This window comes from Heptranchias perlo, chromosome 8, assembly GCF_035084215.1.
Source record: "Heptranchias perlo isolate sHepPer1 chromosome 8, sHepPer1.hap1, whole genome shotgun sequence".
Taxonomy (NCBI): Eukaryota; Metazoa; Chordata; class Chondrichthyes; order Hexanchiformes; family Hexanchidae; genus Heptranchias; species Heptranchias perlo.
Genome location: NC_090332.1, coordinates 13,658,482 through 13,730,570, shown reverse-complemented (window position 1 = coordinate 13,730,570; position 72,089 = coordinate 13,658,482). Strand labels below are relative to the sequence as shown.

General features: G+C 41.4%; 2 protein-coding genes across 2 annotated transcripts; one reads left to right on the top strand and one right to left on the bottom strand.

The window, feature by feature from the left end:
- Positions 1-22,649: 22,649 nt before the first annotated feature.
- exo1 (exonuclease 1) lies at positions 22,650-54,124 on the bottom strand. The gene is made up of 14 exons (XM_067988286.1): positions 54,047-54,124; positions 45,484-45,659; positions 44,599-44,718; positions 44,029-44,152; positions 41,664-41,801; positions 40,847-41,059; positions 38,553-38,740; positions 35,915-36,011; positions 34,744-34,975; positions 31,170-31,419; positions 27,299-27,881; positions 27,088-27,183; positions 26,492-26,697; positions 22,650-25,173 (listed from the first exon to the last, which is right to left on the bottom strand). Exons 2-14 carry the CDS (start codon positions 45,642-45,644, stop codon positions 25,029-25,031), a joined length of 2,553 nt encoding a protein of 850 aa, XP_067844387.1. The 5' UTR covers positions 45,645-45,659; positions 54,047-54,124; the 3' UTR covers positions 22,650-25,028.
- Positions 54,125-54,251: 127 nt separating this feature from the next.
- Positions 54,252-69,957, top strand: yipf4 (Yip1 domain family, member 4). The gene is made up of 6 exons (XM_067988689.1): positions 54,252-54,555; positions 61,078-61,231; positions 63,279-63,450; positions 64,867-64,944; positions 65,064-65,177; positions 66,633-69,957. The coding sequence occupies exons 1-6, from the start codon at positions 54,468-54,470 to the stop codon at positions 66,768-66,770; spliced, it is 744 nt and encodes a 247-aa protein (XP_067844790.1). The 5' UTR covers positions 54,252-54,467; the 3' UTR covers positions 66,771-69,957.
- Positions 69,958-72,089: the final 2,132 nt, after the last annotated feature.

Sequence of the window (72,089 nt, the reverse complement as noted above, 5' to 3'; positions counted from 1 at the left end):
CCTTATAAGAATGGCCCCTAGTTTTGGTCTCCCCCACAAGTGGGGTTTGCTTAAAATATTCTGATATAGTGCACCGAGGTTGGCTAGTTGGCCGATGAGATAATAAGGTTATTTAATATTTGGAAAATCTAATCAGAAATTTGATACAACCTTTACACAGTTTCTCATTCCATAAAGAGTTTCTGGGAGTGGCACACTACAGGATGCCAGAAATGTTTGTTCCCTTAAGTTAAAATGGTGACGCCCTAAACATTCTGCTACCTGAGATTGCAACCACAGCAATGTTATAGTCAGAGCAGTTAATAATAACAAAGCAAGGAAGGAATTTTGGCACAAGTGACATTTTTATGTGGGTATAATCAGTAATATCGTCACAGAGGAATGCATCAAAATAACGCAAGAAGGTAGGAAGCTCTAAAACACAGTACATTAATCCAAGAGCAGCATTTATATATGTTTATTTCACAAATATCCATCGCTGTGAACATGATAACTTACAGGACTGGGAAACCAAAAACAGTAATCCACCACTGGCAAACACTCCCCCAACACTCGGTGGGTCCACCTAGACCAGGAATTCCATGGGTTCAATCCTCCTCTGAAGTGAGTTAGTTTATCAGTGTAGTGTTGGAAGCTTTGTATTTGGGATCCATGCCTCTAGAGTAGAAGAATGGAAAATCAGCCAGGTTTTCTGATCACTATCCAATGACCTCTGCTGTAATGTGTGTGTGTGTGTGTGTGTGCGTGTGTGAGCACGCATATGAGTGTGCATGTGGACAACAGACAAAGACTATGGACCAGACTTAAGTGTGGTGCCTCCTATAGTTGAATATCCTGTCAACATTCACATCTAGGCTCAGCCATGAAGAATGGCTACTCAAGATGGGATCGCAGAGGGCTGCTGACACACATGGAACTGTACTCCAGCCATAAAGAGAGAAAAGGAAGATTTATGTCTAAATGAAGGGACTGTCTCCATGAAAAGCATTTGGCAAATCTTCTGACTATTTGAAAACTAATGGCACGATAACATAAATTGTACTGAAATGCATCATTGAGTCAATTCTGAATGACTTTCTGGGCTCTCCCACCCTAAATAAAAATGGTCTTGTTTTCATGTAGATGGAGTCCCTTTAATAGTCACCGTCGATACAAATCTTCCCTGAACAACTTTAAGCACTGCCCAGATTATATGTGATACTTTGCATTGATGAAGCCCACTGGACTAATTGAACATGTCGCTGATGATTGTGTCTGAGTTCCAGGAACTTAGTCTACATCTGTTCTGATTTTGGTGTCTGTTACAAATTTCAGGTCTGCCTTAGATATTTTCCTTGGTTTAGGGCATTTCCATAAGTGGATGACACATGCCCCATGGACTAACCATTCATAAAACCAGCCTGGGTACATTTTTTTAAAAAGGAGCTCACACACGCACTGCCCAATATCTAGCTACATGACAGCTTAACAGGGAGTGGGTTAACAAGGGAACTCCCTTGTTATTTGAACGGAATATTGTGATTTTCTCGTGCGCACTTCTCCAATCATCCAGAGGGCGAACTGATTCACCTTTTAACAAGCCAAAGCTGTATGCTATCCATGAACTGGCATAGTTTTAAATAGTTAAGTGAACATATAGCTAAGTAATTCCCATTATAATACGACTTGACCTTGCATTCCCTTTTTGTAACAAATTAATTATGACACAATGGGTTAAAAACACTCACTTTTCTTGGACAATCTTTTTTCAAATGGAACCTGACCATGTGCTGTACATTCTATGTAATTGAACATAAAATTAACTTCATGAACATGCACCAAAGTGCAAAAATGTTATTTTCTATTTCATTGTATTATGAAATAATTTAAATAATATTTGACATGTAGCACTTGCAATACTGCACTGAGCTATTGTATGAATCACAAGACAAGAAATAAGAGAATGTGGCCAAAGTCATTGCTCCTGAATGCATTCTGATCACTCCCTAATCTCTTTCATCAACGGAGGCAGGAGGCAAATGATCAATTGTTCTTCTTTGGCTTAATTTTTAAAAAAAAACTCAGTGTATACAGTCACATAGTTCCCAACAGCTCTGATGCCTTACATAATTTCTTTTTGCCTCAAGCACGAGAGAGATTCAAAGTGGTATTTGATCCCTAAAAGGCCCAGGACTGTAATATCTTACCTTGTATGCTGGGTGTAATGCTACATGTGTTTGGTTTGAATTTCAAAAGCCTGTAAATTGTAGGAGGCAGGCAAGACTGAAGGGGAAGTAACCTTATCCAGAGCCCATCCTTCTCAGTAAGTACTAGCGTCCTACCACTGGTACAGATCTGAGTAAGCAAATTAATTGCAAGGCCTTTAGCCTTATGGAATCTGCTTTTTTTGCACCTGGCCTGTCTCCAACAAAACCTCAGGCCATGTCCTTCAGTATTTGAAGAGTTAAATAAATTCAGTGGCTAAGATGGCTATTAGCACAAGGACAGCTTCTCTTGTGTCAACTCACTAACAATAACGTGTTGTTGGAACAAGTCCTTACAAAACCAGTCTAGTTATGTTGACATTTCTGGTTTCCCATGTATTTTAGCCAGCAGTTGGTAGTCTCCTGACACCAGCCTGATTCCGCACGCCACTATTTTTACATGAATTTTACATGAGCGCATTAGCCAGTTTGCTGAAAACAACCCTCAGCAGCATTTCAACCTTGTGATACAATTTGCTAACAGTCCGTCTAAATCAGCTAATGGCTGACTCCACTTGGAAACCATTATTAAAAAATTATTACTGCTAAGAACTATATACTGAAAAAGTGTTCTGTGCGTTGCCATGGCACAAAATACACCTTAACAAAATCAGCTGCTCCCAGACCACCAAAGAGAGGGCTATTATGCAGCTGTCTCTAATACTGAAAGTAGAGTTTCTGTGCTGGCGGAATGTCAAACTAGTATCTACAGGACTCTGCCACTTTTGGGGAAAATCCACAAACAATGGAACTATATGGCTGGAAGACTGTAGCAGGTCCAGGATGTATTTTTATTCATGTTTCTCAATGTTGTGAATGATCAGTTGTCAATATCTTTATCGTAGTGACAGCCTGAGGTGTAGTCAGATGTGAAGAATACAGTTTCAGCTCCAGGTTTCAACATTTCTAAAATCAACAACGGAAGCTGATAAACCAACTGTTCTATGAGTTAAACAAAAAAAATTTTTGGTACAAGACAACCTTAATGCTCAGGAATGTTGAGCTGTAGTTGGAGTTGCTTTGTATTATATTTTAAAGCACTAAGACAGATATCAGTTGATCAAAGCGAGCCAGCATGGATTTGTGAAGGGTAGGGCATGTCTGACTAATGTGGTAGAATTTTTTGAGGAGGCCACTAACATGGTGAATAGGGGAGTGACTATGGATGCTGTCTATATGAACTTCCAGAAGGCATTTGATAAGGTTCTCCACAAGAGAGTATTAGCAAAAAATGGGAGCGCATGGAATCGGAGGTAACCTTGTGACATGGGTTGGTAATTGGTTGGGAGATAGGAGACAGAGAGTCGGGATAAAGGGGTTGTTTTCTGATTGATGAAATGTGACTGGTGGTGTTCCCCAGGGATCTATACAGGGACTTCAGCTTTTCACATATATATTAATGACTTGGATGAAGGAATAGAGAATTGTGTATCCACGTTTACAGATGACATAAACTGTGAAAAACAGTAAGTAGTGCAGATAGGAGCAGAAAGTTACAAAGGGATATAGATAGATTAAGTGAATGGAGAAACTGTGGAATGGAGTTCAATGTGGGGTCATCCACTTTAGATCTGAGAAAGATAAATGGCAGTATTTTTTTAAATGATGAGAAACTAGAAACTGTGGAGAAGCAAAGTGATTTGGGTGTCCATGTATACAAATCTCTAAAAAGCTAATAGACAGGTACAAAAACAATCAAAAAGGCAAATGGAATTTAGGCCTTTATCTCAAAGGGGCTGGAATATAAAGGAGGGAAGTTATGCTTCAGTCGTGTAGAGCCTTGGTCAGACCCCTTCTGGAGTATTGCGTTCAGTTCTGGGCGCCACACCTCAGGAAAGATATATTGGCCTTGGAGAGGATACAGCCCAGATTCACCAGAATGATACCGGGGCTTAAAAGGTTAAATAGAGTACAAGTTGCATAAACTTGAATGTATTCCCTTGAGTGTAGACGTTTGAGGGGTGATCTAATTGAGGTGTTTAAAATAATAAAGGGGTTTGATAGGGTTGATAGGGGGAAGCTATTTCTTCTGGTGGGGGAATCCAGAACAAGGGGCATAATCTTAAAACTAGAGCCAGGCCATTCAGGAGTGAAATCAAGAAGCACTTTTTCACACAAAGGGGAGTGAAAATCTGGAACTCACTTCCCCCAAAAAGGCTGTGGATGTCGGGTTAATTGAAATTTTCAAGACTGATTGATCATTTTTGTTAGGTAAGGGTATCAAGGGATATGGAACAAAGGCAGGTAAATGGAGTTGAGATACAGATCAGCCGTGATCTAATTGAATGACGGAACAGGCTTGAGGGGTTGAATGGCCTACCCCTGTTCCTGGTGTCTTCTTTAGGTTTTGACAGGAGCAGTCATTAACCGCTCAACTACTGAATGCCCTTTGCACCTCTACAGGTATGCAAGTGCTATCAGTCAGTCATCTGCAAAAAAATAATTTTGTGAATGATGTGGAATTTTACCCGTGCTGTTGTTTTCCTTCAACAAACAGGAGATTCCCATTGTATTTGTATTGGAACTATATGCTAGCACCTGGTGTTCTGAGTCCTTATGGTGTCAAGTACAACCAATTGCCCAAACCTTAATTGGGATCTTGTTAATCCCCAATGTATTTCATGACTTGCACACTTCACCTGCAAGTGAAGTGTGCAAGGTGTGAAATGTATGGGGATTACTCAACCACGTTCCATGGAGTTTATATAGCTCCATTAAAACTCTTTAAAATACATTGTTGTAAACGGTGGCACTTTGAACAAAAAAGCCATCATTTTTGCTACATTTCATTTACCACCTACCAACCACTTAACAACTAGCTGTCTCCCTACCCCAGAGCTCAGTGGTAGCTATTATAGTAAACAGCTGAGCAAGGAATAGTAGACTGAGGCACAGAGTACACTAACCTGCTTTTAAACAGCTTAAAATACTTGATTGTACTAAACAAAAATAACTGTTTTTCAAGCGACTACTCCTTTTATTTGTAGATGTACATATTAAAATGAAGAAATGTATTTTTCTCAGTCCTGTCTTTCTGATCTTTACAAGAAATTCCTCATTTTTGCACCATTGGGGAATTTGCAATGGATACGAGAAAATGGTTTTCAGTAGATTTCTGTCGCAACCCAGGAAGCCGATTACAAAATAGTTGAAACCGCACAGAGCAGGAGGAGGTTTTTGCATTCCATCCCTTCTATTACTTGGTGTGAACCTGATGTTATTGAATGTGAGATGTGAGTGAATGGGCAGTTTCTGCTTGATGTGGATTGTACTCTCTCAAACCACTAGCTCTTAGATTCTCCGGTCAGTGGGATACCTGCAGTTCATTTTCTAAACAAGTTTCAATTTTCTGCATGACTCAGTTTCAGCTCAGAAGCCAGGTAGTTGTATCAAATGATTATAATTCCAGACATATTTGTGTTCTTGTCCAAAACAAGTCGAACAGGATAGACATCTCGTAGGAAATCGGAATCAAATGAAGATCATGACTGTCATGCTTATGCTGGGTATTTTCTTGGGACCAACATCACCAGCCAATCCTGTAATTGGACCTTATATCCCCGATGATTTGCATTTCTCTATCCAATATCTAGGCGCATGATAGTGAGACTGGGAAATTGTAACAGAAAACCCTTACTCTGCACACCAGCTACTTGATGTATTGCATGCTGCCGCGTGATCCTGCTCTCATTGAAGAGTGGACTGCATATACATTCTTACCAGACCAAGACTCAGGCTCTGAACTTATAAATGGTTTTATTTAAATGTTAACCTTTATAAAATACCGGCTAGGCCTCAGTTGGAGTAGTGTGTTCAATTCTGGGCACCACACTTTAGGAAGGATGTCAAGGCCTTAGAGAGGGTGAAGAAGAGATTTACTAGAATGGTACCAGGGATGAGGGATCTTCAGTTACGTGGATAGACTGGAGAAACTGGTTCTCCTTAGAGCAGAGAAGGTTAAGAGGAGATTTGATAGAGATGTTCAAAATCATGAACTGCTTTCAACTCCAACGACATAGTAAAGCTCACTCATTACCACAATATGCCATGTATGTTGCACCTAGTTCTCCCTGTACTATGATTGTAACATATTACATTGTGTTTTAACCAAAGAACAATTGCCAAAAACACAGGTTTGGTCTTAAAAAACATAAAATGCTGGTGATTTGTAAGTGTTTGTAAATTATTAAGTGCCACCAACTGCAGACGCATGGGCCTCTCTCCGTTGACTGCATTCCATGGTGCAAACAAGTCCATGCTACTGTGTGGACCTATGATTCTGCCTTTGGGATAAGAAGCTGATTATAGTTATGCAAACACAGGGAGCCCAGTTCCGCAAGTTTGTTTTTTATGTTTCCCTGTATAAAAGCACAGCCCTGCGTGCCTAAGGAAACCAACTCCCCAGTTTGAATGTAAAAGTCTAGAGGAAGGCACACAGAGCCTGCTCCAGGAGAACGCAGAACTCCTGAATCACCAGGTCGGACGACCAGCAGATTTTCGAACTCTTGATCCCCACCACCTCCCCACAGTCAGAGCTTCTCAGGAGCAAATATGGCATTCTCTATGGGCAACTACTCTGGTGCCACCTGAACACCAGGATCGCAGGAAATGGTTGGCTGCTCAAATTCTACAAATGGGACGGCGGTGGCCCCCACCTTGTAGCAGCTTGCTCCTTGCCAGCTTGGTGTTGCCTCCCACTCTCCATTGGCTTAGTGTGATGAGAGGATGGGCTGGAGGCTTGGCATGTGCTGCTGTCCTGAGAGACAATAATATCCTGGAGCTACGACTTCTGGGCCCTCATCATCCTCTCCACCACCATCATCATCTTCCTCTTCCTTTGCCGACCATTGCTGTAGTGGATTTGCAGCAAAGGAGGTTGGGAGCCAAGAATGAGTGATCATTACTCCCTTGAGATTAAGCAGACAGAAGGGGTTGGAAGTTTGTGTCTGTGTGGTGCTTCACTGGGACGCCAGGGCGCCAGTGTAAGTGTCAATAACCTCATGGCGCAAGATGCCACTGACATCACTATCTTGCATGGCAAGAGTTGATTACCTCCCGACAAATTACAGGACTTGTCCTTGAGGAGGCTGAGAAGTTCAAAGGTGGGGATATCCACTCTGGTGGCCTGCCTCTGGCAGGCGTTGTGCACCAATTTGTCCAGCAGGAAGTTGAGCAAATGAAGGCAAGCAGTTGAGGAGTTCACGCCAAGTAGCATGACAGAGGTTCTTTAAGAGATATGGAGGAATAAGGCTGTTAAAGTTTAAGAGGAGGTTTAAAGGTTGTGCATAAGTATTTGATGTGAGAGTAGGCATAGTGCAAGATACCATATTGGAGCTCCCTGCTCCCCGCCCTCCCACTCTCCCCACTGACCATAACCAGAGAGCACTGTGAAGAGTTTGTTCAGCAAGTGTTGCTTTAAGAGTATGTGTGCTGGTACACAGGGTGGGCAAGGAAGAAGAGGAAGATGTGCAGTGTGTTACATTTCCATATACTCAGCAGGGCAGGCACTTTTTGTAGCACTGTTCTGCAGTGCTAGGAGTGAAGAAGTTGGCACTCAGTCCCCCCTCCATGGGGGGGGGGGGGTGGAGGGGAGGGGAGGAAGGGCGAGTGATAATTCTGAGAGTCGTGTTTCTCCTGCCTTCCTTTCTAGGAGGGCTTGGAGGTCTGAATGAGTGACGTTCTTCTCCTCTGGCTTGCTGCCTTGCCCTGCTGCCCTCTGGGCACAGTTCGTGCTTCATTAGTTGTAATACTGTGCAAGTATAATAAAAACCTTGCTAAGACATGCAATAAAGTTATTATAGAGTGAAGTGAAAGAACCAACCACTGTTGCTCTCTTAGCTATTTTTTTTATTCATTAGTGGGATGTGGGCGTCGCTGGCAAGGCCAGCATTTATTGCCCATCCCTAATTGCCCTCGAGAAGGTGGTGGTGAGCCGCCTTCTTGAACCGCTGCAGTCCGTGTGGTGACGGTTCTCTCACAGTAGTTAGGTAGGGAGTTCCAGGATTTTGACCCAGCGACGATGAAGGAACAGCGATATATTTCCAAATCAGGATGGTGTGTGACTTGGAGGGAACGTGCAGGTGGTGGTGTTCCTATGCGCCTGCTGCCCTTGTCCTTCTGGTGGTAGAGGTCGTGGGTTTGGGAGGTGCTGTCGAAGAAGCCTTGACAAGTTGGCTGCAGTGCATCCTGTAGATGGTACACACTGCAGCCACTGTGCGCGGTGGTGAAGGGAGTGAATGTTTAGGGTGGTGGATGGAGTGCCAATCAAGTGGGCTGCTTTGTCCTGGATGGTGTTGAGCTTCTTGAGTGTTGTTGGAGCTGCACTCATCCAAGCAAGCGGAGAGTATTCCATCACACTTCTGTCGGGAAACCCGGAAGTACGGGTTTCCTGGATGTACTTATGATTTTGACATAAGGACATCTTTTACTTTTTTGAGGGTTTTCCGCCCGACAGGCTGGCCTAATTGACAGGCTGGTCTCAGTTGGTGGGGAGAAGAGGGTAAGTGTTAGATGGTCGGGGGGGGGGGGATCATCGGGGGAGTCACGGTCATCATGGGGGTGGGTTCAGTCATTCGGGATCACCGGAAGGGGGGGTTGGGGGTTATCGCAGGGGTCGGAGATCGTTGGGGGGGGGTTCGGAAATCGTGGGGGGGATGGGCCGGAGATTGTGGGGGGCGGGGGCCGGACTGTGGGGTGGTGGCAGACATTGTGGGGGGGTGGGTCAAACATCGTTGGTTGGGGGGGGGGGGGGAGGTTGGACATCGGTGGGGGGGAGGTCTGACATCATGGGGGGGGTGGGGTCACTGCAGGTAGGCTTGTTGGGCCTGGGGGAAGCACTCCTGATGCTCTGGGCCCACAAGCTGAGCTATAAAGGCACTTACCTGCAGTTTTGGGCCTTCTTGCCTCCTCTTAGGTGGCAGGAAGAAGAAGGCTTGGGAATCCTGGCTCCCAGGGATAAAAACAAAAAATCTGTCAAAATGGAGGCTCGCAGCCTCATTGAAAGCTTTTAATTTCCAACCCGCCTCCTGAGAGCCCCCGTGAAAACAGGAACTGGGTGGGTTGGAGGCGGTTGGGGACGGGTTTTAGATTTTAAAAAATTTTACTGCTCCCCCTGCCCCCAACCCACCTGTTTTTCCCATTTAAAATCATGCCCATAGTAGTTATTGGCATATTTAACAATGGAACCAGAAAGCGACTTTTACAAGAACCAAAACTAACATTGAAAGTTTGCATCAACACAGGTAAAGCCAGTGAATTAACAACAAATCAGCTGAAAGAAAGACACGCCCAGGTAGAAGTGCAGTATTTAGTGAGGAAAGAGGAGAAAGTGACTCCATATGTGAGACCCACAAAATTTTGGACAGTTCCTGAAATAGACTGCAGAAAACATCATGTTAGACAGAAAGAAGCCTGTTCTGCTTGAGGTTGGAAATGTAATGCATGTAAAGAACAGAACCATTTCTCAGCCAAGTGTTCAAACTCAACAAACTTGCTCAACAAACCCTTCTCAGTGCTCTCTGGTTAAAGACGGTCCAACAAAGGCAGACAGGTGCTACATGCTGTAAATGACTCAGATAAAGGTTTCATTCTCTTACTTGACATTGTTGGATTTGTAGAAGGCCAAGATACCAACAAATTATCTGACAACACTAAACACCATGCAATCAGATTTCGGCTATATTGTGTCGCTATTGTCAATGTTCCGCCTGAAAATGAAACCTAAGACTACATGATGATCTATACTTGATACCAATTTATTGTTGTTGATAAAACATTCTTATTTATAAGTTAATTTACTTTGAGGAATGAGATATGTCAATACTGATGTAACTTTATATGCATAGTTAAGTACAGGAAGTTCCCTTATTGTTCCCCCTGACCTGGATATATTTCTATGATTGACAGGTGCATGTAGTTGAGTTGGTCAATAAAGAGGAAATTTTGAAGCTCTGAAGTTTAAGACAGAATTTAATAAAAGGTAATTCAGCCCTATTACAAATGTTGGGTCTGCCCCAGATTTTTTCTTGGGTTCAGCATCACTTGTCTCTCCCATATGAATACCTTAATCCCTTACATTCAAGAGGTTAACCTGCATTGTTCAATATCTAGTTATATGATAGCATGACCCAGAAGTGTTACAATAGAACCCTCTTGTTATATGAACTGGTTACCAAAAACATGCACAAGCCCTCATGTGCACTTTTCCAATCTACCAAGAGGCGGACTGATTAATACTTATGTGAGATGAGGCCAAATGCAAATCATTAAGTTGCTTTATTTCATAGTCAGTAAGTGAATGTACACTAACAGTTATAGAAAATCTCACTTTACCTTAACTTAATTTCATCCCGCCTTGTAGTAAAGAAAATAATAAACCACACCACACTGTCCCTGTTAGTAGGCTAAGCAACACTTTCTTTTGACCAGCCCTATCTCTGACTTAGACCAAGGCTTGCTCTAGGCCTGGTTGGCTCTCTTCCTAAGTTAAACTGGTCTCGTTCCTTACCTGTATCTCTTGGCAGAACTTAACAACTCTCTAGGAACATGTGTTTCCCTGTTCTATTGTTCCTTCTCTCCATAGGAAGTTGAGGGTTTGACTTCCAACCCTTTCCCTTTCAAGTAAGAGAAAGCCAATGAGGAGGTTTACCAAATGACCAAAAAAAAAATCAGAGGGTGATTTAATCATACATTCATCTCAGCTGCTCCCTTAGGCCTGCCTACCAGCACCGGTGGAACCTTAAAGAGGGTGCATCATTTTAAAATCTCAATGCAGTTTAAAAAACACACACAATTTTTTTAAATATGAGGGAAAATGTTCTCTGCGTGCTCTGGGGAACAAAATCTAAATGTATTTATAAAGAAGCTATACACAGTTCACAGAGGACATGTTTCCCTCACATCTCTCCATTTCAGTGATAGTAGGTTAGATATTTTAATTATCAGTTATCATTGCTAGCTGTTAACATTTGCTTTGTTAATCTCTATAATGTGTAGACTTTGTACAGGACAGCTCCTTTCATCAAAAGCAAGAGTGCCAAGTCTTGCCAAAGTTCTGTCAATTCGTATTTTTATTGAAAATATTTGCTTTGGGTTGTGCCTCTTTTTTGATGAACAAGGATTAAATGAAAGATATTCAATGATATAAGAAGGCTAAGGGCATTGATTCTCCATGGTCACCTTCCCAATGCCACTGCATCACAATCTCAAGATGTGATTTTTAAAATAAAAAATGTTTTCATTTTGTTTTATTTTTGACTGAGATGCAACCAATTTGGATTTTGAAACTATTCTTCCCCATCATGACAAAATGATAAAGAGAATAAAAAACACTAGCAAACACAGGTTTGATGACATAAAAACTCCACGGCTAGAGCACTGTTGAAAGATTTCTGTGAAAATCAGGTCAAGTACAGCTATGCCCCTGGAGGAGGCTAATAAAAGACTGTTCAGAGTTAACGGGCTGAATTCTCCTTTCCAGGGTCGAGTTCTGATGGGACTGTCGCTGTAGAACCACAAGAAGCAGCCAGGCAGTTAAAAAGACAGAAGTGGTCCAAAGATTGGGAAATCGACATCCTAGTAGACTGAGGCCTACAAAGGAAGGTTAGGTGTTAGCTGTGGCTCAGTAGTAGCACTCTCACATGAGTCAGAAAGTTGTGAGTTCAAGTCCCACTCCAGAGACTCGAGCACAAAATCTAGGCTGACACTCCAGTGCAGCGCTGAGGGAGCCCTGCATGGTTGGAGGTGCCGTCTTTCAGATGAGACCAAGGTTAAACCAAGGCCCCATCTGCCCTCTCAGGTGGCATTATTTTGAAGAAGAGCAGGGGAGTTCTCCCCGGTATCCTAGCCAATATTCATCCCTCAACCAACATCACTAAAACAGATTATCTGGTCATTATCGCATTGCTGTTCGTGGGACCTTGCTGTGTGCAGAATTGGACAGGCAGAAGAAATACAACTTAGGGGTTACCGAGGGAAAGCATGGCAGTAGGCAATAGAAGCACTTTGTGAAGTAACACTGAATACGTTTTGAGCACTTTATTTCTTCTCACTACAGACAGTTTATTGTTGGAACAGCTATGTTCAGATAACAACTGATGGTATAAGATGGCAGGTAAAGTGCAGTATGCGGCTTCTGCAATTACTATGTGGTGTTTCATTCATCTGCAAAAGTCGTGCTGGGGCTGAATCTGGAATTACTAGAAACAGTATCAATGAATGCCTGCTACAGCCATCTTCCACTGCTCCTTCTGTTTCCTCCTCCTCTTCCTACATTACAACAGACTACTCTTCAAAAGTACTTCATTGGCTGTAAAATTGCATGTCCTGAGGTTGTGAAAGGCGCTATACAAATACAAGTTCTTTCTATCTTCTGCTACTGTTGCACTGTGGACCTCCTCTTCATCCTGCTTCATGCTTGCTCTGTACTATGAAGTTATGCAGCATACAACAGCCAGGCAGTTATTCAAAACACCTTTTATGGGCTACAGCAGAGCACCCAACCTGAGCAATGCAGACAGTGAAATCTTTGCTTTGGTATCTCAGTACTGTGATCCACAGTAATTCTGACTGAAGCATGTATGTATGTTCTGCTGCTGTTTCAGGGTTTCTCAGCAGAGTCACCAACCATGGCTGCAGTGGACAGCCCTGGTCCTCCAGCAGCCAACTGTCCAGTCTATGTGAGCCTTCAAATAATGCAGGCACAGTGGACTGTTGCATAACGAAGGCATCCTGAGTCTTCCTGAATAGCGGTCATGGACTTGCCTTATGATGGTTCTGTGTTTAGGCACCACCTGAAGATTAATTGAATGGAAACCCTTTCTGTTTGTGTAGGTTGTGCGGTGGATGTGAGGTGCCCTGATGCCTACATAGGTGCCATCTATTACACCCTGGACTCTTGGCAACCCTGTCAGTTCTGTGCCCTGTTCAGGTGATGCCTCCTTTTGGTGGGGAAAATGAAGATGTTATTGCCTATGCAAATATAACGCTTGTCACTTGCTTGATGCTTGCTCGGCAGCCTGTTTTACACTGTTACTGGAAAAGAAAATCGGATGGAGTGTAAAACAGGGGGCCAATGTGGTATCACCCATTTGGCGCTGCCACCCAAGATGGATTTCACCCACTAGGTATCAAGACAGATTGCTTGCTTACATAAGGAGCTTCTATACATTGGCTAACGTGGCATTGTATGATAATGATAGATTGAGCAATTAGCAGCACCATAATGTTATTCTTACTATTTCCATCCTGGCACTCCCAGCGGGGAGTGCGGATCGCAGAATAACTCACTATTAAGCATGTGTTAATTAAAAAGACAAATTTTAAGATTGCAGGGCCAAGTGGAAAGAGCATATCAGTGGGAATAATTAGATAACTGCTTCAAAGAGCCAGCACAGGCAAGAAAGGGCTGAATGGCCTCCTTCTCGGCTGTATGATTCCAAGATCTATGTTGTTAAAAATCATATCCATCACCAATATTTTGCTCCTCTCAGGATCGGCAAAAACCTATAAATGCTATAATATTTTATTTTTTTTTCTTTCTAGTTATGGTACTTCTGAAGTTACATAGTTTTATAGTACAGGACCAAAAACAACCATTATGGTCCATGAGGCCAGTGTGTGCCTAGGAAATATCCTTTCGCACAGTACCTCTCAATTTTTCACTTGGTCCTTATCCAACACCCTCCTGAATTTGCTGATAGTCAGGCCACCCCCCCCTCCCTTGGCAGTGCATTCGGATACATTCAGCATCCTCTGCATAAAGCAGTTAATCTAAACTATCCTTTCACCCTGCGTCTTTTAAATTTGTGGCTATGTCAATTTCAGTTGAAGGAATAACCCTGCCTGACTGATGTACATCTTAGCAGAAACAGTGAAATGGCCTCTGCAGATTGCTACCATGGAACAAAAGGTGATTTAAGATGCTCATATTTGTTAAGTGCAGCACCATCAGTGTCCAGCATCATCCTTGATAGCTGTCTGGATAGGCATGATTAACCTGCAGTTACAGGTAAGAGTTTTAAGGAGAGTACTCTGACCAGCAAACTCCCTTTGTGTTTGACATCCATTGGATCTTTTTAAAATGTTCTTTGATTGGCATCTTTCTCAGAGGTACAGGTTTTAATATCCTTTGTTCCAGGATATCTTTGGAGGCATATCTTAAGCTGGCTTGCACCAAATCAGCAGTCACTCTGAAGCCATAAATGATAGAAGCAAATTAGAGACTCCGTGATGGCAAACGTCACTGACTTTAATAGGCTGTATTTCAAAAGTTAACGTTAGTGCAGAAGTGCCTTTGTTGTTTTTGTTATTTCAAGTAGAATAATGAGGTCTGTAATTGCTGTAAATTTATTTTTGTATTTAATATTCACTTACCTGTTTAACATTTAATAATTCTGTGTGCCAGGTTTTATCCTGAGCCACGATCTGGTAGAATTTTCATTCTTCCACCTCCGTTGATGTAACCATTTATTCAAAATACAGTGATAAGGGTTGTCTGATCAACCCTCAGGCTCGCTACATTTACATACATACTGGGCATGTAAAGGCTCACTTCTTTACATGGCAAAAATCCAAGAACAAGTACTTGCTTACAGGAGTGGTGTCCACACTGAACCCGAGAACAATATCTGGTGTTAGAACCCAAAAATACATTGGGCAAATGAGGGCTTTTGACATCTGTTTTGCTGCTGCCCCTTAGTTCCAGGCCAAAAGAACATGCGGGAACCGTGTCGGAAGCCAATGCTTCCAGCATCCTTGGTCTCTGTCAAGTATTGTGTGACATGGTGGCTGCGCCCAGTACAGCACCTTCAAAAGCGAAAGGTCCAATGGTTGGTTCTGCATATCATACTGCAACTTTCTGCTCCTTTGCAGCACATAACTAAAGAAATCTGCTGCAGCAAACGCTGTGACAGAATAGGTCCGAATATTTGTTTCAACAATGCAAATTCATCTTTGTACGACTTATTCTAACTAAAGCTTAGGTGTATTCAGGATGGTATATCCGTAGACAGACTAAATAAAACTTCATGTTAAACGAGTGTGACCAAATCAGCAGTCAGTCTGAAGCCATAAAGAAGAAAAAGCTGGAAAAAGAGCAGGTCAGTCGCCTCTCTAGAGAAAAGATAAATAGTTGATGGGAAAAAATTTGCAGGGCTACGGGGAAAGAGCAGGGGAATGGGACTAACTGGATTGCTCTTACAAAGAGCTGGCATGGGCCCAATGGGCTGAATGGCCTCCTTCTGTGCTGTAATCATTCTATTCTATTCTATGATTCTATGAAATGATAGAAGCAAACTAGAGACTCTGTGACAGCAAACGTCACTGACTTTAATGGGCTGTGTTTCAAAAGTTAGTGTTAGTGCAGAAGTGCTTTTGTTGTTTTCATTATTCCAAGTAGAATAATGAGGTCTGTAATTACAGTAAATCAGCATCAAAAGGTGAAAAAGCTGGAAAGACACAGCAGGTCAGTCACATCTCTAGAGAAAAGATGTCATGACCTGACATGTCATTACTTGTCTTTTCTTTTTGCAGATGCTGACTGACCTGTTATGTATTTCCAGTATTTTCTGCTTTTATTTCAGATTTCCAGCATTTGTGGTTTTCACTTTTTATTTTACATCAGTAAATTGCCCATGATGTTGCTCATAGAAGGGTGGGGGCCTGGAATATTTGGGATGGAGGCATGAAGGCTGGGACTGGGACTGAAATTATTTTTTTTTAAAAAGACTCAGGCCACGGATGGCAGCTAGCAGAATGGGGCAAAGCACGGGAGTGGGGCGAGACAATTTAGGAAGTGGACAGGAAACATTGGGGCTGGGGGAAAAGGAAATTTTAAAATTAAATTTGAATTTGAAAAAGTTTAAAATTAAAATACACAATGCCAGCAGCAGATGGTGCTGTAGACCAGGAGCCTCAGAATCAGCAGGGTTGGTGGTGGTATTCCAAAGGTACATTTATAGGATGCCTTAAAATTAAATTGGGAACTACTAGTTCAGCACCACCTGCTGGCGTGTTACAGGGAAACATATCGGGTAACTAGAGCTAAATGTGGGCATTTAAGCAGAGGACTATCATAGGAATAGGCCATTTAGCCCCTCGAGCCTGTTCCACCATTCAATGAGATCATGGCTGATCTGTGACCTAATACCATATACCCTCCTTAGCCCCATATCCCTTAATATCTTTGGTTAACAAAAATCTATCAGTCTCAGATTTAAAATTAACAATTGAGCTAGCGTCAACTGCCGTTTGTGGAAGAGAGTTCCAAACTTCTACCACCCTTTGCGTGTATAGCTGAAGCATAACTTCTACCCCCTTGATTTCTAATCTTCTAAATATAAAGGCCAGCATTCCAATGCCTTTTTGATTATTTTCTGTACCTGTCCATGACATTTTAATGATCTACGGACATGGACTCCTAAGTCTCTTTGGACCTCCACTGTTTCAAGCTTTTCACCATTTAGAAAGTACTCTGATCTATTCCTTTTAGGTCCAAAGTGGATGACTTCACACTTGCCTACACTGAAATCCATTTGTTGCAGTTTTGCACATTCACTTAAATCTATTACTATCGGTCTGTAATTTTATGTTTCCATCTACACTGCTTATAATGCTGCCTATCTTTGTGTCACCGGCAGACTTGGATATATGGCTCTCTATCCCATCACCTAAGTTGTTAATAAATAGTGAATAGTTGAGGCCCCAACACAGATCCCTGTAGGACACCACTAGTTACATCCTGCCAATTTGAGTACCTGTCCATTATCCCCACTCTCTGTCTCCTGCCACTCAGCCAATTTCCTAACCAGGTCAATAATTTTCCCTCAATTCCATGAGCTTCAACTTTAGCTAACAGTCTCTTATAAAGGGACTTTATCGAATACCTTCTGGAAGTTCATATAAACAACATCCATAGACATCCAACATTCCTGTCTGCTACTTTAGTCAAAATTCAATCAGGTTTGTCAGTCATGACCTACCCTTTACAAATCCATACTGGCTCCCTCTGATCAGCTAAAAATTTTCCAAAGTGTTCAGTCACTCTATCCTTAATTATAGACTCTAGTAATTTCCCGACAACAGATGTTAGGCTAACTGGTCTATAATTCCCTGGTTTCCCTCTCTCACCTTTCTTAAATAGCAGAGTGACATGTGCAATTTTCCAATCTAAAGGGATGGTTCCTGAATCGAGAGAACTTCAGAAGATCATAGTTAAGGCTTCTACAATGTTCTCACCTACTTCCTTTAAAACCCTGGGATGGAAACCATCTGGTCCTGGGAATTTGTCACTCTAAAGTGCCATCATTTTCTTCATAACTGTTAATTTGCTTATATTAATTATGGTGAGTCCCCTGATTCAAAATTAGTTTCCTTGGGGTGTCCGGCATGCTGTCCTCTTCCTCTGCTGTAAATGCTGACACAAAGTAATTATTTAACATGTCCACCATTTCCTTATTTTCATTTATATCACCATTAAGGGGCCCACATTGCTCCTGACCACCTTCTTTTTCCTAATATCATTGTAAAAAATGTTTGTGTTGATTTTGATATCTCTTGCAAGTTTCTTGTCATACTTGCTTTTTGTAGCTCTTACTACAATTTTGTCACCCTTTGCTGTTCTTTATATCTCTCCCAGTCACTAGGATCTGAGCTTTTTTTTTGCATTTTTGTGTGCTTTCTTTTAGTTTCATATTGTCCCTTACCTCGTTTGTCCTCCATGGCTGTTTTTTTGTGGCAAGTAGAGCTCTTGCCCTCTAGGGGTATAAACTGGTTCCATATCACGTTAAATTATTTTTTGAACATCTCCCACTAATCTTCTGTCCTTTTACCCATTAACAGATTTGCCCAGTTTACTGTGGGCAGTCTCTGTCTCATCCTGTTGAAGTCGGCCTTACTTAAATTTAGAATCTTAGTAGCTGATGTGAGTTTCTCCCCATCAAACACAACGTTGAACTCGAACATATGATGATCGCTATTAGATAAATGTTCAAGCACCGTTGGGCTGTTAACTAAATCTGGCCACTGATTAAATCTAGTATGGCCTGCCCCCCTGTCGATTCTAGGACATATTGTTGCAGAAAGCTGTCCTGAACACACAAGAAATTCACTACCTTTCTGACATGAGCTTATCAGCTCATTCCCTCTGCATTTATACATTCTGCCACTTCACAGCTGCTACCAAGGGACCTATACACAACTCCTCATACAGTCTTAAATTCTTTTCTATTTCTTATTTCTACCCATAAAGTCTCCACTGCCTGCTTACCTCTCCTTATATCCTCTCATATCATTGAAGTAATTTCATCCTTAATTACTAAGGCTGCTCCTCCCTCTCTTCCAGTTTCCCTATCCTTCCTGTTGACCTTATAACCTGGTATAAGTTCCCAGTCTGACCGTCTTGCAGCCATGTCTTAGTAATAGCTACCATGTTGTACCCTCAAAGTTGAATTTGCGCCCGCAATTCATTCAATTTGTTCCTTATACGCCACACGTTTGTATAAAGAACATTTATTTGGGCCACACACCCTAACCTGTCCTGCTCTAATGTTTTTTTCACACATTTATTTCTCTATCCTAATTTAATTACTTTACACCTTTTAGTTTTCCCTTTACCTGTAGTGCCTAAAGCATATTTACTACTCTCTTCCTTTTTGTTTGTTTTAGAATTATTATTTATACCACCCTTTCCGCCTGAACTCCCTCCCCCCAAAACCACTTACAAGTTTAAAGTCCTTGTGACCGCCCTATTTATCCTTTCCGCTAGGACCTTGGGCCCAGCCTGGTTCAGATGGAGCCCGTCCCAAGGTTTATTTCCTTCCTATCCCAGTACTGGTGCCAGTGTCCCATGAAATGGAACCCCTTTTTCTCACACCACTCCTTCAGCCACGTTCCCCCTGCCCAACCAAATCTGCTTATCCCTACGCCAATTTGCACGTGACTCAGGTAATAATCCAGAGATTATAACTCTTGAGGTCCTGTTTTTTTTAAAAAATTTAGCTCCTGGTACTCTCTGAACAGGACCTCTTGCCTACTCTTTCCTATATTGTTGGGCGCATCATGGACCACAACGACTGGTTCCTCCCCCTCCTTCTCCAATCTCTTTTCAAGCCGGTTTGAGATGTCCCTCACCCTGGCACCAGGTGGGCAACATACCATGTGGGACTCTTGATCCTGCTTACAAAGGATGCTATCTGTTCCCCTAATTATTGAATCTCCTACAACTACCACATCACGCTTCTCCTCCTCCTCCTCCTCCCCCCCACTTTGGACAGCCTCCTGCTCCAGGGTGCCATGATCAGCATTCTGGCTGTCCTTATCTTCACAGGTAGCAAGTACATTGTACCTGTTGGATAGGATCAGTTTCTATGGATCCTCGTTTCTCTATCTCACCTAGGTTCCACTTACTCAGTACACCATCAGTCACACCAACCCCGTTCTGATCCTGTACCTCTGTATGAGGTGTGACTGAGGTCTGGAGCAAACTGTCCAGATACTCCTCCCCCTCCCTTATGTTTTGGAGTGTCTCTAACTTGCACTCCAGCTAAATGACTGAGCTGGAGAGATTCGAGGCAGAGACATCTACTGCAGATGTGTTTGCTCGGGACATTCTCGATGTCCACAAATTCCCACATATTGCAGCCTGCTCTGTCATGGCAGTTGTCTCATCTTTTTTTTTGCTGGAAAGTGAATGGGGAGAAAATTGAAACTGGGGAGAAAGATTTTCCATAACGTGAATGGTGGACAATGAAAGTAAACCAACCAAATGAGAGAGAAAACAGAGACTTAAACATTCAACCAATGAGGAGGAAGAAAATTGACCAAAGACTTAGCAATTACAATACAGATAAGAGACTCAATGCACATGACAGAAACAAGAAATTTTAGTATAAAGTTTTTCACATAAGCTATGAGACGTCCCTGAAGTAATTTGAACTCAGGGCCACTGCAGGGTTATAAAAAGGAAAGAGTAAAGTTGCTTGCAAGGTGCTTTGGGAATAAAAACAGCAACTGCTGAAATAATAGAAAATTCTAGAAATTCAAACCAGATCCATCAGCAGCTATAAAGAGAAAAGGGGAATTAACCCAAAAAGCAAAATACTGCGGATGCTGGAAATCTGAAATAAAAACAGAAAATGTTGGAAATACTCAGCAGGTCAGGCAGCACCAGTGGAGAAAGAAAAAGAGTTAAAGAGGAATTAACATTGTGGGTTTAAACCTTTGTCAAAACTGAAAATCTGAAACAAAACAGAAATTGATGAGATAAACAACAGGTTCATCAGCACCTGGAAAGAAAAAAGAGGTAGAGAAAAAAAACATTTTGAGATAGAGATGCTTTGCCATTGGTGACGAAGGGTTTCGATCCAAAATGTAAATGATCCTTTTTGAGATGTCAATAGCTCTACTGTATATTTCCAGCATTTTCTATAAAACATTTGGCCGTGTTTATTAACAGGTGAGGGGGAGCAACTATACAGTTAATGGTGATTGCATTTGCTGCAACTTTTAAAATGTTTTTTCAGTTTTGATAAAATCTTACAAACAATTTAAAACACGCATCAAAAAAGTTTACATTAGAAACTGATTGTAGAAGGAAGTAAACTTGCCCAAAAACATCCCAGTAAGTAGTAATGGTGCCAATAATGCAGTTTTGGTGTAATGCAATCAGACCTGCAGCTGCCAGCACCCCACACAGTTGATCCAATTTTAATGTGTCATTCTTGGCATATATAGATAACACAACATGGGCACACAAGGGTCAGGGGAGCAGGATATCCTGAGCAGCAACTCTTAAAGGGCTGTTGCTCCTTCTTAAAACTACCTTGCTACTGAGCAAGTGGAGAAATGGCTGCAAGAATACATGCAAGCCAAATGGTTACTTTTAATAAAGCAGCTTTGGAGGTGCTCCTACAGGAGGTCCTTTAAGGAAAGGTGGCTCTTTTTGGAGCAGATGGTTACCAGTTAAACCCAGTACCATGTGGATGGAAGAGGCTGAACGGATGAACCCACTGCCAGATCGAAGGAGGTTGGAAATTTCCTGGTCTCAGGCAGCTACCAAGGTAAGAGCTGCTCACATTTTTCTTCCTTCAAATCAATAAAAGGTCCCAAAGTTGCAATACTTCATATCATTTTACACTTTTAAAAAGAGCTTTTACACGAGAAGGACAATGCATGGAGCTCAGTTTACTGTTGCTATATATAATGATGCAGTAAGGAACTAGTGAGCAAGAGCTCTAGTCCCAATTATCTCTCTTGCTGCCCGTTGATGCAAGCTGGGTCAAAAAAATCTATGCTGCCAGACTCCTCAAAACTGTCCTTGCAAATACTGCATCATCTCCAACCTCCATTTCCTCTCAAGTCTTTGAACATGTTGTCACCATCAAAATTTGTGTCCATCTTTCCTGCAACTCCGTTTAAATCTCTCTAACCAAGTTTCCATCACATCACCGAAACAATTTTAACCAGTTACAAATGACCCACTGTGATTGTGACCATGGTGCATTTTCCTCAACATCCCTGAAGCCTGTGACAAGATTAATCACATCATCCTCCGCTATCCAAATCAGTGAGACTACCCGCGCTCGGTTCCACTCTTACCTTTCCAATTGTAGCCAGAGTATCTCCAGCAATGGCTTCTCTTCCCACCCCTAGAGTCCTGCAAGGGTCTATCCTTGGCCACTTCCTCATCTACATGCTGCCTCTTGGTGACATCATCCAAAGATGTGGGATAAGCTTCCACATGTATGCTGACAGCACCCAGCTACCTGTACACCAGCCCTTTCAACCTCTCCACTGCCTGTGTTCTCAAGACTGCTTGTCCATCATCTAGTCTTGGATGGGGTGCAATTTCCTTGCTAGACATTGGAAAGACCGAAGCCATCGTCTTCAGCCCCCACCCCAAACTCTCTACCCTTTCTACCAACTCCATTCCCCTCCCAGCCATTGTCCCAGGCTGAACCACTGTTCACAGCCTCACTATCCTATTTGACCTCGAACTGAGGTACCAACCCCATATACTCTCCAAAACAGACTGCCGACTTCAACCTTCATGACATCACCGGCCTCTACCCTTACCTCAGTCCATCTGAAATCCTCAGCCATACCATTGTCATCTCCAGACTATGCTCTTCTGGCTGGCCTCCTGAACGCTCTGTTCTTCTGACTCTGGTCTTTTGTAAACACCCCCCCACCCCGTTCGCCACACCATTAGCCGCCTAGGCCCTATTGGGGGTCACTGATTTATGGTGACTGAAATGTCAAATTCTATTTTTATTACCCTGTATTCTGTCATTTTTGTCAGTGGAGATTGAATTCTGCAACTTTCAGTCTTCTGTGAAAATTGTAAATCAGAGGTGAACTGTGTGTGAGTGAGTGAGTAAGTGAGATAAAACAAACAAAATGTGTTTCAGGGTTTTATTTTCAGAATATTTTACGAGAGCTATAGTAGATACAATCAACAGAATTCCTTACATGGAAGTACAAGAAAAGCCCACTTGCGATAACAAATGTACTGTGTGCAAAACCATTTCTGTGCACTGTGCTGTAAAATATCTTGATTAAGATTCATTTTACACTGTCACCTCCACCTAAGATTGATTAAAATAATAGCTCTGTCACTTTATAGCACATTTCCTAATGAAGCAATGTGCTCAGGCTGCCAGTGCTCAGAAATTTAACCTATTTACCTTGAGGGCAGATTTCAGAGCACTGGCAGCAATGGGAAATATGGGCATCCAAAATCCACAAACGTGGGTAAGCTCAGCCCGTTCTTGCCCTGAGAATTGGCGGTTTGCAGCATCCAGCACTATTAATTATGATAATTAATGTTTATTACTGGCAGTTTTATCCCTCTAGTGACACCTGGAAAACCAGCTCCTGCATTGAATTTCTGTGCTGCTTCATTTCTAGTAAGAAAAACAAACTTGAATTTATATAGCGGATTTCACAACTTCAGGATGTCTCAAAGTGCTTTACAGTCAATGAAGTACTTTTGAAGCGTAGTCACTATTGCAATGTAGGAAATGCGGGAGCCAATTTGCACACTGCAAGGTCCCACAAACAGCAATGATAATTTAATTTTAGTGATGTTGGTTGAGGGATAAATATTGGCTAGGACACCAGGGATTCCCCTGCTCTTCCTCGAATAGTGCCATGTGATCTTTTACATCCACCTGAGAGGGCAGATGGGGCCTCGGTTTAACGTTTCATCCGAAAGATGGCACCTCCGACAGTGCAGAGCTCCCACATGTACTGCATTGAAGTGTCAGCCTAGATTATGTGTTCAAGTCTCTGGAGTGGGACTTGAACCCACAATCTTTTGACTCAGAGGCGAGAGCACTACCACTGAGCCAAGGCTGACACCTTCACAGCACTGCTGCTGAAGTCAGGGTGCCTCTGGTTGCAATACAAACAAATGCAGTGCAAGATAAAATTCCTTCATTTCCATACCACAATCACTTGTTAACCAAATCACTCCTGCAAATAAAGTCTCAATATCTCCACTTGGCAAATAGTAATAATAAAACAAAAAGAAATTTGGCTATTACTTTGCAATTGGATAACTGGAGGGGATGATTAAAGACCCGGGGGGGGGGGGGGATTATTTTATTTCATTTGTAAATTTTATGTTTGTTTCACATTTGATACTGTGAATATAATTTTGTGGCGCGTATATAATAAATTACATTTCCTTTCTGTAACCAGCACACCTCACAATTGTTGCGTGCTGCTAAGCAGGAGGCTAATGCCACCAAACGTTAATCTGTTTGATTCTGGGGGTTCATCAGATTCATTGGTGCCCACACTCCACCAATTTGGAGTGACAAAAAAGGAGCCCTTTTCTGCTAGTTAACATTTGTAAACTGTAATGACTGACCCTAGTGTGTCAGGAATTCCCAGCATCCTAGAAGTGATTTTCTAGGCTGGCACTCTTTAATAGAGAGAATTCTGCATTGTCAGAACTGCTGTCCTTCAGATGAGACATTAAACCAAGGTCTTACCTGTATATTCAAGTCAACATTAAAGATCCTATGGCACTATTCAAAGAGCAGGGAGGCTCCTTAGTGGCATGATCAAAATTCCTCCCTCAACCAATACCACCAAAAAAACAGATCAACTGGTTATTCAACTCATTGCTATTTGTTGGTAATTAGCTGGTACAGAATGACTGATAGGAGTGCCTACATAATAGTCTCTGGACTTCAAAAATGGTTCATTTTGTGAAACACTTAATATACTGACACAGTAAGGCCCTATATAAATTCAATGTATTTTTAAAAATCTTTTAAACGCTGAGGGTAATTTTCAACTTCGCTGCCTCTGTGGTAATCTAGCAGTGTGGATCTCCCTCCCGTTGTAGAACCTGCCCAATTTAGGGAGGACATAACTCCTTTATACTTTTCTGTGATGTGTGAGGTATTTGCCTCCCCAACATCAACGATGAGCCAGAATAACATTTTACATTTATGAATCCTCATTTGCTGTTGTGAAATAGTTCAAAAAAAAAATCACATTTTGGGTCACAGAACTGCATTTTGCACTGCTATGCTCAAAAATAATAAAATTCCGTTCTTAAGTCAATACCCAGTTCAGTCAATTCATTTTAAAATATAAAAGAGGTTTAATGCTATTAACTCATCAGATGTCTCTAGCACCTTTTCTATAGATGGCAATTATACAGTACACTGTGCACCAAATTTATATTTTCATTATGGTTAAAATATTGAGATCAGTTATGACTAAATATCTCTAGCTACATTGAACTGAGTTTAAACATCTTCATGGATTTCCTCACCATTGTATGGCTCTTTGCACAGCACTACATTCCGACTTCAATAAAATACTTTGATCAGTCTCTGGGGTCAAACTTAGGAAGTTGTCCTTGATGGGGGACATTGGGTCAGCTTTTTGACTACATTGAAGCTTCTCGGATTCCCTGTGGAGTGTAAAATCTTTTGTTAGTAGCTAAAATTGAAAAAGCGTACATACAACTCTCTCTCTCCCTTCTGAATTGGTCTATATACTTGGCAGGACCTGAATTTGAAAATTTCTCAATCCTTGTATTATCACTGTGAGAAAAGGCATCATTTTCAGTGAAAAAATGTATTTAGTTTCAATTTTCTGAACAGGATTATGATGGTTAAGGCACAGTGTAGGGGAAACAGTAAAAAGATAAAGAAACTGAGACCTCACAACAGAATTGCCGAGTGACAGAGGTTATTTGGTTTTGCAGCAAGTGGGAGCAGATGAAACAAGTGTAGGCTTGGATACAGAAAGGGAGACGGGTAGTTTAAATTTTAAGTGCATCTAGGTAGAAACAATGGCAGAAGGGAGCAGGATTGGAAGATGGGACTATCCCAGCAATCATCATGCTCCAAAACCAGTCTATTAAAAATAGTGAGAAGCCAACCAGTAGTATTGCCCAACTCTTGCTGCAAGAAAGTGCAAGCATACTTAATGCAGTGAGTCAGTAGGATAGAAATGTAGGACACCAGCCAACTGCAAGGAAGACCAACTCAAATAAGGCAAGAAAGGGACATAACACATTAATGTATATTTACAACTGTAGGCCATACATGAGAATAGGTCATGTACATTAAGTAATTGTCATTTGAGGAAGAAAGAAGCCAGATATTTATTAGATGCACGTTTCCTGGGAGCCAGGTAGGGACCAGAGAGCCTGGGTTGCCAGGGAGTGGAGAGGTTAATTGCACAATGGAAGTGGGCTGAAGTGTGAGGATTGGTTCCTGGTAACCATGCTGACAGCAGGAAGCAGACATGCTTACCACAAAACAATCATATGTACAGCATCCAATCCACAGGATGCAGTGGACAATAAGTGGCCATACAGATTCATAGATTTTTTTTGTGATTGTAGATGAATGAAGACAGCAGGAGAAGCAGCACCAGTGAGTTATCCTACAATCTCAGTTACAGGCCACCACACTGCACAGAATACACTCAACAGAAGCACCGTTTGCCATTTGAAGGCAAGTCTCTTTCCTATTCTCTCTCTCTTCCTAAAAGTGCCTCCTTCTCTCATTAGCATTTTTTTCAAGTAACAATTTAAGAAAAAACTATATTTATAAAGGATGTACAGTGCTTTTGGATGCCCCAGCAAGTTTAAAATGTAAAAACTGTCATATATGCCATGGCTCAACAGTCATAAATACAGACACCAACTGAGAGGGAAGGCAGACACCAAGCAAGACCATGACCATATAACGAGTACCATTGTAATTAGCAGTACTTACCCCTTAAACCCAAATTTCTTCCATAAATCATGGATTGTAATCTGCACTTCAGGTTTGTTCTCGTTGTTTGGAGCAGATTTCTTTTTTTGCAGCGACCCGCTGGACAGTGACCTTTTGTTTAACCCGCTGGCTTTGGCTGGTCCTGGAAGCTTCAGTTTAGCAGACTTTCTAGAAGATCCAGGGCTCAGTTTGTGTAACCCAGGAACCTGAACCAAAAGTGCATTTGGTAAATCTACACTAGTATTACAGCCAAATCCATTTCTGGTTACAGTTTTGCATTTAAAAAACTACATCTTAGCATTAAAAAGGGAAAAACTGTATCTGATTAAGTGTCAACAACCAAAGAGATCGAATTCTTTCCCTATGATCAGCTAATTCAACAGAGACCAGATAACAAAACTGGTACCTTGCAATGTCTATATGGCTCAGTTTCACACAGATCAGTGACAACTCATTATTAGATAAAAGAGTGCTTCTTAGTTTTATTATTCTGAATTTTTAAATTCTAAATTAATTGGAGATGAGCCTATTCTCCAGAGAAGAATGGGCGTAAGGTCTGGAAAGGTAACAGGTATAGGAACAGCTAGTATACTTACCCTATTCTTTATAGTTACAATAGTTCTCTCAGGTAATTCTGGCAGAGTGAAAGGACTGAAAGTTTGATAATGTGATGCTGTACTGTCACAGGCTTCCTTTCATCAAAAAAAAATCAAAAGGATAAATGAATTAATAAATAAACAAGCTGAAGTATTTATCATTCCAATAAAAGTCTTAAAAGCATTCCAACGTAAACACAAATCATCTTACATCCAAATCTGAACTCCTAGACTTTTGAGAAGAGCTCAAGGAATCAAAACCACTGCTCAAACTGTCCAGAGAAGAACGAATACCAAGAGGTGATTGTGGGGATGCCATAATTTCAGAGTCATCTTCTATGGATTCCTCAGGCTGTTCCGGAAGGCTTGACTGGTACTGGTTTGCACTCTGATCACCTTTTGTCTCTGGTTTACTATTGTTAAATTTACTTAGAGTCAAGTATGCCACCTTTTTGTGGAACTGCTGCAGTACAGATAAACCAGCAGCAGGACTGGGTGTCCTAGATTTCTCCCTCAGGTCTCCAGACCAACTGAAAGCACTTAAACTTTTCCTGGTCACTGAATTCAACTCTGTAAGAGTTTTATTGGCATTTGGACTGGTGTTTAAAAGTTCAAGTGATTTTTCATCCTGTTCACATTCATTGCCGCTTATACTTGTCGCCAAGAAGTCATTTTTCTCACTCTTACAAGAACTTCTCGGGCTTGTGTCCTTGTTTCTATCTGTTGCATTAGATATTACATTGACTTCAATTTTTTGATCAGGTACGCAAACTTCTTTAGGACTACAGAAGAACCTGCAAAAGAAGTATGAAAAAAATCAAATGCAGAATAAAGCGAATGTCTACTAGAAATAATGTCACAAAGTTGAAGGTACATATTTTTCTCTTCCTAGTTAACTACGTTTGAGAAATGCTATATGGCCATTACTGTTACAAACTTCTGTTTTTAACAGACATAGTATTTAGGCTTTCATTTTCAGTTAAGGAGTTACAATATAAACCACTCAGCTGCAGTTAGTTTACTGACTGAATTGTAACATGAAACCTCATGAACCCCCAACATAAAATTGGTCATACACTCAAAATAGAGGTGATCTAGTTAATCATTTTTTTTCTTGGGAAGAGAAAAAGAAAACATGAGAGATATCAGTGTAGGGAATGGAAAAAGGTTTCCACTTTTTGCACCCAGTGTCAGGTTTATTGCAGGATATTCAGTGTATTGTAATCCTAACCCCAAGATGCAGCATAAAGTTAATATCTGCTAGAAATAATGTTTCACAAGTTTGAGGTACACAGAGCATGTCCCACTGCACCAACCATCCCTCTGGACTCCCTGTGGGAACGTCAGCTAGTATTGTATTATGCACAGTCCCATGCTATAGATTTACACCCAGATACCAGTTGGAGAGAGATTGCTCCATGTACTTCAATTGTGTCTATAACCCTTCCATTCAATGCCACTTCTTTCTATCTCCAGAACGTTATTTCCCAGTTTAAGACTTCCTTGTCTTGCTTCAAATATTGTTCCTTTTTGGTTGATTCCCACCCCAGAGCTACATTTTGGGTATAAAAGTGTTTGGGTGGGTGCACTCTGCTTTTGTCCGAATTGTGGCCCAAATCTCGTGGCTGCAGGCCAAAACGTTCGACAAAAAACAAATTACTGGTATTGATTCAAAACTATTTGACTTTTATGTTCAATGCACTTGACAAAGTAGATTGTTCCATAGATTTACAATAATTGTAGAACATGGCATTAGCTTATAATGAAGAATCAGAAAGCTTCAGTAATGTTCAGCGCAACTCCATGGAACTACAAATGCTTCAAATCCCCCAGAAATTGGGGGTAATTTTGAATTTCACCGCCTGGGCTGTAACCAGGTGGAGTGGATCGCCCACCTGTTGTAGAACCTGCCCAATTTTCATCCCACTGAAATCTCCATGAAGTGCAAAACCACTGGCTAAGGGCAGGAAGATCAGACTTTTCTGAGCTACTCATCATGAGAGAAATTTGGTACAGCCACACTGTCAGAGTGACCTGGGTAAATGTATACCACTAGTCCTAGTGCTTACAGTGGAGGAAATATCTATCCAGTGATTGATTTCCCACTGCAATTGAATAGGTGTAGGAAACAGGTATGCGATTATAAAGAAGGTTGAAGGAGAAGGCAATATAGGGCTAAGTAAACATGTTAAAGGGATACAATACAGGATCAGAGGGGCGGGATCCAAATGTACTTGCACATAAAAGATCTTTTTCTCGGAATTTGAAAAGCTGCAAATTGGCAGCATTCCCTCTCCTGGAACAAAGCCCCGCTATTCACATGCGTGGAGGGAAAAGAAAAGCCCCACAAACCACAATGAGAAAAATGACTAGTTAATCTGTCTTTGGTGACGTTGACGGAGTGAAGAATGTTGGCCAGAACACCAGGTGAACTGCCTACTCTTCAAATAGTATCACGGGCTTGTTAACATTCTTTTGGATCTAGCAGATGGGGCCTGGGTTTAATGGCCCATCTGAATAACGGCATCTCTGGCGATGCACACTCCTTCGATACGGCGCTGCAGTCTCAGCCTAAATTATGTGCTCAACTCCTTGACTGAGGGTTGAGCCTACAATTTTCTAACTTGAGAAATGACAGTCCTACTAAATAAGCCAAGCTGACACTGCAAGATCAGAGATCTGTGAACAGGCAGACTCAGTTTTGAGCAGGGATAGGCTTTTCTCCTGGCCCTGCATGGTTCAGAGTGTCCAGTAACAGCAGGGAGACTGGGAATTTTCATCTAACAGAAGAGTATAAATTTTTTTAAAAATTCATTCATGGGATGTGGACGTTGCTGCCAAGGCCAGCATTTATTGCCCTTCCCTAATTGTCCTTGAGAAGGTGGTGGTGAGCTGGCTTCTTGAACCACTGCGGTCCGTGTGGTGAAGGTACTCCCACAGTGCTGTTAGGTAGGGGGTTCCAGGATTTTGACCCAGCAGCGATGAAGAAACGATGATATATTTCCAAGCAAGGATGGTGTGTGACTAGGAGGGGAACGTGCAGGTGGCAGCGTTCCCATGCACCTGCTGCCCTTGTCCTTCTAGGCTGCAGAGGTCGCGGGCTTGGGAGGTGCTGTCGAAGAAGCGTTGGCGCGAGTTGCTGCTGTGCATCTTATAGATGGTACACACTGCAGCCACAGTGCGCCAGTGGTGAAGGGAGTAAATGTTTACGATGGTGAATGGGGTACCAATCAAGCAGGCTGCTTTGTCCTGGATGGTGTCGAGCTTCTTGAGTGTTGTTGGAGCTGCACTCATCCAGGCAAGTGGACAGCATTCCATCACACTCCTGACTTGTGCCTTGTAGATGATGGAAAGGCTTTGGGGAGTCAGGAGGTGAGTCACTCGCCACAGAATACCCAGCCTATGACCTGCTCTTGCAGCCACAGTATTTACGTGGCTGGTCCAGTTAAGTTTCTGGTCAATGGTGACCCCCAGGATGTTGATGGTGGGGGATGTGGTGATGGTAATGCCTTGGAATGACATGGGGAGGTGGTTAGACTCTCTCTTGTTGGAGAAGGTCATTGCCTGGCACTTATGTGGCATGAATGTTACTTGCCACTTATCAGCCCAAGCCTGGATGTCGTCCAGGTCTTGCTGCATGGGGGCACGGACTTCGTAATCTGAGGGGTTGCGAATGGAACTGAACACTGTGCAATTATCAGCGAACATCCCCACTTCTGACCTTATGATGGAGGGAAAGTCATTGATGAAGCAGCTAAAGATGGTTGGGTCTAGGACACTTTCCTGAGGAACACCTGCAGCAATGTCCTGGGGCTGAGATGATTAGCCTCCAATGACCACTACCATCTTCCTGTGTGCTAGGTATGACTCCAGCCACTGACATTCATAGAAAGAATAGGTCGAGACTCTGCCCTTATTTGTCCTAAAGAATACTGATAAATTATTTTACTTTTCTCTCCCTCCCACCTGGTTATAGAGCTGCTCTCTGGACAATTTGTTGGTTATGTAAAGGCCAGTGATATGTTCTGGGTTAATATCACCCAAGCAGCTTTCAATTTAAAAAGAAATTAATCACACTTTACCGGCTTCTGGTTCCAGGAACAACAAGAGCACCTGAACCTTCATTTCTCCTATGCAAAATGGTGGCAAACCGATTCCGGATCTTGCAGTGAGGCCTTGGACTTTCATCCCTGACTGAGTGGTTTGCTGATGAGGATTCCACCCCTTCTGGAGGGGATTGCTGAGGTAGGCAATTTTGAGCAGCTTTTTTATGTTTTTTACTATTTGGAAACGAGTACTGGCTTAACAAGTCCCCGTCTGAAAGGCCTTCATCTGATGGGTAAAAACAAAATCATCTTTAAGACAGCATTAATTTGCATACTTACACTACACTAGAATTACCCAGATGTTACATTTAAATTAGATAATCATTACAGGAAACCAGCCTGATAAGACCAGTATAATTGACTGACATTTTCATTTACTTTCAATGGAACATTACTACTACTGTAACCATGTCAATACAAGAGTGCCCCATCTAGCTTGTAGAAATCTTCCAATCAGAGAACATCCTGCCCTTTCTGATACAAAAGCCTATTTCAATGCAATAATACATAAGAGACTAATTATTCATGTCAGAAACTTCTATTCAGAGGAAAACAATTAATTATTCAACACTTTATATTGATCAACTATATATTCTTTTTCTATATAAAAAAGACACTATTTAAGTAGAATCTTCAAGCAAGAAATTCATCAAATGATACTGTATTTTTTTTAAATAGAGAACATATGGAAGAACCCGTGACACTTTCAGCAGGTTGGTTTAAGATTGTAGTATCTGCTCTACACCTTAATGAAGGCGAGGCCTGGAATCAAGATCTTTTTTAATCAACTGAATGAACAGCACTTATATTGGAGAAAACTACACCAGAGCCAACGCATCAGCATCCAACAGGACAAGCTTGACACTAAAGGCCCAATATTAGGAGGGAAGTGTTTGCCAGCAGGGGGGGGTTGACTGGACGCGTGGGTAACCCGCCCAGTAAAATCGGAGGGTTCCCCACGTGATCGTAAGTAAATTGAAGCCATTTACTTGGCTTCCGGGTTTCGCGCTGGAAAGCTGCGCAGCGGGCGGACTGCGCACCCGCATCATAGGCTGTCAGCTGGAGGAGCCCTATTTAAAGGGGTATTCCTCCATTGACTGATGCTGCAGAAAGGAGCAGCCCAGGGGAAAGGCTGCTCCCAGGTTTAATGATGCCTCACTCCAGGTCCTACTGGATGGGGTGAGGAGGAGGGGGGAGGACAGAGATCTTCTCCCAGCGGACGGGAGGAAGTGGCCTGACTCAGCCACCATGAAGGCCTGGCTCGAGGTGCCAGAGGAGGTCACCAGCACCACCAACATATCACGCACCTGCATACAGTGCAGGAGGCGCTTCAATGACCTAAGTCGATCAGCCAAAGTGAGCACTCTTACTCATTCCCCTACACTCCGTCTGCCACATCACCCCACCCCCCCCCCCCCACCCCACATCTCCTTCTGCACTGCCAACAATACTCTATCACATCACTCCTCACACCCACTCAAAGCTCATCCTGATCTTACCTGCACTTACTCACCTCGCCAGTACTCATCCCACCACTACCACTCAACCCAATCCTCATAGAATCTCATGGCTCTATCTCATACTCACCCTGTGATGCATCTCTTTCACGGTCAGCCTCACCCAACCTGCCACTACCTGTGCTGCAGCCACAGGGCATGCATCACATATGTGTAGTAGGAAGCGTAAGGCCAACGTGTCGTGAGCATGAAGGGGATGCACAAGGGTGTTTGAGGTTTGTCACGGTTTTTACACATAGGGTATGATTTAATAATTTGGAGTCCGGAGACAACGGTGTGGCAGGCAAAACTTTGTCTGAGGTGACAGAGTGCCCTGCTGCAATGAATGAGGGTTTACCCCGCACCTGTTAAATGGACCTTTGCAGCTGCCACTGGCTGCTGGCTGCAACACATCTGTTTAAACAGGGAGTGCTTCCCCCAGCATGGGAAACATGCTCTGGGTAGTCCAAAATCCAAATCCTCCTAAAATCTCTAACTAATGAGGTCTGTAAACGACCTCAAGTACCCAGATAATGATCTTAAGTGGGATCCCTCCAGCTTTGATTGCTGGTGGGAGTCCTGCATGCCTCATTGGGGAACCCGGAAGTGGGCGGGTTGGAGCCAGGCTCAGGGAATCCCCAATTTTAGGAGCCCCTCCCCCGCCACGAACGCACCTACTCGGCCATCTGAAAATTGACCCCTAAGACTTATTTAGGTCTTGGAGAGGTTTAGCTTGGTGGACATGAAAGTGGGAGCAATGTGGCAGAGACAGCTGGACGGATGGTCTCAATCTTAGTGACAAAAAGTTCATGAGCTCCTCACACTTATTATTGGCAGAGGTGAGGGTGGAGGGGGTAAGGTTTAAGGAGGTGGTTGGTAGTGGAGCAAATACGCCAGGGGCTATCTTTGCTTTCCAGGATGATCCTGGAGCAGCAAGCAGTTTTGGCAGAGGAGGGCAAGGCCCAATGGTGCTTGATGTAGTCCGCTAGATTTGGTGATGGATGATTAAACCAGGCATTTGCCAGATACGCTCAAGTCTGCAGCCCTTGGACTTGAGGGAGCAAAAATGTGGGAACGAGCAGGGTGGGAGAGTGTAAGTGTTTTGCTGGGGACAAGGGAATCAAATGTGGAGATGAAGGAGTGGTTAAGCAGATCAACAACTGTAGAATTATCATGGCGAATGAAGGGCCAAAGGCTGGTGGTTGGGTGTTTGAAACTGCAGTTGTATGTGACTTTGGGGACTTTATTCCAGGGGCAGACACAAAAGGAAATGGGGTTGGAAGGGAAGTGGGGGGATGTGGTTGGTGAGGGATACAAAGAAGGGGTCGGAGATGGCCTTGTTTGTGATCAAAACAACGGGGGTAGAGGGGCCACATGAATAGACAAGGTGAGTTGAGATGGAAACTGAAATTACTGAGGATGAGGAGTCATTCAGTGCAGAGGCCAAGGAAAGATAGGAGGGAGTATATCTCAATGAGGTACTCAGGATGGGGCAGTAGAGAACAAGGATTTTAAAGGAGGTGATAGAGGTGGAATAACTTGACGTGCTCGAAGGAGGAGAAGGTACCACAGGAGTAGCAGGAGAGACCAAGGTGTGATTTGGTGATACCGGTCACACTGCCGCTGTGGCGGTTTGAGCAGGAAGCTTCAGTAAGGGGCGAGGTGTCACCACCTGTGAGCCAAGTTTCCGTCAAAGCCATTATGTCAATGGAATCATCCAGAATAAGGACGTGGAATGCCAAGGGCCTAGGTCACGAGTGGATGGACACACTGGAAGGAGATGTGGAGTGGGGCGGTGATTGTTGATCCGTTGGCAGTGATGGGTGGGGTGAGCGGGACAGGAAGGAGGTTGGTGATTAGCTCCCAGTGGACACATGCATTAGATGCAATGTGTATACATGTATGCGAAGGATCAGTGATGATGCAGCTATCTCAATTAAAAGTACATATTCCAGAATGTTCAGAATACTTATTACATTTCTTTGCTTGAACAGCTAATTTTCAGAATGGAGTTTCCTTTCTATTTACAATAATACAAGTCAGGTCTTCGTTACCTTCTCTGGGCCTTTTAGCCAGCATCTCCCTACTGGGAAGTTTTAATCTTTTGATGCTGATCACTTTCTCTATACCCCTGGTGCAGGGTTTCTCTGGTAATATTTCTGCCTTTGGGACTGAAAGTTGATTTCCATATGGTCTATAATCTTTGCTCCATACACTGAGCATATGTGGTACTTTCTGCTTACTGGCTTCTTTGTCATCCCATCCACGAGTCCTTTTTGGTGGAATCTGGTAAAAAAAAGTATTATATATATTGTTTCCATAATTGGAAATATCAGAAAGAAATAAAAAAAATTTTAAAATAAAAATAAAAAAAGGAGAGAAAGAAACAAACTGCATTTATATAGTGCCTTTCATGACATCAGGACGTCTCAAAGCACTCCACAGCCAATGAGGTATCTCTGAAGTGTAGTCACTGTTGTAATATAGGGAAACCCTGCAGCCAATTTGTCAGTAAGGTCCCACAAACAGCAATGGGATAATCTGTTTTAGTGAAGTTGGTTTAGGAGTAAATATTGGCCAGGACAAATAGTAAAATTGCACATTTTCACCCAACCAATTCAGTTTAAAACATCAGAATTTCTGTAATTTTTACAGCATACATTAAAGTGATTGTAACCTAGATCTTAAAAGAGGGTAGCGTTTGATGAAAGTGACAGATTTTCATCTACGTGCATAATCTTTTAAAAAATCATTGTTTTTGTTATTGGCCATTTTACGTGCATCCCAGCACAGCTCGACAGAGTAACTTAGAAGCCGATCTGGGATGCACCCGAGCTGAAAACACTTAATATTGGCTAGCCACTGCAATATATTTGGCAGTACGTTTCTCGGTGTGGGCATCTATGGATCAGCATCCGGGTCAGTCTCAAGCTCTAGTGTACAGGATTATCTACAGAGCTTCTCCAGGATAGGAGTAAACAAGAAGGGGAGAAGATGCCCAAAATAGCAGGAATCAATCAGAGGAAAAAATGAATGATAAAAACTGATTAAAAAGTGGGCATTTTATACAGGTAACTTATTTTCAAGGTTCTCCTCTTCCTCCCCAGATAGGAATCATAAAGGCAAAATTTAAAACAGGGTATTAGTTGACTTGAAGGTAAAAAATGGTTAATAGGATAAAATTGATACTTACAACTTAGAATCATTGGGTAACTTGTACATTACCTGAAAAGTACGTGGGTTGTAATCATCTATAGTTTCCATAGTATTAATATCTATATTTCCAAGAGCTATCTGAAGAGCTTTCTCGTCACCCAAGTGACTAAAGTAGCCAAGTTAAGGAACAGAATACAAATGACAAACATTATTGGAGAAAACCATATAAAAACAGTGCCACACTGCTTATCCAACACCAAATGTAGATGCAACTAGGCCCAATAAGTGAGCATACTTGAGCTCCTAAAGTAAAAGGATGGTACAAAAAAAATGGCAAGAATATGCCAAAGAAAACTAGTTTTGATTAAATCAACAAGTAGTATAGTACAACACACTGGTATTTCTGCTATTCTAGAACACTTGCTGTATTATTAAATTTGCATTAATAGGCTATTTCATGTTAAAAAGGCACATGCTGTGTGTGCAGACTCTCATGGCTTAAGGTAAATATTTGTTTAGGCTGGCTGAGAACATAAGAAATAAGAGCAGGAGTAGGCCAATCGGCCCCTCGAGCCTGCTCCGCCATTCAATAAGATCATGGCTGATCTGATCCTAACCTCAAATCTAAATTCATGTCCAATTTCCTGCCCGCTCCCCGTAACCCCTAATTCCCTTTACTTCTAGGAAACTGTCGATTTCTGTTTTAAATTTATTTAATGATGTAGCTTCCTGGGGCAGCAAATTCCACAGACCTACTACCCTCTGAGTGAAGAAGTTTCTCCTCATCTCAGTTTTGAAAGAGCAGCCCCTTATTCTAAGATTATGCCCCCTAGTTCTAGTTTCACCCATCCTTGGGAACATCCTTACCGCATCCACCCGATCAAGCCCCTTCACAATCTTATATGTTTCAATAAAATCGCCTCTCATTCTTTTGAACTCCAATGAGTAGAGCCCCAATCTACTCAACCTCTCCTCATATGTCCGCCCCCTCATCCCCGGGATTAACCGAGTGAACCTCCTTTGTACTGCCTCGAGAGCAAGTATGTCTTTTCTTAAGTATGGAGACCAAAACTGTATGCAGTATTCCAGGTGCGGTCTCACCAATACCTTATATAACTGCAGCAATACCTCCCTGTTTTTATATTCTATCCTCCTAGCAATAAACGCCAACATTCCGTTGGCCTTCTTGATCACCTGCTGCACCTGCATACTAACTTTTTGATTTTTTTTGCACTAGGACCCCCAGATCCCTTTGTACTGCAGTACTTTCCAGTTTCTTGCCATTAAGATAATAACTTGCTTTCTGATTTTTCCTGCCAAAGTGCATAACCTCACATTTTCCAATATTGTATTGCATCTGCCAAATCTCCGCCCACTCACCCAGCCTGTCTATATCCCCTTGTAGGTTTTTTATGTCCTCCTCACTCTCAACTTTCCCTCCCATCTTTGTATCATATGCAAACTTTGATATGTTACACTCGGTCCCCTCCTCCAAATCGTTAATATAGATTGTAAAAAGTTGGGGACCCAGCACCGACCCCTGCGGAACATCACTGGCTACAGGTTGCCAGTCCGAGAATGAACCATTTATCCCAACTCTCTGCTTCCTGTTAGATAACCAATCCTCCACCCATGCCAGAATATTACCCCCAATCCAGTGATTCTTTATCTTGAGCAATAATCTTTTATGTGGCACCTTGTCGAATGCCTTCTGGAAGTCTAAATACACTACGTCCACTGGTTCCCCTTTATCCACCCTGTACGTTATGTCCTCAAAGATGTGTGGGATTGCACCATATCATGGTACAGGCAGAATACAATGTAACTTTTCAGAACCAAATTAAGACAGAGTCATCTTATTTTGTTTAAAAATTGCCTTCAATTCTACTGCAAACCTGAAATCAAAGTAGTTAAATTTGTTGAACTTGCAAGCAAACACACCAATTTTGAATGTAAATTAAGCCCTGTTGATAATAAATATATATATATATATATACACACACACCATTAGTGATTCTTGTGCAACATTGACTTTTGATTTTTTTCTAGAGCACAAGCTGGGTAACGTTACAAGCAACATCACATGTTGTTGGATAATACTCCCACAAGCAGCTGCAACATACTGCAAATGTCACTCTATAAACAAGTCATTTCAGGACTAGTGAAAGTCCAACAGCAGCAGCTGCAACAAGGCAGTTATATTATGGTCCACACAAGCTTTTGCAAATAATTTCCCCCTACTTTATTTGTTCATCTTTAAATTGAAACTTTTTTCTTTAAAAAAAAGCTTTCCTGTCAAATTTAAAATGATTTAAGTCTCTAGTCAAACAGGCAGACAAACTCCGCAAAAGGTTCTGGCAGTACCATGTAATCACCCACAAAGAGATACACGAGAGCATGGGGCAGCTTGGTGTCTCCAACGATGCAGAATATTGCATGAGGGGCACAAACCCACATTCCATCCCCAACTTGCCATTCCACCACTACCTGGACAGACATATCAATTTCTGCCTTATGCATCTGAACATCAACTTCTCTCCTTTGTTATTCCCACACCTCTTCCCTGTGTGTCCCTCCAAAAGTTGTCACACAGCAAGCAAGTGTTTTGTCTGCATCAAAACTGTGCAGATTTTAACTTTTAAAAAAAAACTAGTTAAGCTAATTGGTGCTGACCAACTCGAACAAATAAAAGGTATGTAAAGGATACTGTCCAGCATAGTCAAGTGATTTTGGATCAACACCATCCGAGTAACCATTTAAAGGAACGAGTTTCCGTTTCAATGGATCAAACACCAATTGATACAGAAATGTGTTATTTGCCCTAATGAACCCCTCTATGTATTCTTCCGACACAGTCACACTTGTCTTCAAATATTGCCCCATTTTCTTGATCACCTATAAATGACAAAAAGAATGCATGGTGGAGATGGAAGTTATTTTTAGTTACCAGCAAAGCTATCCAAAATACTTTATAGTTTCTAGAAAAACTTTCAAAAAGGTCTTAAATAAACTCAATTATAATAATGGAACTGAAGATTAATTTTACTACTACTTGATAGAAAGGTGATGATTATGGAGTCTGCAGTAGGATCCTAATGCAGTTTTACCATACCCAAATGCCTTGCATATTGAAAGTAAGCCTAGGCTTATCAAATTTACTGCAGACACTAAAATAAGGAGAGCAGCAGAGACAGAGAATGCAACAGAATATTAGCAAAAGAATTTAAATTGGTTGTGCAATTGGGCACGCAAATTAAATTTATCAGTGACAAATGTAAAATATTACAGAGATAGAAAAAAATGTGGTATGGAAATATGAATGAAAAAAATTGAATTAGCACAAGGAAACTTAGAAAAACTGCCAGGGAGTAATAGTAGAATTGTCGCTTTTAGTGTCCAGATGGCAAAGCAATCGAACAAAATAGCTAACAGAATGCTGGGATATGAAGCCAGAACAGTAGAGTGCAAACCCACAGAAGTTACACTTCACAATGCATTGATCAGACCCTATTTATAGTACTTGGCTTAGTTTTAATCATACCACAGAAAACATGCATTTGAAAGGCTACAGAAAAGAACAAGATGGATCCAAATGTAAAGGATTATGAGCTATAAAGAATAGAAAAGTTGAACTTTTATATTCTAGAATGAAGATAGTTATCTCACTGAAGTATATACATAAGGTAAACGCAGGAAGGTAGGACATAAGTGGGAATTAGTGCAAAGTAAATTTAAAACTGATTAGGAAAAATTTTTTTTTTCAAAGTAATAAAAGTTTAGAAGAATCGCCAGACAGGATGTTGGACAAAAACACTGGAAGTATTCATTATACAACTGAATACTGATGGTAGAGTTGGTATGCAAAAATGATGGACTGAATAGTCTTTTCTCTTTCCTGAATTTTTTATGTTCTTATAAGATGAGTGTATTTAAGAAATTTGTCATTTCCATTACTCATCAGCTAAAAGCATGTAGTCCTCAAAGGTAATGTTTATACCTTGTAATCAAAGTCAGTCTAAGAGAAAAAAAAGTCTCATACAAGAAGCAAGGTATCTCCTCCCAGTACTTGGGATGTTAAATCCACCCACCCCCCAACCAAACCATGCAATGGAGATTCAGCAATTTAGTTTTTACTCAGTTAGTGTTATAGGGGGCCCTTGCATAGTGTTTAATAGTATGTACGTCAGTCCTTCAAACCTATGTACTGATCTAGATTGTTGTTGTTCTTTATGAATATCAAATAAATCACACCATTTTACATTGCACTAATATGCCAACTCTTCTTCCAATTTACACTCCCTCTACCCCGGTTAAATAAAGACGTCTCACTCAACAACCCCCCAGTGGTAGCAAGGATGAGATTGGAACTCCATGTGGGCGATCAGGGCAACAAGTCCACATCAGGCTACTGTGTTGAGGGTCTAATGCAACAGCGTACCAAACCACGTCAAGAAAATATTTTCATGTCATTATGAAGATAGAGACTTTGGGATCTAATGTCAAATTCTAGCTTTTACATTGCAGTGAGAAAACAAGGCTAGACGAACACATGAATCTAGAAGTGCTCCTTCAAGAAAACAGCACAAAATAAGAGAACTCTACACAAGTCTGGGAGACACCATTGGAGCACAAATTGCACATGGCCCATCAAAAAGGATGGGGTAGAATTTCCACAGGGGTCCCCAATCTCCCACTGTAACTTTGGCAGAAACCCCAGAGAATCAACTGGGAGAAACAGTCGTTTCTCTGGTACTTTTTTGCCAATCTTCCTCTACATTACGACAATCACCATGGAAATTACTGGCAGATATGTTGAACTGACTGGCCTTTTCCTATTCCATTTTTTCTTCAATTCAGTGCAGACATTCCACTAAATATTCAATCTTAACAAATCTTCTTAAAGAAGACCTCAGCATAATTAGATTTTTTCAATAAGCATTTCATACATGCATGCTATCCTGTAGGTTATTTTTGTTATATAACTGTACAAAACAGACTCACCATTATGATATCTGGATTGTTGGCAATCCGAAGCAGCTTGCATGCTTTGGCCAAACCAATTCCATGGATGGATGCCAAATAATCGCACCCTGATAAAATACACATATATCTGAACTTCTCTTCAGTGAAAACATCTCCCAGCTGTTTGCATTTGCCGAACTGAGCCTTGTCAATTTCCAGGCCATTCCCATACTTGTCCACTTTCAGTACAACCTAAAAGTGCAGTGTTCAATATCACAAATTACTCAAATAACTTATCACATCAATTAATTTCTTATTCCAACTCCAGGATTCAAATCCTGCCCAGCCTAATTTGAAGAAAGTCCTTTACCTTTGCCTACTGCAATGGTCCCTTGCAAATGAGTTTAGGCATCCACAAATTAGTCCGGAGTGGGTAAAATCCACAACTTGAAAGTGCATAAAATGTGGCAATAAAGGCAATTTCACTCAGATAACAAGATACAATGGCTGGTCTCAATCACCATCCACCAATTAACTAAGCCATAGAGGCCAGGAAGGTGCCAGGTTCAATCCCTTGTCTGTGCTAAGTTTGCTCATCTCAGCAGGGGAGGAGAAAAGTCTGTATAGAAATAAGGATATGGTATATACTAATAAATGGGGGATTTGAAAAAAAAAAGAATAATTTTGTTCAGAAAGTACTGCTCCTAGCTTTTCCTTCCCCTTTAAATAACAAGTTTACTGACCTGACACTGTGGGACATTCATTCAAATTATTCAATCAAGCACTACAAAGTAGTTATCTTAACAAAAGTGCCTCTTTGAAACAACAAAAATTACCTGTAGCACTTTCCATTTACCTTTTTACATCCAAATGCCAACAGGTCTGAATCTTCTGTAATTACTGCTTGAGCTATGCCAATCTTGTTTAAGTAAGCCAATTGAGCATCTGCTTCATAAGGTGCTACAATACAATCCATTCCCTTCGCTCTTGCGGCCTGTATGGTAACAAAAAAAAATTAATTGTTGTGCAGCTCTTCCTCTTTTTTAAGCAATTTGCCGTTTTTATTCCTTTTTCCTCTGTGAATTATCTGCTATAACGCAGAGCAATCTCCAATGCCATTCTGAAACCAGTCAAAAGACATTGCCTGAAAAGCAGGCCTGAGATGGCTTCCTCCTCTTTCCTGTGCAAAAGTCTCTAAACCCTCTCTTGCAGCACAGTTATACAAATCATACCTTACCATTCAAGGTTCAGCACCTTGGTACCCCCAATACCATATCATTGTAGTATCTCAGCTGAAATTCAATTTAAAATTAGGATTTCTAGATTCCAAAGACTTCTGTTTACAACCCAGTCCAGTTGCTCAAGGGCAATCTCTATAAACACACACACACGTCAAGAGAGTGCTGTACTTATAAAGGCATATTTGTGTTCTAATGTGCTGTGCTAGAATAGTAACACGTGGGCTCACACATCTCAGCTTTGTTATCAGTAAAATTAGGCAAGCAAAAGCCAAGAATCTTTCCACAAGGAGGAAGGGACGAAAAAGCGAAAGCATCATCCCAAACTTCTCCTTTGCTAACATCCTGGTATTGGTCATCTGCCCATCTATATAACTGAATAAGGACGTGTGGTTAGAGAAATCTGATTGAGGAAGGAGAAAATACGAAATAAATGTTCATGGTTCAAGACATGTCAATCAATGTTGTCCTAAGATCATGATTTCATAACTTAAATATCTAGTGACATTATTCACAAAAGGACTTCTGATATAAACCAACGTTGGAACAGATTTAAAAAGTTGCTCCAAAAAAACAATAATTTACCAAATCACATGGTAACATCCTGCATGCCTTCTTCAGGAATTTGTTACGAATTGCACAAGCAACATTCTTGTGTTAGCGTTTGCATTTAATTTCCCCCTCCCCCAATTCCATACAATTTTTCACCCTTTTGGAGTGCTACCTTTCTCTACTACAAATTCACTTTTTCCAATTTATTTCACTTGGATCTGACTTGCAAATCCACTGTCTTTGATTTGTCACAATGCGTGTCCAACATCCAGTATTGGATGAACAAAAATTTCCTCCAAATAAATATTGGGAAGATTGAAGCCATTGTCTTCGGTCCCCGCCACAAGCTCCGTTCCCTAGCCACCAACACTATCCCGTTCCTCGGCTACTATCTGAGTCTGAACCAGACCGTTTGCAACCTTGCCGTCCTATTTGACTCTGAGATGAGCTGCTGACCACATATTTGCTCCATCACCGAGACCGCCTACTTCCACCTCCGTAACATTAGCTGTCTCCGCCCCAGTACAGCTCATCTGCTGCTGAAACTCTCATCCATGCCATTGCTACCTCTAGACTTGACTATTCCAATGCTCTCCTGGCCAGCCACCCCACTTCCATCCTCCATGAACTTGAGCTCAAAGAACTCAGCTACTCGTATCCTAACTCGCAACAAGTCCCGTTCACCCATCACCCCTGTGCTTGTTGACCTACATTTGCTCCCAGTCCGAGAATGCCTTGATTTTAAAATTCTCGTCCTAGTTTTCAAATCCCTCCTTGGCTTCGTCCCTCTCTGTAACCTCCTCCAGTCCTACAACCCTCCAAGATCTCTGCGCTCCTCCAATTCTTGCCTCTTGCACATCCCCGATTTTAAATCGCCACCAATGGAGGCCATGCCATCAGCTGCCTAGGCCCTAAGCGCTGGAATTCCCTCCTTAAATCTCTCCGCCTCTCTCTCCTCCTTCAAGACGCTCCTTAAAACCTATCTCTTTGACCAAGCTTTTGGTCACCTGTCCTAATATCTCCTTTTGTGGCTCAGTGTCAAACTTTCTTGGATAATCGCTCCTGTGAAGCAGTCATTGTATGGCTTTCTAAAACTCTTGCCCTCTCTTCCTGCTATGCATTCTGATTAGGTTAAGAAATGCACTTTACAAAATTTACACAAGTAAAAAGTACACCAAGAATGACTACTGCTGGAGTGCACACAACTTCAGATGTGTAAAATTTCTCCTCCCCCACCTCCAATTTCCACTGAACTGTTACTATATGTTTTTAAAATCTTTCTCTCTTCCCCCTTCACAACACAATTTTTAAACATTTCTGAAAGGTCCAGAATAAGGTCTGAAAAATCACCAGGAAATTGAAAACAAAATCTACGAATACAGAGCTCTATGCACAAATTACAGAAGTGAAAAAAAACATTAAATCACTTGCTTTTATGACATTATGAGCCATTGCAGGTGTTATGTTGACACAACGAGTAAAACACTCCCTGGCTTCCGCTGTCTTCCCTTCACGAAGAAGCTGCTTTCCTTTCTGAAAGTTTGTTTGCCTACGTCTGTAATGCATAAAAACACCCAAGCATAACGTTTCTAAACCACATGCATAAACAGCTGTGCAGATAAATGACACAAATTAGGACATCAGCATATAACAGAAGATGACTGCTGCTGGTAAAAAGAAACGCACATCATATTGCATCGCTAGAACTAAAACTTTAAACTAGATTGGATGTTTAAAAGTCAAGTCCTCGGGAATGTTAAAAATCGTTTATACACAGAACATCAATTTGACCACAGTGCACATAAACATTTTAATAAAAAACAGCATTTGTAAGAACTGAAAAAAAAACAGTATCAGCCATCCAGGTTTATTTATATTTCTTTGCAGCCTGTTAAAATAATACGTACTTGGCCTTCTCCAAGCTATCGCTACCGAAATACATGAAAAGCAAATGTCTGAAATTAAAGAATCGCAGTAGACTTTAGTAAATTTACTACTTACAATCTTCGTGCTTTTTCAACCTCTTTTTTAGAAGGTAAAGTGCATCCATCAAAAACCAAGACTGGCTTGACACCAAATGAGTCCAACATTTCAACAAATTTCATACAATAACTAACATATCTGAAACAAAAAAGACAAGTATTTGAAAAAATTGTGTTGGAAATGAAATAGGATCATAAAATCTTTCATCTGCCATCAACAAAAAGCATTCCAGGGTCACGAATTGGCACAGGAAAATGCAAAACAAAACCTCTGCTGTCCCAACTTGGCATTTCCATTTCCCAAATCAACTATTCTTGTGGTTTCTCTGGGTGAAATTGCCAATTTTGTGCTGAAGTGTGAGCAGTTTTATGCTGCGTGCTCACTAGGAACTGCAGCGAGACGGCTTAAATGTATTGCATTCAGGACGTATAACGTTCAACCATGTTTAGTATTATAAAAAATGAAATATTTTGCTTAATTGATTTTTTGTTATGAATTCCATATCGCCACCCGCCCTTCGTCAATTCTGAAACTGCAGTTTAGTCCCCTCTCAGCTGTGGGTGATCAGCAATGAAAGCAGAAATTATTTGAAAAGATAGACATTCAAATTAAAAATCTTGTAGAATTTGCCCACATTCAAATGTACAATAACTTGGAATTATTTTTCACCACATGGGTCTGGATGCTATTATTAATTCATAGAATCATAGAAGTTTACAACATGGAAACAGGCCCTTCGGCCCAACATGTCCATGTCGCCCAGTTTAATTAACCAATAAGATTTCTTATTATACAAAATAAAAAACACTTTGCACCTATACATTTAATTTTTGGGTTTACCATTTCATGGAGAAGGAAACACAACGACATGCACCAAGTTCAAGTGAGGCCAAAAGGACTTACTGATCAGTCGGTTCTCCTTTTGCTAATTTATCAGCACACGCAAAGGCCCCTTTGTGAAGCCAGCAATACATATCCAATGCTACGGTCTGTCCTTTGTACTTCTTGATATGGATTGGTTCTGATGCTTCCTTAACAAACTGCAACAACCCTTGAATCCCCATGGTCTGCTTTTACTCCTGTCGAAAGGTAAACGTTTTCATAAGTATTCCCAGATTAAAATGGATGGACTGTGGTTTGGACGGCAGTAAAAGTTAAAAATTATGCCTAAGTCCAATCAATGTCCTTATAAATATTTTGAAATACATTTGAACAAAGTGATGTTATTGAGCATTTTATACAAGTACTGAAGGTGGCTGCAGCACAAACAGCTAGCTCCAGTGGTACAGCACCGAGACTCCAAAGCAGTTGTAAAATAGAACCTGCCCCAATTAACATTCAAATAAGCCCACTCCCACTACTACTTGCCAGTTTTCAAACATGCTGTGAGAATGTAAAAAAGCATCAGCTTGGCTCTGATGATAGAATTCTTGGTCCGGAGTCAGAAGTTTGTAGGTTCAAGCTCCACTTTGGGTTTCAGCACATAATGTGGGGGTACATTTCTGCCAGCGCTGAGGGAGCCTTTCAGATAAAAATCAAACCAACATTGCCCATTAAACATTCCCACATTGAACACTCTTTGTTCCAGTCCTACTCAGGTCCGCACCATGACCTCTTTTCCCATTACATTGATGACCGTGTTGGTGCCACTTCCTATTTATGCCCTGATTTAGAGAATGTCATAAATTTTGCTTCAAACTTCCACCTCTCCCTTATATGGTTCATCTCTGACTCTTCCTTGCCCTTTCGGGACTTCTCTCTTTCTATTACAAGCCCAATGACTCCCACAATTACCTAGATTATACTTCTTCCTACCCAGTTTCTTGTAAGGACTCTAATCCCTTCTTCCAGATTTTTCATCTCGGTTGCACCTACTCTGAGGATACCACCTTCCACACCAGAGCTTCCAAAACGTCCTCTTTTTTCCCTCACCTGCAAGACAGAACCCTTGACCAATTCCCATGTTTCTACCCTAATCTCTTCTCCTCCCCCCCCGCCAAGTATGATGGGGTTCCCCCTTGTCCTTACCTTCCTCCCCACCAGTCTCCGCATTCAACAAATCATCTTCCACCATTTACGCCACCTCCAACATGATCCCACCTCCAAACACATCATTCCCTTCCCTCCAGCTTTTTGAAGGACCGTTCCCTCCGACATCCAGATTCACTCTTCCATCACTCCCTGGCATTTTCCCACGCAAACACGGGAGATGCAACACCTGCCCATTTACATCACTGTCCAGGACCCCAAACAATCCTTCTGGGTGAGATGATTTGAGTATTTTTGCAACCCAGTACTATTCGCTGCTCACTATATGGTCTCCTGTACATTGGGGAGACCAATGCAGGTTAAGTTACTGCTTTGTCAAACACCTCCATTTTGTCCAATGGAGATAATAGAAACATGGCTGTAGACAGGACAGGATTGGCAGTTAAATATTGCAGGCTATACTGTATATAGAAAAGATAGGGAAGGAAGAAGGGTTGGTGGGGTAGCTGTGTAAATCAGAAATAACTGGCAGTAGCAAGAAAGGGCAGAACTAACAAAGATAGAAATACAATGCATATTGATTAAGATAAAGGACATGAAGGGATTGGTCACACTATTAGGGACATACTGCGGGCCACCAGAAAGTGGAAAGGAAATGGAGGGAGAAATATGCAAGCAAATAGATGCATAAGAAACACAGAATCATAAATCCTGGGGGATATCAACTACCCCAAAATAAACTGGCAGGGAGAGGGAATGTAAGGGAAGGGGGTGGAGTTTTTAACAGTGTGTACAAGACTCCTTTCTGACCCAACACGCAAGTCCAACAAGGGAGGAAGCACTGCTAGACCTAGTAATGGGAAATGAACTGGAGTAGATACGAGAAGTAAGCATTGAAGAACATCTAGGGAATAGTGATTACAATAATAGGAAATAATATAACAGCAAATGTAATTCCTATCTTCAAAGAGAGACATAACTAATCCAGTTAGCTTAACGTCAGTGGTAGGAAAAATACTAGTATTTTTGCAAAAGACGAGACAACAAAACATTTAGTGATTATAACCAAGGTTTGAGAAGTGGCGCTCTCAAACTGGTATTCAGCATTGAATACCAATGAGGATGACGAAGCTCACCTTTCTGAGCATGGCACCATGGGATAAAAGACTGCACTGGGGGGGGGGGGAGGGACAGTGAAGTGTGGAAATACAGCAGTCATAGGGGATTCGATAGTCAGAGGGACAGACAGGCGTTTCTGTGACCGCCGATGCGAGTCCCACATGGTGTGTTGCCTCCGTGGATACAGGGTAAAGGACATCACGGAGAGGATGCAGAACATTCTGTGGGGTAAAAGGGCACAAGCTAGACATCGTGGTCCATGTGGGTACCAATGACATAGGAAAGAAAAGGAATGAGATTCCGCGGTCAGAATTTCAGGAACTAGGAAGTTAAAAAGCAGGACTTCAAAAGGTAGTAATGACTGGATTAGTCCCAGTGCCACGCGGTAGTGAGTAAGTACAGAAATAGGAAGATAAGGCAGGTGAATGCATGGCTAGAAACATGGTGCAAGGAAGAGGGCTTCAGATTCTTGGGGCAGGAGGGACCTGTTTAAGATGAATGGGTTGCACCTCAACAGAGCTGGGACTAATGTCCTCGCAGGGAGGTTCACTAATGCCTTGGGGGAGGGTTTAGACTAATTTGGCATGGAGATGGGCACCAGGATGTAGCATTCGAAAGGAGAAACAAAGGATTGGGAGAGACTGATAGCACTAGAGTAAGAAACAATACATTATTAGGTGGGATCAGACTAAGAGAGAATACGAAAAGGTTCAATATAGGTTTAGAGTGCATGTGTCGAAATACACGAAGCATGGTAAATAAGGTTGGTGAGCTGCAGGCGCAAATAGCCACATGGGAATACGATGTAGTGGCGATAATGGAGACGTGGCTCAAAAAAGGGCAGGATTGGGTACTAAATATTCCTGGATACAAGGTGTTCAGGAAAGATAGGGAAGGAAAAAAAAATGAGGGTGACGGGGAGTGGCAATATTCATTAAGGAGAATATTGCAATGCTGGAGAGAGAGGATGTCCTTGAGAGGTCAAGAACAGAATCTATTTGGTTAGAGTTACGAAACAATAAAGGCACCAATACACTACTGGGTGTATTCTATAGGCCATCAACTAGTAGAAAGGATATAGAGGAGCAAATTTGCAGGGAAATTACAGAGAGGTGCAAGAACTACAGAGTAATGATAATGGGGGGACTTCAACTATCCTAATATAGACTGGGATAGTAATAGTGTAAAGGGTAGCTCGGGGGAGAAATTTCTGAAGTGTGTTCAGGAGAACTTTCTCAATCAGTATATTTCCAGCCCAACGAGGAAGGAAGCATTGCTGGATCTAGTTCTGGGGAACGAAATGGGTCAAGTGGAGCAAGCGTCAGTGGGGGAACATTTAGGGAACAGTAATCATAGTATCATAAGGCTTAGATTAATAATGGAAAAGGGCAAGGAGCAATCTAGAGTAAAAATACTTAATTGGAGGAGGGCCAATTTCAATGGGTTGAGAACGGATCTGGCCCGGGTAAATTGGAATCAAAGATTGGCAGGCAAAACTATAATCATACAATGGGCGGGCTTTAAAAAGGAGATAGTTCAGGTACAGTCTTGGTACATTCCCAGGAGGGGGAAAGGCAGGGCAACCAAAGCCAGAGCTCCTTGGATGCTGAACAAAATAAAGAATAAGATGAAGCAGAAAAAGGGGGCATATGACAGATGTCAGGTTGATAATACAAGTAAGAACCAGGCTGAATATAGAAAGTACAGAGGAGAAGTGAAAAAGGAAATAAGAAGGGCAAAGAGAGAGTATGAGAATAGACTGGCAGCTAACATAAAAGGGAATCCAAAAGTCTTCTACAGGCATATAAACAGTAAATGGGTAGTAAGAGGAAGGGTGGGGCCGATTAGGAACCAAAAAGATCTACACATGGAAGCAGAGAGAATGGCTGAGGTACTAAATGAGTACTTTGCATCTGGTCTTTACCAAGGAAGATGATGCTGCCAAAGTCACAGTATAAGAGGAGGTAGTTGATATACTGGATGGGCTAAAAATTGATAAAGAGGAGGTGCTAGAAAGGCTGGCTGTACTTAAAGTAGATAAGTCACCCGGTCTGGATGGGATGCATCCTAGGTTGCTAAGGGAAGTAAGGGTGGAAATTGCAGAGGCGCTGGCCATAATCTTCCAATCTCCTTAGATATGGGGGTGGTGCCAGAGGATTGGAGAATTGCAAATGTTACATCCTTGTTCAAAAAAGGATGTAAGGATAAACCTGGCAACTACAGGCCAGTCAGTTTAATTTTGGCGGGGGGGGGGGGGGGGGGGGAAGCTTTTAGAAATGATAATCTGGCATAATATTAATAGTCAATTGAACAAGTGTGGATTAATAAAGGAAGGCCAGCATGGATTTGTTAAAGGCAAATCATGTTTAACTAACTTGATTGAATTTTTTGATGAGATAACGGAGAGGGCAATGCAGTTGATGTTGTGTATACGGACTTTCAAAAGGCGCTTGATAAAGTGCCATATAATAGGCTTGGCAGCAAAATTGGAGCCCAGGGAATAAAAGGGGCAGTGGCAGCATGGATGTGAAAGTGGCTAAGTGACAGGAATCAGAGTAGTGGTGAATGGTTGTTTGTCGGACTGGAGGATGGTATACAGTGGCGTTCCCCGGGTGTCGGTACTAGGACTACTGCTTTTTAAAAAATCTATATTAATGACTTGGACTTGGTGTACAGGGCACAATTTCAAAATGTGCAGATGACACAAAACTTGCAAGTGTAGTAAACAGTAAGGAGGCTAGTAATAGACTTCAAGAGGACGTAGACAAGCTGGTGGAAAGGACGGACACATGGCAGATGAAATTTAACATAGAGAAGTGCGAAGTGATACATTTTAGCAGGAAGAACGGAGAGAGGCAATGTAAACTAAACGGTACAATTCTAAAGGGGGTTCAGGAACAGAGAGACCTGGGGGTATATGTGCACAAATTGTTGACGGTGGCAGGGCAGGTTAAAAAAGCATATGGGATCCTGGGCTATATAAATAGAGGCATAGAGTACAAAAGCAAGGAAGTTATGTTGAACCTTTATAAAACGTTGGTTCGGCCACAACTAGAGTATTGTGTCCAATTCTGGACAACGCACTTTAGGAAAGAGGTGACGGCCTTAGAGAGGGTACAGAAAAGATTTACTGGTATGGTTCCAGGAATGAAGGACTTCAGTTACGTGGATAGACTGGAGAAGCAGGGATAGTTCTCCTTAGATCAGAGAGGTTAAGAGGAGATTTGATAAAAGTGTTCAAAATCATGAAGGGTTTATATAAAGTAAATAAAGAGAAACTGTTCCCATTGGCAGAAGGGTTGAGAACCTGAGGACATAGATTTAAGGTGATTAGCAAAAGAACCAAAGGCAACATGAGAAAAAACTTTTTTTTTTAACGCAGCGAGTAGTTATGATCTGAAATGTGCTGCCTGAAAGGGTGGTGGAAACAGATTCAATTGTGGCTTTCCAAAAGGAATTGGATAAATACTTGAAGAGAAAATATTTGCAGGACTATGGGGAAAGAGCAGGGAATGGGACTAACTGGATTGCTCTTACAAAGAGCTGGCATGGGCTCGATGGGCCAAATGGCCTCATTCTATAATTAAAAAATTCAGCATGGATTTCGAAAAGGAAGGTCATATTTTACCAACCTTACTGAATTCCTTGAAGTAGGAATGGAAAGAGTAGACAAGGGCAAAACGGCAGATGTGGTATGCACAGACTTTCAGACGGTCACATAGGTGCCACATAGGAGACTCATGACAAAGGTCAAAAGGTGTGGAGTTAGGGGCCAGGTAGCAGAATCCATTGAAAGATAGTACAAAACAGAAGAGAGAGGGTAGGAGATACGGGAAGTTTCTCAGACTAGCAAAAAGTGGGAAGTGATGTCTCGCAGGCATCTGTGCTGGGACCACTGTTGTTCTTGTTCCACCATATACATAAATGATTTGGACATAAATTGGAGGTATGATCTTGAAATTTGTAGTAGATACCAAATTGGAGGTATAGCTAATAATGCGAATAACTGCACCAAAACATAGGAAGATAAACAGGCTTGCAAAGTGGACAGATAAATGGCAAATTAAATTCTATACAACAAATATGATTTATTTTGGTAGAAGAAATAAAAAGGCCACTTATTCCTTGGACGATGAGAAACTAAATGGGGTCGAAGAGCAGAGATCTGGGAATATAGATACATAAATCACTAAAAATTGCAACAGAAGTTGATAAGTCCATAAAAAGTGAAAACAAAGTACTGGGGTTCATTTCCAGAGGAATAGAATACAATGCAGGGAGGTATTGTTACATTTATATAGAACCTTGGTTAGACTACATGGATTACTGTGTGTAGCTCTGGTCTCCACACTGCACAAAGGATAATGAAGCACTAGAGAAGAACAAATTTACAAGGATGTTCTCAGAATTGAGAGGATGGAAGTTTCAGGAAAAATTGAAGAGAGAAGTGCAAGAGGAGTCCGGTGGATGTGGAGAAACTGTTTCCACTTGTGGGTGAATCCAGAACAAGGGGGCATAAATAAGATAACCATTAACAGATCAAAAAGAATTTACAAGGAATTTCTTTACACAGAGTGGTGACAATGTGGAACGCGCTGCCACATGGAGCGGTTGAAGCAGATAGCATTGACACATTTAAGGGGAGGCTTAATGCATACACGAGGGAGAAGGGAGTAGAGGGATACAGTAGCATGATGGGAAGAGTTAATTAGAGTGTGAGGAGGCTGGTGTGGAGTATAAATACAGCTTTAGACCAGTTTAGCCAAATGGCCTATCTCTGTGCTGTGCATTCTATGTACTTCTACGATATTCTTAACTCACCACCTCAAATTACCCATGAGGACGGCCTCAACCGGGATCTTGGGCTCATGTCACGCTACACATAACCCCACCAGCGGGGAAAAAAAAAGTTATCTGTTTTTAATACAACTGGACATTCTCTCTCTCTGCCTTTCGGGTCTCTTTCTCTCCTTGTCTGTGTAATTTGACCCTTGTGTATTCAGTATACTGGGACATACTGTTTTCCGTGGCTAGCCTGTCTGAACACCAACTACACCTTTGATTCCCAGCCTAATATAAGATATGCGATTTGAGAACCTCTCATTCACTCACTCACCTGACGAAGGAGATAATCTCCGAAAGCTTGTGATTTTCAAATAAAACTGTTGGACTATAACCTGGTGTTGTAAGATTCCTTACATTTGTCCACCCCAGTCCATCACCAGCATCTCCACATCAAATTACTACCACAGATGCCACTATGACAGTCTCAGAATTACACCTCAGCTGCAGTAAACATAACCTCTACTGGGCTATTTCTACTACCCCTAGATTTTACGATTATCATTTCACCAGCACCTATTCCAATTACTTGCTACCCCATCACAAACCCAATTAATTCCGATATGCTTCTCACCAGAAGCTTCACATCACCCCTTCCCTGTTTTATCGATTGCATACAGAAAACACCACCATCTTGTTTTAAAACACTTCACTGCGATTCAAGCTAGTCGTTAACCATTACATTTTTTTAATGGCCACTGACATTGTACAACAGCAATGCACCAATGGCCTATATGCAATTCTTGTATTATTCATTATTTAGATATGACTTTACTGGTACACAGTTCTTTCGAATATTACACAATAAAGTGGACTTGTGAAGAGTCTTTACATGGACAAAAAAATAATTGCAAGTACACTAGAAAAAGGTACAAGGAGAGCAGTCTCACCACAACTAAGCCGGAATTGAAGTCATACGGCCGGAGCGTAGAAATCACTCTTTTTCTGGGTTCAGATCAACGTCCGGGGGGCCCGGATCGATCTTACTACATAGAATCATAGAAGTTACAACATGGAAACAGGCCCTTCGGCCCAACATGTCCATGTCGCCCAGTTTATACCACTAAGCTAGTCCCAATTGCCTGCACTTGGCCCATATCCCTCGATACCCATCTTCCCCATGTAACTGTCCAAATGCTTTTTAAAAGACAAAATTGTACCCGCCTCTACTACTGCCTCTGGCAGCTCGTTCCAGACACTCACCACCCTTTGAGTGAACCGCACAAACTTACGACCGTAACCTCGGCGACGACTCGTGTAATGTTATAACTCAAACCCGAATGTCTCCGAGGTCCCACCCCAAACCCCCAATACGGATCGGCGGTCAAAAAAAAAACAAGATGATAGCGACCCCGCACCAAAAGCGAGACGGACAGGGTGGTAGTGTTTAAACTGCTTACAACCGTTTTATTTCGTTTAATTTTTGGGACACCTAGTTTTTTTTTAATATGGACCCCCGATTCCGTTATCATTCCTTCTATTGTTCGATATTCACACCGGTTCGTATAAAACTCACCTCAGAACCGCGCAGCCACACATTTAAAAACTCTTCAACCTTTAGCGCCAAAAATGTGGGTCAAATGTGAGTAACCCGGATTCCGATTCGCCAATTCGGTGCCATCTCCCGTCCCAAAACCCCAATCAGAGAACATTTTGCTTTTTTGTTTGTGTGCGCGTGCGGGCAGGCAGTGCATCACGGCGCATGCCCAATACCCGCTCAGTAAGATCTCGCTCGGGCGGGGGCTTGTTGTTTTCCCGGCACGCGTTGCGCGCCTGGCTGGGACGGCGGATTTGAGAAGCGTTCAGTGCGCGACGTTTCGGGAAGCAGAGAGGCGGCGGCGGTCCGCGAGAGGGGAATTTAAACGGCGACAGCTCCAAGTGGGGGGGAGGGGGTTTCGAGTCTGAACCCGCGACTCGGCGGCATTGGAGCCGGCGCAATGAGCTCCCCCAACAGCGGCCTGCAGCGGCAGCATTTTGCCCCCAACAACGGGGACTTCACCTTCGTGTCTTCGGCTGATGGTGAAGGTAGGCCCGAAGTTTGTGCTGTTATGGTGTCTAGTGGTTGTTGGGGCAGTGACAATCTGGGCGGGGTAGGTCGAGCCACACACTGTACTGGGGAGGAAGAGATTCCATAACGATTTGGGAAACTTGCTTTTTTTTCCCGTTCCTAACATGGCCAATGTCAAGTTTCTGGTACTAGCCGATCATGGTATTTGGATTCTGTGCTGTCTCACTTACTAAATTAGGCACAGTTTTGTGCTGCAGGCCCATGCCCACTCAATTGAGATGGCCCAAACCCATTTCCCATAAGGCTCTTATGTTGACTAGACAGACAAGACTTTCCTCTTCTAAGCCTAGACAGGATTTGAACCCAGGTTCCACATGTCTAACTCAATTTCCTCCACTTTTCTTTTGTTATGGTTTAATGTTGTTCAATGCATTTTGTGTGTGGTGGTAACATCTCAAATTGCTCTCACAGATGCTACAACCATAATTGGTAATTCAACCACAACTTGCATTTATATAGTGCCTTTAACTGAGGAAAATGTACCAAGGCACTTCACAGAAGTGTAATCAGACAAAAACGGATGTTGAGCCAAAGGAGGAGCTATTAGGACAAGTGACTCGAAGTTTGGCCAGAGGTGGGTTTTAAGGATGAGAGGAAAGTGGAGAGATGGAAAGTTTTAGGGAGGGAACTTCAGGGTGTCGGACCTAGATGGCTGCCAGTGGTGGGACAAAGGGAGTAAGAAATGCCCAAGAGACAACAGTTGGAGGAGGATTGTAGGGCTGGAGAAGATTATACAGATGGGGGGAACCTTGAAGGAATGTAAACACAAGGATGAGCATTTTAAATTTGAGGCATTTCAGTGCTGGGAGCCAATGTAAGTCAGCAAGCATAGTGTGATGGGTGAGTGGGACTTGGATAGGATATGGATCACAGAGTTTTGGATGAGCTGGAATTGATAGAGGATGGGAGGCTGGCCAGGAGAGCATAGAATAGCCAAGTCTGGAGGTGAAAAAGGCATGGATGAGGTTTTTAATGAAAGATGGGATGAGGCAGGCAATGTTATGGATATGAAAGTCTTTTTGTGTTGGAGAGGATGTGGGGTCAGAAGCTCAGCTCAGGATCAGATATGATGTGGAGATGCCGGTGATGGACTGGGGTTGACAATTGTAAACAATTTTACAACACCAAGTTATAGTCCAGCAATTTTATTTTAAATTCACAAGCTTTCGGAGATTTTCTCCTTCCTCAGGCAAATGTCCTCAGATAGGATGCCAAGGTTGTGGTTTGACCTAAGGCAGTGGCCAGGGAGAGAAATAGTGTCTGGCAAGAGTACAGGGTTTGTGGTGGAGGCCGAAGATGATAGCTTAGGTCTTCGCTATATTTTGACTGGAGGAAATTGCGACTCATTCAGGACTGGATGTCAGACAAGCAGGCTGACAATACAGAGGCAGTGGAGAAGCGGGAGAGGTGGTGGATGTACAGCTGGGTGTCATCAGTGTACATGTGGAAACTGATCCTATGTCTTCCAATGATATTGCCATGGGGTTGCGTTTAGATGAGGAAGCTAAAGGGGTCATAGATCCCTGGGGGTCTCCAGAAATTGTGAGGATGGGAAGAGAAGCCATTGCTGGAGATGCCCTGGCAAGAGTGGAACCAGGTGAGGGCAGTCCCACACAGCTGGACAACAGAGGAAGGGTGCTGTGTTCAACTGTGTCAAAGGCTGCAGAGAGGTCGAGAAGAACGAGAAAGGATAGTAGTGCACAATTGCCACAGTCATATGATGCCATTTATGACTTTAGTTAGAATTCATCTCAAGTGTTGTAGAAGCTCAAAATGTCCACAGACACCGTTTTGAAGGATTAAATCTAAAATTGTACTGATGGGCATCTTTCACGGTTTGAGTGGGATGGTAGAAAAATTTTACACACCTATTAACACAAACCTTACTGACGTTCTGGGGTTTTTTTTGAGTGAGAAAAGACCCTAGGGTGCTGCTGTGAAAATTACCGATGCCTGCCATTACGCTTTACTGGAATTCTAATGTCTTAGAGTACTGAAGTGCTGAATTAATGTACTTGAGATAGCCATCTCAAATGTTCACCAAAGTGATGCAATGGCAGGTTTGTGCTGCATCATGCATTACATCTGCTGCAGTGAAAACTGTAATCATATTTTAAAAATCATTAAGGCAGAATTTGTCGACTTCTAGTCGTTTCAGGTTCTGTTATATATATATGCTGTGTGCCTATAGGATACTTGGCAGCACTACTTTATGATGGAGCAATATTTACTGGATGTGTAAGAATCTGGAGGAAAGGAATGTAGATGCTATGGTAGTAATGAGGAAGATGAATTTGAGCAGCAGTTGCTGAGCTTCTCCAATTTTCTGTTTCTATTTCAGATTTCCAGAATCTGCAGTATTTTGCTTTTGATTGAGCAGCAGTGTTTATTTCTAGTAACATGTATATTACCATCTATGAGATAACTTTAAACTTCAGACATAGTATTTGCTGTAAATTATTAAAAAGTTTAGAATGAAGCAAACTTGCTAGCGTGGACAATTTGATACCACTAATGGAGGGCAGTGTTCATTATTCTCGAATCCCATCATTTTGTGGAATTGTAGTATGCTCGTTGTAGACTTCGTTATATAATTTTGTCTTTTTTTCCTCCATGTCCCTTCTATTTGTAATGACAACGCAACTTAACCCACCCGTTTGAATTCTCAAACATAATCTCAGTTTCGTAGATTGCTGTTACTTCTAAGCAGAGGCAGAGTAGATTGCCTACCTTTCTAATGTGTGGCCATTTAATGAAAATAGCAAATATAGACTTGAGAACCAAAATGATTCCACCTTCTATGCTTTCTGTTTTCCTGAGTATATTCTACGACGTGAGACTCTGGTCCATTTTTGTGATGGGTGTAATGACCCACAAAGTGCAGGAACTTCAGTAGTGTGAGATTTAACATTACTTTCCTCTGTGGGCTATAGTCAAGGAATTCATTACACTAACATATCCATTCTGTATACTGGGGGTAAGATGGGAGGAGAGGAGATGGAGCAGAAAGTTCTTCTTCTTTTAGAAGTGAACTTTAAGGAAAAATGATTTAATTATCTATTCAAAGTGTGAGGCCTAATTAAAATTAAATATTCATTTTTTTTTAAGGATTGCTCTTTGTTAGTGAACTTCACAAATAATACAAGAAACTAATCTATCCTTTTAAAATAAATTCTGTAAATAAAATAATAGCCACTGTGGAAAATTGAGTACTTATTAAAAGTTTAATCAGTTTGGGCACTTCCCTATACTCTATAGAGGCGCTCAATACAAAATTCAGTTTCCATAGGTAAGTCTGGTCTTCCTATGAAGTGAAACTTATGCACAAAGTATCTTTGATAGCAGGATAAACAAGCTATTGTTATACCACTGAGCTATACAACAGAAATAGTACAGGATACTGCTGTGTACTCCTGATCCCTACAAATCTGGGGTTTGGTTGGTGGGGGGGGGGTTATCCAATAATAACAGACCATGTAGCTCAGGCTAAAAGCTACTAAGCATATTTATTTGAAGTAAAATTATAGAGGCACAAAAATAGGCCCGATTTTAAAAAAAAAAAACAGTAGTCCTTGGGTCACACCAGTACCTTTTTCAAAACAATGTTCTCATACCAATATAGCAATCCTTAGAACTCAGCTTGGACTCCAGAGTTCCAGCTTGCTGCAAAAACTTGAGCATGTGGCACAATCTGGTGAAGTAAAGCAATGGTGAAAGCTCATCATATTTATTTCCAGCCTGAGCTGCCTCTGAATACTAAGTCCCCAAGGGCTGCCTCTCAGACTCGAGCAAAATTATCCCAATATTCAATAGTCTTGCTCACAGGACACCTGCCCTTATCTGATTATCAGATCAAAAAATCTGGCCTGCTTCCTTGCAGACAAAACTGCATACATTCTCTGAACGAATAATCAAACCAACTTGGTCCTGATATGAGACTGTCTCTATGAGCAATCAATATCAGAGGTGGAATATCCTCTCAATATCAGTCTCCACTCCAGACCGTGCGGGTAGGCTAGTTCTAAAATAACAACTCAATGCTCTCAATACATACGTTTAAAGTAATAAAGTAGAAATAATATAATCCCGAAATTTAAATTAAATGCAATGATTTGAAACCCGACGTATACTAGACCCATCGCACCCAATACTTTCAGTATAGGGCCATTCTAAAAATTGGAATGTGAAAAAGTAGTTAGTTGTTCAGTTCTTTGTTATTGTTTCTGTTCCTGCAGTGAATGCGGTTTTGTCATTTTCATACTTAGCGAACTAAACGTTTGTATAATGTTGACTTAATGCACTTCGCTACTTTAGGTTTGGCATTTCCAATTCATCTAACCCAGTGTTGTCCAATATGTTAACACTAGCCACCTGTTGCTAATTGGGAATCAGACGTGGCTAATTACATTTCTGATTTAGTAAATAAAAAATGAGTAATAGACTTAGTCGTTGGGCATGTGATCGCAATACTCCTATTTGCACAGCATATGCATGTGTACTTTAATCTTTTTGTGCATTTAGTAAAATGGTAAGACAAAAAGCAGAGTGTGTGTGTGTTTATTGATCATTGTGAGTGCTTTACATCCTTGGTTACTGAATGGAGGTAGATGTTAAGTAAATATATACGTGAAGTATACAAAAGAACCAAAGGTGACATGAGGAAAAACTTTTTTACGCAGCGAGTAATTATGATTTGGAATGTGGTGGAAGCAGATATACTAAACACCAGGGGCCTTCTATTTACTTTCAACTGCATATGCTGTGTACTAAATTATGGTTTCTGTCAAAAGTTTGCAGTGTGTCAGTTCTGCCTGTGCCACATCACAGAAACAGCCCTTATCAAAGTCACAAATGACATCTACTGTGACTGTGACCATGGTACACTATCTCTCCTCATCCTTCTTGACCCGTCTGCGGCCTTTGACACAGTTGATTACACCATCCTCCTCTAACGCCTCTCCTGTTGTCCGGCTGAGTGGACTGCCTATGCCTGGTTGCACTCTGACCTATCCAGTCATAGCCAGACAATCTCCCGAAATAGCTTCTCTTCCTGCCCCCACACCATTACCTCTGGAGTCCCCAAAGGATCTCTCCTTGGCCCCCTCCTATTTTTCATCTACATGCTGCCCCTCAGCGACATCTTATGAAGACATAACGTCAGGTGCCACGTGTACATTGACGACAACTCTGGCCTTTTGTGCATCCCCCAGTTCCTTCACCCCCACCATTGGCAGCTGTGCCTTTAGCCGTCTCGACCCTAAGCTCAAGAATTCCCTCCCTAAACCTCTCCGCCTCTCCAACTCTCCTCCTTTTAAGATGCTCCTTAAAATCTACCTTTTTGACCAAGCTTTGTGTCACCTGTCCTAACAGCTACTACTTTGGCTTGGTGTCAAATTTTGTCTGACGCTCCTGTGAAATGCTTTGGGACATTTTACTACATTGAAGGTGCTATTTAAATGCAAGTAGTTATAATGATAATAAGTGGTTTATCTGGTTTGTCAAATGTATTTAAGCAAGAACAACGAACGAACTTGCATTCATATAGCGCCTTTCACGACCTCAAGACGTCCCAAAGCGCTTTACAACCAATTAAGTACTTTTGAAGTGTAGTCACTCTTGTTATGTAAGAAAGCAGAAATTAGCAGATTGTCAATAAAGTAATCTAGTTTAGTCTTCCAACAAGATTACACCAGCACCCTGACAAAGATCAATAAACAAAATGAGCTTATTCTCCATAATGTTTTTCTTTAAAGATGGTCATTGGGTGAAGCAAAGTATTCAGATTTTTTAGTTGTGGCACATTCTCAAGGTGCCATTAATATAAGTTTATAGACTTGTATAACTGCCTGAAGAATGTGAAATTAGAAACATTCACTTATTCAGACAAAAGCAGAGAAGTAAAAAAAAGGGTTGTGGAGTGAATAGAGAATTACAAAATTGGCATTTCCGAAAAGTAAATGAATTTATAAAATCTAGGTCAACAGAATAAATTCTGATAATTGGTTACACAATACAGTGGTGAAGGCAACAGTAGAGGCAAGCCTGGTCAATGTGAAATGTTCACCTGTGTGCTTTTCGCATCAGTTGTGTTTCAGAAGACTGCTTAGTAGAGCCTAAAAGGAGAGCACAATGTTGGAGGGAATTATGTGCTGCACTATTGGGTAGGAAGATCCTCAGTGTATTCTAGCTAGCATTGGTTTTTCAGTCTGTAATCCTTGTAGCACAAATCTGTTATCTGAAAGATTCCTTTTTTATAGAAATAAATCTATTGAGCCCCGTTGAAGATTTTCTCTAGTGTTTGGGTGGTGGTTATCCACCAGTGCAAGTTATCTTTGACGACCTGGACTAAATATGGATGCAGCATCCATTCAAAAATATTGTATATGCAGTTTGTATGGGACTCAACTTGAGTGCCATTGACTTCTGAATGAATTCTAGCAGGTTTGACATCTTCTGCTTAATTTTTAATCTTTCTGTAGACCTCAGTGGTTCTATGGACTCCCCAGAGGTTAAGCTTAATATGGATACTGATTCTACAAAAGATCCCTCAGCAACTGCATTCCTCAGGAAAAGGGGATATGGATGGCTTCTGGAAGTGGAGGAAGATGATTCTGAGGACACAAAACCACTCCTGTATGTCTGTCTTTTAATTAATTCCTTTTGGGAAGTGCATATTTAACATAATGAGCGTATTTGTGAGATAAATATTACAATATGGATATTAACATAACTTAATAGCATTGTGGGAGCACCTTTACCACACGGACTGCAGCGGTTCAAGAAGGCGGGCAACTAGGATCGGTAATAAATGCTGCCATGCCAGCAATGCCCACATCCTGAGAATTAATTTTTCAAAAATTACATTAATAAATCCATTGTGACTGAGCACCCATTTCTGTTGAAATAGGAGCTTGCTAACCTAGTGCAATGTTAGGTTCAATGCAAATATTAGCATAACTTATTATCTGGGAGTGCCCTCCATATCTGGCTGAATGCACCCAGTATTGAAATGGGCTTCTGAAAATTCTACAGATCAAAGTAGAAATTAGGCACACAAAGTAAACTTGTCACACATAGGGGAAAAACGGGCATGTATTTAATGCACTGAAATTTTTTTGACTTCCAAATATCCAACACAAGTTTAATATTTTTAGCAGGTTGGCATGTTTGACTTCGGTTGTAGTTCAACAGCTTCATTGTGTATGTCACACTTGAGCCTGGCTTCAGGAGACCACTCTATCTTGTGTAGAAGAGGCTTTGGTGAGGTGGTGGCCTCTTCAACATCTCTTGCGTTGTCCCTTACACATGCCCACAAGTAACCATTCAGTTATGGTTCTTGGTTTTATTCAGAGGGTGGCTGGAAAAGAGGAGGAGCATTAATGGGCCCACTATTGAACCAGACCAGCTTTGTTTGGGCTTCCAGTGAAAATTCCCCGAAGTTCTGGCATCGGTCAACTGAGTAACTTTTCTAATGCTTGACGAACATCCTAGTCATGTGTATTGTAGCAGACTGCCAAACTTATTGTTTCATTATTATGGGTACTTGAAGTGTATGATCCTGCATTGAAAAACCACTATCCATTTAATGCAAGTTAGGGAATGTTCGGAAAATCTGATTTCTGTAAATCCATTAGTAATGAATGCAGAGTGCAACTACGGTATCGTGAAGCTGGAGGCACCTTGAGATCCAGATTTTAAGTGCCTCTTCCCATTTTCTGAAATTTGTTAACTTAAATTGAATTTTTTAAAACTCTATAAAATAATGTTAATAATTTCAACTGCATAGATTAGTTCCCTGAGAATAGCAGCACAATTAAAAGAATGTGGCTGATAAACTTAACGTGATCAAAGTAACTTCAAATTTTAAAGCAACATTTAAAAATTCTGCGATAGAATTTTCTGCGACAGTACTGATTTACATTCCTTTTTTAAAAATAAAAGGAATTGTTGGCTGATTTGAAATCCAGTTATAGTTGACAATTACAAATGTGCTTGGTATTTTCTAAACTGAGTTTTCAGTGATACTCGGTGACCGTATCCATTTGGAGATAGAACTCAGTACGTTCACTGCTAAATTGGATGGTAACCCTGTGAGTAAGTACTTAATGCCAAACCTCCCTGGTTTTACTGTTTTCTTCGTTTTCTCCCTCTTCCTCCACCGAAGGCATTGATTCTGGAGTATGGCAGCCATGGAACCATACTTTGGTCCTTTGCCCATTAGTCTGTGTCTTCATTTGTTAGCCTGGAGTGTGAGTGGAGGCAGGCATTGAGAAGTTGAGGTAGGGAGAGATATTACAACCAAGCCTGCATTTTCATTTGATGTTTACATTTGTTGTGATCTTACTGCCACCCTGGCTGAGATCCACACAGACTGGCAATTGAACCTGGAAACCCTTGATGAGTATAGCTCATGCTGCCTTTACCAGCTGAATCATGAGAGCGCACCTGCTTTCAGTTAAAATGTGTTTTTTGGGGCTCTTCTGTGGTTGCATCAGAGTGGTGTACGGCAAGGGGATTCCCTTTTAGCCTGTTGCTCAGTGGCATTGGAATCAGTGTTCATGGTCCCTTTTAGAGACTGATCTTGGGCTGCTTTTTGTTTTTAACATGTTTTTAGCACAATGTTTCACATACAAACTGTCATTTCTATTATGAAATTTTAAATCTCTTCTCAATGCTGTAGGGAGGAGTTGGACATTGATCTAAAGGATATTTACTACAAAATCCGATGTGTGTTGATGCCAATGCCATCGTTGGGCTTCAATAGACAGGTCGTGAGAGATAATCCTGACTTCTGGGGGCCACTGGCTGTGGTTCTATTCTTTTCGATGATCTCGTTATATGGACAATTCCGAGTAAGTGTATTGGAGATGGAGCAACAGATAAGACTGATGTCTGCTATAAGTCTAAGTGCAATATGGAGTATTTTTCCCTCCATTTGGTGAAAAGTGCTGACCCTTGATTACAAGATTTGAGAGGTTACACCAGCAGTCTGCAAAATGATAGACATTTGATAGGTAGATACAGAGATACTATTTCCTCTGGTGGGGGAATCCAGAACAAGGGGGCATTATCTTAAAATTAGAGCTAGGCCATTTAGGAATGAAATCAGGACACACTTTTTCACACCAAAGGTAGTGGAAGTCTGGAACTCTTCCCCAAAAAGCTGTGGATGCCAGATGAATTGAAATTTTCAATACTGAGATATAGATTTTTTTTGTTAGGTAAGCGTATCAAGAAATACGGAGCAAAGGCAGGTAAATGGAGTTGAGGTACATCATCCATGGTCTTATTGAAAGGGGAAAAGGCCTGAGGGGCTGAATGGCCTACTCCTGAACCTGTCGAGCTATGTTCCTATGGAAACTAAGAGTTAGATATAGTTATTCCTGATGTGCTACATAAAATAAATGGTGTCAAAGGGTTATTAATCTGATTCAGATTCTATTTAAATTTTTGGCCAAACAAGGGGAAGAGATGACTGGGTATTCTATGGTGAGTGGCTCACCTCCTGACTCCCCAAAGCCTTTCCACCCCCTACAAGGCACAAGTCAGGAGTGTGAAGGAATACTCTCCACTTGCAACAATACTCGAGGGACACCATCCAGGAAAATGCAGTCCATTTGATCAGCACTTCATCCGCGAGCCTAAATATCAACCCCTCCATCACCAGTGTACCGTGGCTGCAGTGTATACTATTTACAAGATGCACTGCAGCAACTTGCCAAAGCTTCTTCGGCAGCGCCTCCAAAACTCGCAACCTCCAACATCTAGAAGGACGAGGGCAGCAGATGCATAGGAACACCATCACTTCCAACGTCCTGTCCAAGTCACATGCCATCCTAATTTGGACATATATTGCCATTCCTTCATCGTCGCTGGGTCAAAATCCTGGAACTCCCTACACAACAGCATTGTGAGAGCACCTAAAGGCCCAGACCACCACCTCTAGGGCAATAAATACCGACCTTGCCAGCAATGCACACATCCCCGAGAAAGAATAAAAAGATCCATATTTGGCTTAAGTCTACCATTTGTGCACCTGTGAGCTACATTTTGAAAGTGGCAATGAGAATCTCTGCTATAACTAGCTTGCTGTGCTTAGTTATACAAATCACAATGAGATAAATTACAATTTGTCTTCTAGAAGCATCTGCTGCGTTGCCATTTCTTTACTTAGATGCTTATTGTCAAATTGTTTCTTTACCTGTTATTTCCAAGAAAGTAAAATTCCTTGTAGAATAAAAATATCATGTATTGTTTTAATTGTTCAGGTTGTTTCATGGATTATAACAATCTGGATATTTGGGTCGCTAACCATCTTCTTATTGGCTCGGGTTCTTGGTGGTGAGGTAGGTACTGCTTAATTGTTAATGTGTGTTGTTTCACTAAATCTAGACAATGATTGTTGTACAGATCTGGTATTGTAACAAATTTATGACACGTGTAACTTGTCTTTCCTAATTTACAGGTTGCATACGGTCAGGTTCTTGGCGTGATTGGTTATTCACTGCTTCCTTTGATTGTAATTGTTCCAGTCCTTTTGGTTGTTCGATCATTTGAGCTTTTATCTACAGTTATAAAGGTGAGTTTCTGTGTATGAAAATTTTAGTTTTACTGCGATAGATGTGTAAAATCTTGCTTTTATCCGTGATAGTTTAGATTGTGACCGTTTGGATGTTTTCTTCAAGTGGTATATTTCTTAACACTTGAATGTCCTTGAAGCTTGAATAGAGATATTCATTTTGGGGCCAGAAACCTTTTTGGGATCTCTCCAATCTGTAAAACATCTATTAAAAATGTTGAATCCAATCCTCCTTCTGGCAATCTGGTCTGTTAGTTTTTACTAGTTTGACCTGTGGCATTCATGCACCCCATACCTCTTCCTCCAGTAATTTTGATGAATTGTGTGAGCAATACACACATTACTTAAACCCCTCCGGTCCATGGGGAACATGCAGCCCATTAGTAGAAATAACTGTTTAAGCATTCAGTAGGTTGGCAACCATTAAAGACTACTGACCTTTATTTTCATAGGGTTGTTCTAGAACCCTGAATGAGTTTTGAGTTTGGTTTGGTTAGTAGCACTCTGACCTCTAAATTAAAGTAATGAGTTCAAGCCTCACTCCAAGATTTGAGCACATAATTTAATCTGACACTTCAGTGCATTACTGAGGTGTGTTATGGTGTGAGAGGCGCCATCTTTGAATGCAGTATCAAACCAAGGCCTCATCTGCCTGTTTAAAGAGCAGTGAGTTCTCCTGGCACTCAGATCAACATTGCTCCTTCAACCAACACCACCAAAAATGAATTAACTGGTCATTCATCTCAATGCTGTTTGTGGGACATTTGTGGTGCCAAAATGGTTATTTGTTCAATTACATAAGTTACTGCACTTTGGAGTGTGTGATGAACTGAGCTAGATTTCAGAGGGGCATGGCTGAAACATTTATTTTATGTAACTTTCTTGGTGGAAGGATTTTTTTTACTCTGGTCCTGTATTTTCTCACATGGCTAGCTACATGTAGCCATTTCGGTGTGCGTGTGTGTGTGATTCATTTTACTGTGTCTATGACCAACATCACTGAGACACAATTAACTATTTCCTATATGCTTATTTTGCTGTCCATCTATTCTAAGTCTGTCTTGTCTTCAGATACGCAAACAGTATTGTGGATAAATGTTCCAAATCAATTGTTGTTTTTAAATGTAGCATGAGGAACACCACAGGAGATTAACTATACTATCAAAGGGTGAATACTGTAACTTTGACACTGAGGCAGATTTATGCACTCACACTGAATGCACTGTTAAAGTCAGTATCTGACCAGCTCGTAGACTTCTACAACCTCCAGGACTTGTGGAATAATATTTTGGGATGTTTTCTTCTTCAATTCCTTTCCCAGAATGTGTATTTGAGGCTAAGAATTTGCTATGTGCGAAACAGAGGATGCAAACCTCTTCTGTTACTCTGGTATAGTGTGTTAGAGATGTTCAAACATGATCTTAATGAATCATGCTGATGAATCTTGTTTTTCAGCTGTTTGGTGTATTCTGGGCTGCTTACAGTGCTGCTTCCCTGCTGGTTGGAGAAGAATTCAAAACAAAGAAGCCTCTTCTGATATATCCGATATTTCTTTTGTATATCTACTTTTTGTCCTTATATACTGGTGTCTGAGATTTATGGAATCTGAAAATGGAAGTATTTACTTTTTGGACTCTGTTCAGCAAGGACTGTTGCAGATTAGCAAAGGAAATTGATGTGGAAAAGTGCTATTGACTCTACGTGCTGAAGAAAATGGGTTTCTTCCCTACCCGCCAGACTTCAAGCGATTATTTTGGGGTCTAAAAGCATAGTTCTAAGGTTTTAAACACTAGAAAGAAGCTACATACATTTGTATCTAATTCATATTTTTAAACTATTTTGGTTTGTGCGGAAACAGCTCAAGACTGAAGGCAAAGGCTGTGGCCAGTTTGACTGGGAATGGATGGTGGAACAGTGCTAAGTGCTCTGTGCCAAAGCATCAAGAATGACATAGCCAAGGAAGTGCATTTATGTCAAATGCATATTGGATTTTGAAACAACCTGAAAGAAAAATTTAAATGTTAAAGCATTGTGTTTTGAGATCATTGTACCTTTTAAAATGTGCAGTTTTATGGGATTCTAATAAGTGAAATTGATTCTGTAGATATCTTTATTTAAGGCAATGTAATCCTGCAAACAGATTTATTCCAAGCATTCTATAAGTTAAATTTTGTGTAGATGAGTTCAAATTTCATTTAAAGCTGGGTGCCTTTTGCTTGGATTTTTTTAGCTGCTCTCTGGCTGTTGTATACAAAAATTAGTAACAGGCATTTGTATAATAAACTGCAAATAAGGTGTCTGTGGTTGGCTGTTTTAATATTCTTAATATTTAGCTGGGTAAGTGCAATTTTTAGGATTTGGCTTCAACAGTACAATTTGATTTTTTTTCCTCAATGTATTGGGTTTAAATTGCATAGCATGATTTCATCCTTTTAATTTTTTTAACTACTTTTAAAAAGCACTGAATAAGCTTAACTAACTTGGGTGATAGAGCTGAAGTGCATAATGGATGAGTGGCTATATGTCTTGGATCCCATGTGAAAATGGGCAAGTAACTGCCAAAGTATTTAGTCTATACTCCATTCTGCTAGACCTTAAATGCTGCTTCTTCAGTGATGTATCAGAACCAACTAGCTTAAGATTCAGAGTAAGCCTCCGTGCATTCTTTGGAACCATTTTTATATTTATTGTACCTTAATGATAGCAGATCTGAATAGTTATTAAGGGTAATAATGTGGCACTAAAGAGACTTTGACCGTACTGGAGTGTCAAAGCAGGTGTCTCACTGTTAAATGGCACTTGCAAGTATAAGAAACCTAATACAGTCGATGGGAGTAGCGACCCACTTTTTTTATTGGTCTTGCGATCTGCTGTGCCCTGCTAAATGTACTTAACCAATTTGATGCATCTAAATGTCTGAGTTGAGATGCAGAATAGTTATGACATAAGCACACTGCCTTACAGGTGTGGCACAGTGACCATTCCAGGCTTTTAAAATGTGATCTGCATTAAAATGGAATTGAACCAATTTTTTTGTTCTTGTCTGAAAAAGATGCAAAGATTCTGCAATTAGGAAACTCTTAAAGGCCAAATAAATAACTTTTTTTGCATGTGCAGGACACTTTGCTTCTGTGCAGAAGAACATGTCTTCATATATATATATAATGGGCTTACAAGAGACCAGGAGCAAGCTGAAATATAAAAATGGGGGCGTGTTCACAAGTCAGATACGGATGAGGAAAGTTGGTCAGCCCATCTTAGCTTATCCGTCTAAAAAGACCTGATAGCTTCACCCCTTAGTCGTTCTGTTTTCCCCCCTCCCCCCTTCAACCATGGCATCCGGTTATTTAATGATTCCAGGGTTTTGACCTCCACTAGCCTACCTTGTAGCCTGTTCTGCGTATTTATCACTAAGAAGAGATTCCTGACCGTGCTGAATTTACTCATTTCAACCCGTGTTCTTTTGTGCTTCTGTCAGGGTTTACATCATGATTTAGATTGAAGTTATGTTCCAGAACTACCATTTTATATCATTTTTACTATCTCTTAAAATCACTCCTCGATCACCTCCTTTCAAGACTGAAACCACAAGTTTCTCTATTTTCACGTAATTCAGTCCTCTGACACTGGGGATCAGTCTTGCGTCTTTTCTCTGAACTGTTTCCACCAAAACTTGATAGTTTTCAAGGTTGCTCTGACCAGAACACTTGACTACATTTGACTTGAACTTGACTTGTTTTGGTTATATAGTTCAACATCCCTGTTGCTTTTTTGAGTACTGTTCTGCAGTAATTGGACGTGGCAAGCCTACTAAAGCCCCCTACATCTTTCAACTTGATTCTCAACTATTTTGACATCATCCATTCTTAGATCTTACTCTGAATCTCTGCTTTAAGCTTAAGTAACCTTTTTGCAGAAGTTTGTCAAATGCTTTTTAGAAGTTAAGATACACCATATTGTAGAACTTTTCACAGTCCACCTCGAAAGACACTGTCAAATAGGGTAATGTTTTGCATTATCTTTTTCATGTGTCTTGGAATAGACAAAGGAATATGAATTAGAGATTGGCTTCAGATCAGCTATAGATATTTTTGGTTCTGTCAGAAAAGTATTCTGATTCAGTTACAATTCAACAAGGGTTGTATTTCCCAGAGGGTTTTGCTCATCCATGTTGCTTGTATTGAGAAATCATGAAAATTAATAGAAGATTACTTGATATCCATCAGTTTTTGAGGTGTTAACGTCACAAGCTTGCAGACAGGGGAAGTAGATGAATTAATATTTTCTACTCTGACCAAGTGTCTGCTTGAAAAGATGACAGATAATGTCTATGACATAAGGTTTCCTTTGACATAAAGGCACTGTTTAACACCTATGACATAGTTTCCTGTGACAGAACGACACTGTCATTACTGGCCACCAGTTCAGTGTTGTAATTAGCACTTAAACTGTGTGCACTAGGTAGGAATATCGTCTCACCATCTATAAACCTCGCCTCGAAGTCTTTGATAAACTATCTTCTGAATTTCTTGCAGATTATTGGACTGTGAAAGAAATATAATCTGAAGAAGATAGTTTAATGCTTTGGACTGATTCAACCTTTGTTTTCTAAGTATTTTGTGAGAATATCTTGCTGATTTTTCTTCCAAATAAATATTAGTTTTATCCTGATTGTAGCTATTTGACAGCATAATATTTACCACCTTTATAAAGTGGAGAGTGTGATGGGTTTGTTATGTGGTCTCTGGTACATTTTACCATAATAAAAAGGTAATTGTTAGGCCTGTGGCATGCTATCTCATTCTTGGAAAGTATAAAAATGTAGGTTTCAGCTCAGGGCATGTGGTTGCCTATGGAAACCACCTTTTTGCTGTGAGCTTGAGTTGTGTTGGGAGGGGAAAACCCCAAATTATGTCACTTCAACAAAAACATGTCAAGGAAGTCAGTCAAAATCCATGTTGGTTGCTATTTACCAGGTTATACATGTAGACTTTGGGAGATATGATTGAGGTCTTTAAAATGAGGGGAGTAGATTCTGTTTGGATGGAAAAGTTAATTGAGCTGTATAGAGAAGGAAGGGAATGTATAACTAGGTGGGGTGGCCTCAATAAGGGAAAAGCAGTTGCCATCTGGGTGCCATATTTTGGTAAGGCCAAGACTTGACATTAAACTCTCTTAGAGAGAAATGTAAGGAATCTTACAACACCAGGTTATAGTCCAACAATTTAATTTTAAAATCACAAGCTTTCGGAGATTATCCCCTTCGTCAGGTGAATGAGTGGAAAGTTCTCAAATCGCATATCTTATATTAGGCTGGGACAGCATCACACCAATCAAAAGGTGTCGTTGTTGTTCAAACAGGCCGGTCACGGAGAACAGCACGTCCCAGTACAATGGATATACATTGTGTCAATTACACAGACAGAAAGATTAAAAACATAACTTTTTTTTTCCCCTTTTTGCTGCTGGGCTTATGTGTAGCGTGACATGAACCCAAGATCCCGGTTGAGGCCGTCCTCATGGGTGCGGAACTTGGCTATAAACTTCTGCTCGACGATTTTGCGTTGTCGTGTGTCTCGAAGGCCGCCTTGGAGAACGCTGACCCGAAGATCGGTGGCTGAATGCACTACCTCATCCGTTGCAGGAAAGGATGCCCCGGAGCATGATACATTGGCAAGACCATGCAGACACTGCGACAACGGATGAACGGACACCGCGCAACAATCGCCAGACAGGAGGGTTCCCTCCCAGTCGGGGAACACTTTAGCAGTCAAGGACATTCAGCCACCGATCTTCAGGTCAGCGTTCTCCAAGGCGGCCTTCAAGACACACGACAACGCAAAATTGTCGCGCAGAAGTTGATGGCCAAGTTCCGCACCCATGAGGACGGCCTCAACCGGGATCTTGGGTTCATGTCACGCTACACGTAACCCCACCAGCAAAAAGGGAAAAAAAAGTTGTTTTTAATATTCTCTCTCTCTCTGCCATTTGGGTCTCTTTCTTTCTGTCTGTGTAATTGACACAATGTATATCCAGTGTACTGGGACGTGCTGTTCTCTGTGACTGGCCTGTTTGAACAACAACGACACCTTTTGATTGGTGTGATGCTGTCCCAGCCTAGTATAAGATATGCGATTTGAGAACTTTCCACTCATTCACCTGACGAAGGGGATAATCTCCGAAAGCTTGTGATTTTTAAAATAAAATTGTTGGACTATAACCTGCTGTTGTAAGATTCCTTACATTTGTCCACCCCAGTCCATCACCAGCATCTCCACATCATCTCTTGGAGAGAGTCCAAGCTTGAAGGTGGATGAAAAGAGTGCAGGCATGGCATTTGATGGTCTGAATCCATTTACGTCTCCTTTGGCCTGGTGCACATATTTTTTCTGATTATACCTCAAGTGCCTTGGCATTTTTTCTAAGTTTAACTTAGCTAAAGTTAAAGCTCATAGAATTGAAGGCAAATTATGGATCTGGTTAGGGGATTGGTTGGAAGAACAGAGAGTAGGGATACTGGGTATGTACTCGAATTGGAAGGAAGTAACTAGTGGTGTCCTACAAGGATATTTATTAATGACTTAGATAACACATTAGGAAGCCAAATATCCAAGTATGCTGATGACACAAAGATTGGTGGCATAGTAAGTGTAGATGGGAACATAAAATTACAAAAAGACATTGATAGATTTAACTGAGTGGGCAAAACTGGCAGATGGCTTTCAATGCAGGTAAGTGTGAGGTCATCCATTTTGGACCAAAAATGGATAAATCAGAGTATTTTTTTAAATAGTGGAAAGCTGAGAACAGTGGAAGTCCAAAGATATTTAGGGGTCCATGTAGACAATCACTAAAATGTAGTGGTCAGGTACAAAAAATAATCAAAAAGGCTAACAATGTTCCCCTTTATAC

Coding starts and splice junctions, on each gene's coding strand:
- exo1 (XM_067988286.1), bottom strand. CDS start 45,644: ATGGGGATTCAAGGGTTGTTGCAGTTTGTTAAGGAAGCATCAGAACCA. Junction 34,976..35,914: donor ACAACCCACGTACTTTTCAG/GTAATGTACAAG, acceptor TTTTTTTACCAG/ATTCCACCAAAAAGGACTCG. Junction 31,420..34,743: donor GGCTAAAAGGCCCAGAGAAG/GTAACGAAGACC, acceptor TTTACCCATCAG/ATGAAGGCCTTTCAGACGGG.
- yipf4 (XM_067988689.1), top strand. CDS start 54,468: ATGAGCTCCCCCAACAGCGGCCTGCAGCGGCAGCATTTTGCCCCCAAC. Junction 61,232..63,278: donor GAGGACACAAAACCACTCCT/GTATGTCTGTCT, acceptor TCAATGCTGTAG/GGAGGAGTTGGACATTGATC. Junction 65,178..66,632: donor TTTTATCTACAGTTATAAAG/GTGAGTTTCTGT, acceptor CTTGTTTTTCAG/CTGTTTGGTGTATTCTGGGC.